Below are 72089 nucleotides of genomic sequence, written 5' to 3' on the forward strand. Positions count from 1 at the left end.
TGAACATGATATAGAGGGCGAATGGCAGGAGGGACTACAAGTAGTTCAGAGTGTCTGGAGCAGAATCCAACAGAAGTTGTGGCTGTAGGAAGACATAAGGTTGCTGAGAAGCACTCTGGTCAAATCATTTAGGGCCTTTTGAGCAATGCTGAAAAATGTGTCTTTTTCCTGAAGATCATGGGGTGCCGTCAAAGAGTTCATAAGGAGTAAATTGATGGTCAGAACTTGCTTAGAATTGTCACTGTGGTTGTAGTTTGGAGAATGGATTACATGAAGCAAAACTGGAAGTAGAGAGGCCATTTAGGAAACTAGATATCTAGGAGCAAGAGGATAGTGACTTTTCCCAAGAGAGTGAACGAAGGGATAGAAAACAGTGAAGGAATTCCGCAGAAATTAAAGTATAATTAAAATGAACATAACTTCTTTATATGGGGGGTGAGAGAGTGGGAGAAGTTAAAAATGATTCAAGGTTACTGAGTTGAGTGTCATTTTGTGGTTCAAGGTGCTTTTTCCATAAGCATCTTTGTTGTAGACATCTTTGCCACCAAGCATTTCTGCGCAAACATTTTTGCCACATAACTAATTGGTCATAAGGCAATTTTTCCCTAAAAGATAAAATAACAACAAACAAAAGAGGGGCATTAAAAAGGACATAATGAAACATGAAAAATGAATAACAAAATTAAAAATATTTAGTTACAAAATACAAAATATTTCACTATATTTAAAATGTGTAGATTCATGGCAATACTGGGCAAATAACTGATTTTATTTTGTGGGTTGTTTCTAAGCACTAATCTTTGAAGTCTCTCATTCATAGTATTATACATTTTTTTTTTTTTGGCTTGTTGATTTGTCTCCTCATTCAGCATCCATTGCGCTTTGTCTTTTTTGCTAAAATTTCTTCCATCATTAAGAGTGGTATCAGTTTCCAGGTTCTTGGATGCATATTTGTAACTGAGCTTTGTATTGTGTTGTGAAAAGCCTTCTACACTTTTGTTTGTTCTTGGAATATGGTCGAATGTCTGGTGATAGACATTCCAAAGGTCTACAGAAAATGGGGAGCTAAGATTTATATAATATAAAAATGGGAGTACTGCATCAATGGAGAAATGAACTCAAACTGTCAACCAGTTGAAACCAAACTGTCAACCAGTTGAAACCAAACTGTCAACCAGTTATTTTAATTTTTATGGCAAAATTGCCTTATTGCCAATTAGTTATGCAGCAAAAATCCTTGCAGCAAAGAAGCTTATGGTGAAGATACCAGACATGAATTTCTGTGACAGCCAATAAAATCTGTGGAAAGTGTTTTATGCATGCTTTCGCCTTAACCATGGGATTCTTATCTCTGAGAGGCTAGTGGCAGAAAAGGATGCACTTCTTTCATGGCAAGCTGAAATTAGAATTTCTTTTACTTTTCCTTAACATAACTAAGAAATATAGGAGTCAAGCAATTAATTATAATTTAACACACCACATAATTGAATGTAATGGGTCAGGGAGAAGGAAGGTCACCAAATGGTTAATGATGCTATAGGGAACTTGTCTTGCTGCTGCAGCGGTGTGGCTCCAGAGAGCTTGGCCATCAGCAAGGCTGGGCTTCCAATACAGGATGAACCATAGCATGACTGAGAGGCAGATGATGCCTGACAGGGCACTCAACAACTTTCTCGACAACGTCCAACTACCTTCTTGGCTGTGTCAGACATTTAGTGCCCTAAATCAGGTTATTTTGATTTTGCAGTTTGGATGTCCAGACAAATCATCATTTAATTTTGGGAAATCCAAGTGTCTAATCCTCTCTCTGGCTTATCACAAGAGCAGGCCGGTCACACAATAGTGAGACTGGGCAATCTAACTTTCCAGCATCGTGTCTTAGATGTGAGCTTAAATGTTAATGATCCCCAAGTAGACATAGGCAAACCCAATTATGTACAGATGAAGGGGATGTGGCAGCAAGTTCAAAAGAGCTTGCCAGAGGAAGACTGTTCAACCTGATTTCTTTTACACTGGTGACTACATGGAGAATGATAACACGAATTGACAGGGAGTACAGGAGCAAGAACAGGTTGGGAGAGTGGGAGTGAAGATATTAAAATTGGAATCCACTTTCAGTCTTGTTGATGATTAGTACCCGTTGGACAGCCAAGTAATAATCTTTTGCATATATATATATACACACACAGACAGGCATAACTTGTTTTGTTGTGCTTCACTTTATTTTGCTTTGCAGATATTGCATTTTATACAAGATTCCTTCACCAGCAAAAAGATTATGACTCCCTGAAGTCTCAGATAATGGTTAGCAATTTTTAGCAATGAAGTTCTTTTTTTTTTCTTTTTTTGGCAGGGAAAGATTCACCCTGAGCAAACATCTGTTGCCAGTCTTCCGGTTTTTGTTTGTTTTTTTTCTCCCCAAAGCCCCAGTGCATGGCTGTATATTCCAGTTGTAAGTCCTTCTAGTTCTTCTGTGTGAGCCACCACCACAACACGGCAACTGACATACTGGTGGTGTGCTTCCCCAACCAAGAAACAAACTCGGGCTGCTGAAGCAGTGAGAGTGCTGAATTTTAACAACTAGGCCATCAGGACTAGCTCTAAAGTATTTTTTAATTAAGGTATGTACATTGCTTTTTAGACATATGCTAATGCACACTTAATAAACTACAGTATAGTGTAAACAAACTTTCATATGCACTGGGAAGCCAAAAAGTTTGTGTGACTCGTTTATTGTGATATTCACCTTATGGCGGTGGTTTGGAACCAAACCTGCAATATCTCTGAGGTTTGCCCGTATAGCTATAGATGTGAGGGCCATCAGCATTTAGAAGGTAAGTGCAGTCGTGGGAGTAGCCCTATCCGCCACTGAGTGTAGCCGGTGTGGAATGAAAGTGGAGGCGACTGGGCGAGCTGGGTGAAGCAGTGGGGCGTGATCGCTTCTTACCTCTTCTGAGAGTCATTAAAATGTCTTGCAAATTTTAAACCAATTTTATATTGTGTAAAATCAAGCCAACTGTAAAAAATTATGAGATAATGTATTTTTAAATTATTAGGTTATCTAATTTTTAAAAACTTTCAAATTTAGACTAATTGCAGTCAACTTGGGGAAAGAAATTCATTTGTTGAATTTGTAGAATCTTTGTTCAAATGATTTTATTATATACTATCATATATTAAAACTAACTGGTAATAAATAGTGTGTAAAATAATAGAGCAAGCAAGAACCTTACTTGCAAAGGCCATATAGTTTAGGGCATTCATTTTCATCCTAATAATGTAACAATGTACATACAATAATTTATCCATTATTGGCATAAAATATTCTCCAAACCTGAATTTATTTAGGAAATTCTATTTTTTCTAATGAAAAATTTAACTCTTGTCAAATGATCTAAACATCTGAAGGAAAGAAATTTTAATTTATGCATTTTTAAGCTGTAGTTTAGCAAGAAACATTTACATAAAAATGTTGTTTTGAGAAGAATCCATTATTTAAGCTCATGAATTTCTATCTCATGGAGGATTAGATATAAAAAAAAAATTTCCGTGACAATACCTGCTTTAGAGAGAATGACATATTTGGATCTGGGAAGAAGCTTTCAAATGCAATACAAACGTCTATGAATTTTTTTAAATGTATTTAAAATATTCATCTTTTTTATAAAATAAACAAGATTTAAGAAAAATCAGAACTCTAAATGTCCAGAGAAAGTTGCAGTTGTACCTAGGAGAAGTTATTAATCATCATTAAGACACAGTTTTGGCAAACATGATAAGTGAAATTTTTAAACTTTCATTGGACTCTTGTGCATGTGATCAATTTATATTCAAAACATAATTCTTAAGCTATCCATGGAGTTGTCAGGATGTTATGAGAATATTTTGAAGTTATAAAATGTAGGTTATAAAATGAATATATACGCATGTCCCTTAGGATGTGATCAAAGGCCAATTTTCCTACATTTTTTTTGTGATTTTAGGAGGCACTGAGAATTTGATAGTTCAACACAATTGCTAGAGAGACACTGAAATAGATTGTTATAGCCAGAAGCAAGTTTGAAAGTGTTATTCTGACTTACAGACGATGGATGCAGAAAGCTTCTTAATGCTCCTGCAGTCTGTATATTTTTTGGTTTATATACCAGCTACTTTCACTGGTAAATCAGCTATGAAAGATGTTAAAAGATATGGTTCCTGATTCGAAAGAATTTCTCTGTTACTATATACGTCACTTCCAAAGTCCCTTGCCCATTATCGATCTGATTCCTCATCAGTAAACAGTAGCCAAACCGAAGAACTCTTGTGAAGATCAACTAAGAAATGTCTGTAAGACAAGTTTTACCTGCCAGTAAATGAGGCTGCTGTGATTTCCAGTGATTTCAGAAAGCAATAGAAATTAGTGTCAGCCAAATATTTAATTTCAAATTTTCTAATAGCTGCATTAAAAAGTAAAAAAGGCACTGGAGAAATTAATTTTAGCAATATATTTTATTTAATTCAATATATCCAAAGTACTATCATTTCAACTTATGCTCAACATACAAGCTAATTTGATATTTTACATTCTTTTTTTTTAACTTTTTATTGAGATTATGATAGTTTACAACCTTGTGAAATTTCAGTTGTACATTATTGCTTGTCATTCGTGTTGTAGGTGCACCACTTCACCCTTTGTGCCCACCTCCCACCCCCGCTTTCCCCTGGTAAGCACTAATCTGTTCTCTTTGTCTACATGTTTAACTTCCACATATGAATGGAGTAATGCAGAGATTGTCTTTCTCTATCTGGCTTACTTCACTTAACATAATTCCCTCAAGGTCCATCCATGTTGTTGTGAATGGGATGATTTTCTCCTTTTTTATGGCTGAGCAGTACTCCATTGTAAGTATATATATATATATATATATATATATATATATATATATATATACCATATCTTCTTTATCCAATCATTAGTTGATGGGCACTTAGGTTGCTTTCACATCTTGGCTATTGTAAATAATGCTGCAATGAACATAGGGGTGCATGGGACTTTGGAATTGCTGACTTCAAGTTCTTTGGATAGATACCCAGTAGTATGATGGCTGGGTCATATGGTATTTCTATTTTTAATTTTTTGAGAAATCTCCCTACTGTTTTCCATAGTGGCTGCATTTACATTCCTTTTTTAAACTAAGTTTTGGAAGCTAGTGTGTATTTTTATGCTTACTGAACATCTTAATTCACGCTAGCCACATTGCATGTTCTCAATAGCCATATGTGGTCGGTGCCTAATAATGGATAGTGCAGACTTAGACATTGAGAAACACTAGCATTACCTTGTCCTGTAGCAAGGGCAATGTATCAATATGGTCCTCAACATGTTCATTACTCTATCCTTCCTTGTGTCCCCATACTTCTTCTCTTTTCTTTCTCCAGTTCTGCCCATTGAGGTCATCAGTCATTCGACAATATTTATTGAGCATCTGCTATATGCCAGACAGTGTTCTAGTCAATAAAGAAACAATAAAAAAAATACAAATTCTCTGCCATCATTATGCTTATATTCTACTGGTTATGCCACTTTAGTTCTGTGTCAGTGTTGGTCTGAGAAGCAGAGTCACTATTAATGATACAGAAGAAGCCATTGCTTATAAAGAGCAGGCCTTACACAGTGGTGGGAACAAGCTAAGTGGCCTACATAAAGCAGTTGTTTCTGCATCTAGTGTTCACTCTGAAAGTTAGCAGAGCTGGAGTCAGGAAGGAAAGATGGATGTAACTGGGGTAACACAGGGAAAAAGTGGAACCCACAAAGAAAAACTGGAATCATGTCTATCTGGATCCCACATCTGTCTCTCACTGCTTTCAATCCTGACGCCAGGGCTGGCGGACAAACCAGCACCATTCACCACAAAGCTGCACATGCACCTGACCCAGGAGGCCCAGAATCTGAAAGAAGAAATCAGGCAGGAGCTGGAGGAGCTTCCGTCTGGCCGTTGCTCCAGACCCACAAGGTGAACCGGCACATGGGCAAGGACGTGAATGGACAGCAGCGGCACCTGCCCACACCAACTTTCGGAGTGTACAGATGAGTTGCCTTTTGCTCCTGCCTCTGAGTTATCTCACCAATGCCCCCTTGTGGCCAACCTTAACCCCAAATCATAAAAGAAAGGGAATACTATGAAAAAGAGTTTCAACTTAGCTAATTTGACACAGTACAAATCCACCATATCCCCCAAATCATGGGAATTCTCAGCATCTTCCTTACAAACACTTACATTTGATTTTCTTCTATTTTATCCTATCTGTTGTCAAGAAAACTTTCAAATTTTAAATGTCTGAAGAAATTGTCAGAAAAATAAGCACTTTGAGAAAACAAGGTTTATGTGTATAGTTTGCATATTTTCTATAATACTTTACATGCCCCAAGTACTGTAAATAGTAATGGGACTTCATTTAAACTGAGACACAGAAAAGGAGGTGTTCCATATAAGGAAACAATCCAGATATATCAAGGATATCCCATTAAACTCATAGAAATTAGTCCTTGTTTAATGAGGGTATCAATATTGTAATATTTCTGTGCTATAGTCATTGATGCCTCCAATTTTCCCTTACCAGTCAATAATGGCAAAGTCTTTCTGAAGTAAAGTCAAAGTGGGTGAAATTATTCAATTAAAAATTATTTCTACACAGCTGCTTAGAAACTCCTTGAGAAGAAGAACAGCAAATAAGTAGTACCTAATGACAAGGCAAAGGACTTTTTTTTTTTATGACGGACTTTGTCACATCTACCTGGATTGTTCAGACATATATTTTACTTAATTTTTTCTCTTTCTGTATTCTGAGAACTTTATCTTACCAGATAAGTTACCTCTGGATAAGTTTGGCATTAGTTTACTTATATATGTGGAATTTATGTATAATTACATAAAATGTCACGAGTAATTTTACTGTCTTGGTTTCTTTCATTAACTATAGCATTCCAAATCCTTTTATCACCAATCATTAAAAGAGAGGTATTTGAAACAAATTTCAATACTAGCATCAACAAAACTCTATGGGAAATAACTTCCAATTCAGCGTCTAATTTCGTACATCTTCTTATTTAACTCTTCCTGAAGTGAATAATATTTTTCTGCACCTACAATCTGATACATGACGCAATGTTAATAAGAATTATATCCTGGGACCCGCCCTGTGGCACAGTGGTTAAGTTCACACATTCCACTTTAGTGGCCTGGGGTTCTCCAGTTCGGATCCCAGGTGTGGACATGGCACCGCTTGGCAAGCCATGCTGTGGTAGGCGTCCCACATATAAAGTAGAGGAAGATGGGCATGGATGTTAGCTCAGGGCCAGGCTTCCTCAGCAAAAAAAGGAGGATTGGCAGCAGATGTTAGCTCAGGGCTAATCTTCCTTAAAAAAAAAGAAGAATTATATCCTAAGATTACAGGAAAAATTTTCACTTGTCATCTATTTGAAGCTGATACATCACTGACCTAAATATTGATATTTCTAACAACTGATGGTACTATTTTAGGGAATTAATTGTGCTGATAAATGTCTTCTGACTCCTGATAAAGTGGGCACTAATTTCACCTTCTCAATTTCATTTGTTTAATTATCTTCACTTTTTATCTACCTAAATTCATGTTTTTGTAATCCTAATGACAACCAAACATTGGATGCTTTAATTATAAAAGAACTATTTATTGAGCATTTATGTTATGCTGTCATTGCACATAAAATATCTTAAGTCCTCACAACAGTTGAGCAAAGTAAATGTTATCCTCTTTTTTATCTATAAAAAAACAGAGGTTCAATTAAGTAACTTGCTCTACATCATATAGCTATGTGAGTCAGAGTTAGAAATTGAATCGAGCTCAATCCAAATCTAGACCCTATGCTCTTTCTTCTACAATATTTTGCCTTTTTTTTTTTGGCAAAAAAAGAAAACTTTGTCTTTTTCTTTTTTGGAAGACATAATCCATATATTTTTCTTCAGATGTATACATGCATCCAAACACATGTAAGTGGAAATACCTGTTATGCAAAAAAAGCCATAATAATTGTTTGACCTACATCACAAGGGTTTTGTAAAGCTAGCATACGTAATCTGTTTTGTACTTTGTGAAAAAATAACATAAACGAGATTTAAAAGCAATCTAAATAACTTTAAATAAATGCAAATTTCAAAGTTATTTAGCAGTAAAAAGATAGAACAAACTGGTGGAAAAGAATACAGACTCTTGCTATATTTATGATTTGCTAATTAAAAGAAATAAAGGAAAAATCTGACACAGATCTTCATGACACATAGATCAATGGAATAAAATATATTTGTATGCAAAAGAAAGTTTACTAGATGCCAAGTGATTCCAAAATGTAAAAGTTGTATTTTAATCTATGGGATACGTTCATAAGATGAATTACATATATGTCATATCTTCTCATAGCACAGGTGTAGTATATAAATTTGGGTGCGTACATTTTCTTTTTCCAATTCTCCAATGTTTTACTATTTAATTGATGATACCATCTACAACTGAGAGTCTTATATTTTGGTGATCTTTCCAAATGGATAAATTTGCGACTAATCATTTTTTTATACTTTCTCACCTTCACTCCAAAGATATTCCATTTTTATTTTTATTAATTCTTTTAAGTATATCAGAATGATTTAAGTTCTTGCTAAATCTGCTCAAAGTACCAGGATAAAGACAAAAATATCATAGAAGTCCTTGGAATTTTCCAAATCCTTTTATTGCTTGTTAGGTAGAAATATATTGACTAATACATGCAATTGACACATACATAAAATAAATATTTATTACACATTCAGCAGTTGCTAGAAATAGGGGAGTTTATGTCCCATTTGATAATGCAGATATTTATACGATGAGTCAAGTTACAATGTGGCAGTATATTGTGGAGTTTGAGAGCGATGTACAACTTTGGACAGATTATTTAACCTTTTGGAATTGAGGGATAAAGGCTGCCTGGGGGAGAGATTTCTGAGAGGGAATAAAGCAGCTGAGGGGCTGGCAGTCCAGCAATGCTCAACGGCAGCTGAGCAGGATGGTGTCCACGAGGGGTCAGAGATTGGTTAAATACGAGCAATTGAGTAGATTAGTAAACACTGAGGATAATGAGAGCCAGGTTTTTTAAGCTGGAGAAGCAATAATACATTTTGATGTGTTGGATTTGAATTGGAAGAAGCTGTAACTGTAAACTAATAGTTACCGTTACGGCTAATAGTTACTTCCAACAATAGATATCTCTATCAATATGTATAGATATATATATAAATAAATATAAAGGTGAAATATATTTATGTGAGTTTGTGTGTGTGTGTGTGTACGTGTGCCTATGTATATACATGTGTACATGTGTATTTTTTCTTGGCTATGTTCATTGAGAGAGATTGAAAATAGCAACACCCCAGTAACAATGAGCAAACCTGGCACGAAGATCTCTGTTTCTAAATACTATTCTCCATGAAAAGGAAAGAAACCTCCTTAGAGAAATCACTGAGTCTGAGGGTAGGGTGGCAAAGTACAAGGTGAACCTTAAACATATTATTGTGGCAGAAAGTAGAGAAATGCTCAAAAGCTGATGGAAATCTGTTGAAGAGAACAGAATTCAGGTTGAATGGATCCACTCTTGCCAAAATGTGAGATAATTTGAGCATCAAAATACGTAATAATGGTGACGGATTTTATCATAAATATTTAGCAATCTATAAAATTATATTGATATAAATAAAGGAATGAGTGAGTAAGAAAAGCTCTTTTTTACAATAGAATACTAAATAATAAATGTAGAAAGAATGAGGTAATTATAAAAATCACCTTTTTTTTTTTTTGAGGAAGAATAGCCCTGAGCTAACATCAGCTGCCAATCCTCCTCTTTTTGCTGAGGAAGATTGGCCCTGAGCTAACATCTGTGCCCATCTTTCTCTATTTTATATGTGGGACGCTTTCCACAGCATGACTTGATAATCGATGTGTAAGTCCGCATCCAAGATCCAAACTAGTGAACCCTGGGCCACCAAAGTAGAGCATGTGAACTTAACTTCTACACCACCAGCCGGCCTCTAAAAATCACCATTTGATAGCCATCATAATAATAAAATTTTCAGGCAAGATTCTTTGATGAATTAGTAGGTAAAATTAGGATACAGCATGAGATATTTACATAGTACCAAAGTATCTCAACATACTTTCTAATTACATACGGTAAAAGAGAAATTTTACAGTGAAGAAACTGGCAGACACCACCTTATTTAACTGCTCAAAGTTAACATCAAGAATAATGGAACACAGGGGCTGGCCCGGGGGCGCAGTGGTTAAGTTGGCACGTTCTGCTTCAGCGGCCCGGGGTTCTCCAGTTCAGATCCCGGGTGCGGACATGGCACTGCTTGGCAAGCCATGCTGTGGTAGGCATCCCACATATCAATTAGAGAAAGATGGGCACAGATGTTAGCTCAGGGCCAGTCTTCCTCAGCAAAAAGAGGAGGATGGCAGCAGATGTTAGCTCAGGGCTAATCTTCCTCAAAAAAAAAATAATGGAACACAATGAAATCCTTCATCCCCAAAGGCTCATAAGAATAAGAAAACAGAATCACTCTGGAATATTCATGCCAAAAGTGCAAAGGCTGAATCTAATCATGAGGACACATCAGACAAACCCAAATTGAGGGTCATCTACAGAATAATTGATCTGTACCCTTCGAAACAGTAAGCTCCTAGAGGCCAAGAAAGGACTGAGGGACTGTTATAGAAATGAGCAAATAAGTAAATATATTGAAGGTGGTGAAAGTCAAGTTTCTCAAGTTGAGAAGGTCTTTATAAACATGAAAAAGGGAAAGCTAGAATACACCTTGAGTTTTTTATTGGAATTGGTAGTGTCAATGTAAAGTCATGGTTTTAAATAGAAGGATAGATGGATAGCTAGAAAAATAAATGATAAATTAATAGATACATACATACATGCATTGATAGATATTGAAGGAGTTGAAAGAGACATGACAACTAAGCGCAATGCATGATTCTGAATTGGATCATTTTGCAAACATAGACATAAGTGGACAATTGGCAAAACTTGGATGGGGTATCTGGATGAAGAAAATATGAATTTTCTGAAAAATTATGATTATTTCAAAATGAAAAGTTTAAAAAATTTTAAGGAAATTTTATACAGGACAAAACAATCTTAGTACTTTGAATATTATAATTTGGAATAGGCCAATATATCCAACTTAGTATGTTTTAAATTACAGTTTTCTATTTTACTATGCAATTATATGTTCTAATTATATAACGAATTCCTGTAAGCATACTTATATAACTAAATGATCTAATTACAGAGAGTAATTGCATAATTATTGTAATGACATAATCATAGTAACTACTCAATTGCAAAACATTCAATGCACAAGTAAAACAACCAAATTAATTGCTTTATTAAAATATCTCCAAAAAAGCCATTTTGAATTTTAAATAAAAATTTCACTTACACTTTAACTACAGCATATTTTTAAACTATAATCTATACATATAAATTTTAAATGTATTTAGTTTTTCATCTTTATTCACCATTTAAAAAATATAGACCTATTCAAGCAAAATGTTATACATTATTATTATTAAATGTTTAAAGTGAGTTGATTTCCTAAACTGTCTAATCCATTATTTTCTAACGTTTATTTCTAAGTATTAGAATGGAAGTATGGAAAATGTTGTTACTGAGAATAAATAATTTTTTTGATTTTTTTCTTGTTGGTTCTTAGCAAAGTATTTTCCATGTAATCAAAGATTGACAAATACTTTTTACTAATCTTAAGGAAAATAGGAAATCCATAATATGTTTGCAAAGGTAGATCTAAACTCTCACATGAGATAATTCATTATCTAAATCACCAAGATGAGTGTTCTCAGAAGACCACCCCGGGCCATGATATGCTGGTACTAATTTTTGATTTGAGTTAACACCTGAATGTATGTGTGAACATCCAATAATTTGGGTCTTATTTTACATACACTGGTACATCATCTTGATTGGTTTGGCAATGCCTTCCTTTGCATAACACTTCCTGAAAAGTGTTTTGCAGAGTTAGCGTTATGCCCGAAGTCTATCCGCAAGAATCCCAGCTTCCCTTTTTGATTATTTTGTTTTACAAGTTTCTGTCTTTCTCCCAACCTCGTTATAGACACTGTTTTTTCCTCTAGTAATTCTTTATTTTATTTTTAGGAAAATAATACTTCTGTTTGTCCTTTCACCTTGATGTGAAATTAGGGCATTTGGTCAGGGTTATTTACATTATAAATTCTTTTCTTTTCGAGTCCTAAAAGCCTTTGATTACTAGTAAGAACTAGGTGGAACAATCAGCAGTTTTTATCTGTGAGAGAAGTGATTTGATAGAAAAAAGAGAACAACTCTAGTATTCTTGATATCACAGCACAGAAGTAACTGCCCTCTCTCGATGTTTGCGTTTTGACGCTGAAAAAATCATGGCACCCACACTTGTCTCTATGATCTTGAGAGCCTTTTAGTTTCCATGAAATGAGAGAGTAGTGGCTCTAGTATCAGTTTCTGAAAGAATATTCTTTTCCACAGAAATCTGTGAAATTGTGGTTATTTTAATTTTCTCCTAAATGATGTCATAATTAAAATTATAATTCAAGTGAAATTATTCACCTGAGAAGTTGAATATTTTGAGGTGAAATTCATATAACAATATAAAGTTAACCATTTTAGAGTGAACAATTCAGTAACACCTCAATTTCCATAATATTTTCATCACACCAAAAGAAAACCCAGGACACATGATGGCTCCTGAGAAATAGTTCCCGCCCACGTGGTCTCTATTGTCCTACCAGCATTTATTCCTCAAGTTTACTGTTGGAATAATTTAGGAACAGTTTCCTTGGGACTCAGAAAGTGAGTCTTTGCCCTACCTTACTAAATTCCACAGGCTGTAGACCCATGAACTCTACCCTATCTTGACTATCTTGGACTTCCACCCTCAACCTCAGCCATGAGGCTCACATTTCCCTGCCCTTTGATAATCCTGCTGACTCTAAGTTCACTCTCCACACAGCTAAGGACCTCTACCGGGTTTTCCAGAATTATATACATATTACATGATCTTCAGCTCTTCCATTGGCTAGTATATGCAGAGGATGTTAAAAACAAACAAACAAACAACAGCGGTATTAGGGTGAGAATGAAGTCCTTGTCTTATTCCTGATTTCAGTGGGAATATATCTGGCCTTCTCATTAGGCATGACACTGGCTTTCAGTTTACATTGTTTGTCACGTTAAGAAACTACCCACTTATTTCTAACGTGCCTAAGAGAGTAAACAGCTAGGAAACAGAAGGGGTAGAAATGGGAGATGACCCAGACTTCATTAGAATATAATTTTCCTATATTGTGAGGTGGTGGTAAAACCTCATGTCCTTGTGAGAATAGGTCCTCTTTCTTCACTGTTTCTGTCTGATCCTGCTGCTCTATTTTAAGAGGTCAACATGCATGAATCCACTAAGAATCTCCCAATCCACCTTCATCTGTGCTGTAATCCATAGAAATTCCTCTAGGGTTCTAAAGAAACCATTGTATGATGTCGTTGGATCCTTGTTCTGTTGAGTTTTACATCATGTGTAACTCAGTTATCTAAAAATTCAAATTGATCTAAGAAGCTAGATAATTTTTCCTAAATTGCGACCTTTGGGTAACCTGTCTGAATTTCAAATGCAGATTCAGATTATTGATTTAAAATGAAGATCCTTGGCCTCACTTCAGACCCTACTAAATCACAACATCCACGTTCAACTAAAAGGAATCCTCCTTCACAAACAAAAATGGAAATACATAGCGTGTGTCTCTTATGTACAAGGCAGGTTGAAAGCATTTATTTACATGGGATGATCTGATAATATAAATGTTGCCTAATGAAGCCTATCTATGTGCATTTGCCAAAGTGACTCAGTAAAAGAAAGAAATGGTTTTGAAGATTTCAGAATCCTCTTTCCCTTACAAAGGCAATCACTTTCTGCATCATGATCTTCAGATCAAAAAAAAAAAAAAATTACCATACAAGGTGAAAAATGATACAATAGAGATATAAAGAGTGTGCTCTTAACCCTACCAAAAATACTAAAAAACTGTAGAGCTGGAATCAGGTAGCACTATTTGAGTTTCTGGTATGCCATATATATTGTTGAATGAATACATAGTCTATTGTATTAATACTATTGTACCAGTTTTCATAATATAAGCCCCAGAGAAAATATTCTAGTTGACATTTTTCTTCCATGCCACAGAATTATTTAGTATTTAGAAAAAGAATAGGTAAAACCTGCCAACTTGCATCTTGAGAATAAATTTTAAAACAAAATAAGCAATCATGTCAATGAGGCTTTTAATAACTGCTCATGATACAACGGAGCGTTTTAAATTATCATGAAGTAAGCACTTCATTTACATTTAACCAGGCATGGATTGTATACTAATTAAACCATCACAGTGAAGGATACATTATTGTGTGTGAAAAATACACAGACAGTACTTAATTGGAATTCTTATACAGGCTTTAAAAAGGGGAATAAAGATTGCATTTCAATTTTAAATTATTTTGTCAAGATGTGTGGTATAGTCGATTTAGGAGACAAGACTTTAGATCAGGGCTTGACAAACCACCACCAAATCCAGTCCACTACCTCTTCTTGTAAATAAAGTTTTATTGGAACACATCCACATCCACTCCTTTACTCATTGTCTGTGGCTGCTTTTACACTGTGAGAGCAGAGTTGAGTAGTTGCAACAGAAACTATAGGACCTGCAAAACCTAAAGTAATTACTATCTGGTCCTTTATAGAAGAAGTTGGCTGACTCCTGTTTCAGATGGATTCAGACCCCATTCTGTTATAGCTTGTGTGTTGTTGCATAGTTTATTAAGCTTCTGTTGGTCTCATTATTCTAGTGAACAAAATGGGAATTAAATGACCTAATGTTTATCAAGTTTCTGGTGCATAAAACTACTCTTAAGGTGGTATTTTGCTTAGACATTCTCCCTGGCTTTCTTCTTGTTTTTCTACTTTTTGGCGCTATTCAGATTTTGTCTATTAAATTACTAAATGTTATGTAGCTATGCCATTTATTCCATGAATACACATTGATTTTTTTAAAAAATTACTTATAACAAGTGCTTATTTAGAGCCTGAGCATATGCCTATGAACAAGAAAAATGTGGTCCCTGTGTTAATGGAACTTATAGCCTGATGGAAGACAAAGACAATTTAAATAACCAACTACGTCACAGCCTGTAATTGCAGTGACTGAGAACAGACAGATGCAAAGGAGCTCCTAACAGGTGTGGCACTGCATTAGTTTGCCAGGGCAGCCATAACAAAGTACTACAGGCTGGGTGGCTTGAGCAATAGAAATTTATTTTCTCTCAGTTCTGGAGGCTAGAAGGCTGAGATCTAGGTGTCAGCAGGGTTGGTTCCTTCTGAGGGCTGTGAGGGAAGGACCTGTTCCAGGCCTTTCTTCCTGGTTTACAGATGGCCGTCTTCTCTCTGTGTCTTCACATTGTCTCTCCTCTGTGTGTCTCTGTGTCCAAATTTTCTCTCCTTATAAGGGTACCAGTCATGTTGGATAAGGTCCCACCTTAATGACTTTATTTGAATGTAAGTAAAAAAGACCCTATATGCTGAGCTACAAAGACCCTCTCTTCAAATATGGTCATATTCGGAGGCACAAGGGGTTAGAACGCCCACATATGAATTTTTGACTGGTAGTCTTTCTAGGTTTCCTATATCCTTACTGATTTTATGGCTATTTGTTCTATCAATTTCTGAGAGGTGTGTATCGAAATATTCAGTTATTACTATGGATTAGTCTATTTCTCTTTTCAGTTCTATCATTTTTTGCCTCACAGTGTTTTGCAAATAGGACTCAAAGCCAAGTATTAATATCCCAGAGTTCTTTAATGAATGTGACCTACCTACACTTAGGAAGTGTTCTGAAATCGAATCTCAGTGAAAGCAACTACTCAGATATCACGCAATTCCATGAGAGGTACTGATATATTTCTAAGAGGCTTGGTGAAGCTCCAAATCCTGTTTTCCAGTTGGCATCCAGTTTAAGTCTAAAGAAAAATGAAGCTTCAGTTACTATGGACGTACATTTGGCAGTGAGTCTCATACGTGCAGTCTCTGTGTTGTCCTTTTCCTCCCTCTGAGTTTTGATCATTTCTACTCCTGATCTGCACATCAAGACAATGATATTTTAAAGCGAGCATTTTTCTGTTTCATTTCTTTTCTAGCTAACTCAGTTATACTACTTTTAATAACAAATAATTACATCATCTATCCCTTAAAGAAGCCAGCTAAGTTTAAAACCTTGTCATTTGACTCAGTGAAAGATACAAGTCCCAGTGTCACATGAATGAAAGTTTACCCTCTGTTATGCTTTGAAAGCTTCAGTCGTAACTTAATGGACTTTATAAAAATAGGACAAATGTTGTAAAATATCAAATTACCAAATTTCTTTGGATTATATTTACTTTCTGTTTCCTAAGACCATTTAGTACCTTAAATATTTATTGCAACTCCCTTTTATCCTAAGGTGAGCCTTTGTCAATTTTTTTAATATTAAAACAAATTAAGCATTGGGGAATTTTTTTTAAGTGCTATATAGTGAGGTACTCAATCAATCTATCTGTATCTTTGTTTAGGGACGTGACGATATAGTGTTATTCGTGTTCATTTAAACATTCCTACTCACATAAACATTAACGCCCATGACATAAAGTATTTTGGCTTTTATCACGTCACAGCTTGTTTTATGTAATCTCAAACCATAAAAATGTATGAAATTATAGCTTTCTACTTTCAATTTGATGCAAAAATGATTTTACAAATGTTTTGTGAATTTCCTTATTCCATTAAATACTTATAAGTATATAAGAGTATATTTTAATAGAATGCCAAATGGCTAAAAAAAATGTAGCTATCATGTTGTATGATTCTCTTGTATTTAAAGCCATTAAAACATAAGCCATTTTAACAGTAGCATCAGTACACTGAAATCTATACATCTACAGTATGCCATGTTTTTTAGAAAAAATCATATCATTTTTCAATGAGAATGTTAAAGATTGCAATCTATGAACGTAAACGATTTGCCCTACTCCACTCTGTTGCAAAGGCAGAAATATGACAAATGGAAATAGGTACCATAATCCACCGAAAAGACTGAGATTTCCATATTTTAATCCAGCGGAGCTAGTGATTAATAATGGTGAGTAGGGATGGAGAAAAATAGACATATGAGAAAATTTTCACGTGAAACTGGGAATTGCTTTTCTCATGGAGCCAAATGCCAAGGTGTTTGTGTTTTTAAACTTATCTGGCTTTTTAAACGATAGATCCTGTAATTATTTCTCTTAAAATGTCATATAATTTAGTCAATAATGAAAGAAACAAAACAAATTTAACAATAACTACAGCTTTTTACTTACTTTAAAATATTTGGATATACAGTATTTTGTTATGCCTTCTAGTGACATTTACTTAATATCTTTATGTCATATTTGAAAAAAATGCATAAATAGAAAAGGAGCTTAGTGAAATGGTAACCATATCTTTAACCTGATGGCCATGCCTATTGGCATATCTCCTTGTGACCAATCTTCATTAACATCAAGAAAATCTCAGAGCCAGACAGTGCGTTCTACACATGACTAACTTGTGCTTAGTTACCTTTTCTTTATAGCCAGCCAGCTATATGGTTGGTCATCAAATTTAACCTCACTTTAAGTAAAAATATCCAAGATTATTCTAGAAAATCATGTGTTTCCTTCCTCTTAGTATGCATGAAGAACAAAATAATCAATCCTGTCTTATTTAAAATTCTTAATGCCATTTGCCAGAAGCCAGAAAGTGGAACTCAAGAGGGCCTCTGGGCAGCGTATGAGAATAGCAGGAAAGGACTAATATTGAGCAGCTCTTGTGCTCAGAAGCATGTATTATTTACATGATATGACAACACCCTTGTGCAGCACTATCAGCCTTTTTTATTTCTAAATAGAGAAGGAAACCAAAGTTTGAAGAAGTGAAATAAATGATCTGGTATCAGACAGATAGAAACTTGCAAAACTGAGACTTGAGTACCACTCTAATCACAGCATTGTTTCATTGAAGTAAAGCAACAGTACTTTGTGAAGAAAATACCAAAGACCATCACTGATCATGAAGGCACAATTTAATGACGTCAGAGTTTGTTGAACATAGATTACTCTTCCCAAACACTCCATTTTCCATCCACTCCTAATACCAGCTAGAGATCATCGTCCCCCTCCCTTGAGCTTTCATTTGGAGCTGCTTATTGATTCATCTTTTGTGCTGTAGAGTTGAAATTCTTCCTGCCTAAGACCTAGTAGCATGCGTTAATGGTGAAAAAATGGAAATCAGTGAAAATATTTCATTAGAATCTATGTTTTTAGTTTTTCAATATTTAAATGCTTAATCTGTATTCTTGGATATCAATCTCTAGATTGTTTTGAGTTAAAATGTCCTTTTTAAAAATTGATCTACGTTTCAAATGGAAATCATCTACACATTAGAAATATATGTTTCAGATAAGAGAGATTAAGACATTTCATAATTATTAATTTAGCTTAATCTACTTATCTTTTAAAAATATAATGCCAGGGATATCACAGTGAAGTTGATACCCACTCACATAATGCTGGAGACAGGGCATATTGGAACAAGACTTTTGTGAACAATTTGGTAAAACCAAACAATAATTCAAGCGTACTTGTATCCAGTGGTACATAATCTGACATGTGAAAATAAATACAAAGCAAATAAGAATCTACACACATTGTGTTCGTGTCTGAGTCTGTTCAATCTGTTATAACAGAATACCAGACACTGAGTGACTTAAACACAGACATGTATTTCTCACAGTTCTGGAGGCTGGAAGTCCAAGATCAAGGTGCCAGTGGATTCAATGTCTAGTCAGAGCTCTCTTCCTGGTTTCAGATGTTCTTACTGTACCCTCACATGACAGAGAGCGAGCTCTGCTTTCTTACTCTTCTTAATCAGGGCACTAATTCTCTCATGGAGGTCCCATCCTCATGACTTCAACTAAATCTAATTACCTTCCAAATCACCCTGCCCTCAAGTCCTGTCATATTGAGGATTAGGGCTTTAACCTATGACTTTTGAGGAGGCACAAATATTCAGTCCATAACAGTTGGCTGTTGCCACACTACCGAAAATAATCAGTCTTCTACTACCAAAGATTTACGGCAAAGTACATCATACATACAAATTTGAGGAAATGCCATGCAGCCAATAAATGCAGTAATTAAAAAGATTTTGGAATATTATCAGTAAATAATAACGTGGAAAAATGAAATTTTATGAACTCTGACTAAGACTTTATATAAAGTATGTATGAATATGGACAGGAATTTAAAAAGTGGAAAAATAAACTTTAATCTCTTGAAGGAGATAAAATTGTGGGTAATATTTTTCTTCTCAAAAATTCATGTATTATTTTTAAACCATTACTTCGTAAGCTTTAATGTGCAGATGAATCAGCTGGGGATCTAGTTAAAATGTAAATTCCGACTCTGTAGGTGTGGGTAGGGGATGAAAGTCTGTGTCTTACAAGCTCCCAAGTGATGTCTGTGCTCCTGATCTGAGGGCACTTCCTGTAGCAAGGATTTCTATTAGTCAGTTAGGTAGAAATTGCGAGAAAAAAAGGGAAGCATTAATTTCTCACCCCACAAAGACTCCATCCAGTTTTCCACTGGCAGAAAAACTGCTCTTCTGCCCACAGTCTTGGGGGAAATAGTTGGGAAGTGATGACTCCCAACGATGACTAGAAGGTATGTTCTGTCAAGAACTTTGCCCATCTTGTTCTGTGCTGTATCCCCGAGGCCTAGAAAAGTTGTTAGCGGTGATAGGTGCTCAGCAGTCACTGTCCAAACATTGAACAAAGAAAAGATGTTTATTTTCTTTGAATCTTAAGCTTCTTTCTGGTACCACAATAACTCTTCTCATTCCTGTCTGTCACAATCTTTCCCCCATTTCTTTCGGCTGGGACCACTTAATGGACTCCATTTTTTTTTCTTTTTTAGTTAAAGACAATACTCATGCTAGTCTTAGTCCTTCTTTCCTGATTTTTGCTTTCAATGTAAACTTTGCAAATAGAACTAGCACTGAAACTGGCTTTTGCCTAATTGATACACAATGTTTTTGAAAGGGGAAGGGGGACCTCTCAGACCTTTGCGCTATAATATTAGCTGATGGCAGGGACCTCACCATTCTTGTTTGCTGCTGTACTCCCAGCACATAAAATATTTCTTTTCCCTAGTTAGCATTCAATAAATATTTTTGGAATGAATGAGTGAATGACTTAATAGCCATATTGATTTTATCTTTAATTTTTCAGTATTTTGTTCATGATGAGTTTTTGCATTAATTTTGCATTAACTTTCCAGGCTATTACACTAAATGTGATTTATCTTGGTTGCTGAGGGAGTTTTTGTTTGGTTGGTTGTTTCTTTTGGTGTTTCCTTAAATGCTGCCCCAGAGGCAAGGGCCTCGCTTGCCTGCCCCTAGTTCGGGGTCTGCATGTGCCAAAAGGCGGCATCTGCAATCAAAATGTTGAATTCTTTAAGAAGGTTTTTGCAGTGATAACACAAAATGAAAATATTTTACAGAATAAATATTTAGTTTCATAAGGTGTTTAATAAGAATAGAGATTTTGATTCGTCAGTTTGAACATGAGACATACCTTATTGTGATAGAAAGAATGAGAAAAAAATAGAGATGAGAACAAGAATTAAATAATGCTTTCTCGCTTGTGAAGGTCAAATGATGCCACCTCATTTGACTAGAAAAGCATGACGTGTTCAGAGGAACCTCTGCCCAGGCAGTCAGGGCCTCCTCCGCATGGAAAGGGGGTATATCGCTCAGTTCCTGCACTGTGCATGTGAGCTTTCCAGAGTTCATTAATAATCAGTTTGTGTGGTGGTAAAACAAAACAAAGAATGATTATTTCCATTATTGCTTCCGCGAAGAAATCTTGGGAGGGGTTGCTTAACTGCCCTTGATGAATCTGAAGGCGCAAACTAACACGCAGATCTGAGACTTTCTGCCTCCTTCCGGCTTCTTAGCCATCCTCGCTTTTTCTCCAGTTTTTCTCATTCTTCTTATGTTCTCTCTTATCCATGAAACGGTTGTCACAGGAACACACAAGATGAAAAATTAACAAGAATCTCAAACCATTCAGTAACACTAATAGCTCGTTTTATCCCAATAGCTACTTCCTATACTTTCTGGGCTGATTTTCTCCCTAAATATCCACTAAGGTAGACAGCTTATGTTATTTATAGGTTAGGGGATGAGCAGAAGGATGCCTGGATTACAAATCCCAAATCCTGATCCCAAACTCTGCTTTGGTTAGTAAAGCTTTGTGATATTTAGGACTCAAATAATAACTTTAGTAATTGCACAAATTTTCCTGACTCTACTAATCTTAGACAAAAACTCATTAGGCAATTAGATTCCATATTTAATCTCATAAACATACGTCAAAGGGGTAACCAGGTGTGCATGCTCTTCTAGAGCCGGCATGGAAGCTCTCATGGAACATATTTTCATAATGTAAAATCAAGAAAATCGTTCCTAGACTGTCAGCTATACATTATTCAGTATCAATTAACATATTCCACATTATGCTTTCTAATGCCTTTTAGCATACATTCATACTTTATAAAGAACATTACCTATGATTGCACAACAAGCCTTTAAAGTCGGCTTATATTACACAGTCCATATGCTGAAAGTAAATGATAATATTAATTCAAATCAGGCTGGGGGTAGATATAAAGTCATATTTGGATGTCATAACATAGGTCCCGTATGCAGCTTCCTTTATACACATTCATACTGGCTCAAACACCTGAAGAGAAGGTCTCAATAATTTAGAGGACTCCTTTAGAGAGACACACACACATATACACACACAGAAGTGCTTTGGTGCCTGTAATCCCCTCTATGTATATAATCGATTCTTGCTATCCATGGTAGTTATGTTTATAAAGTCACTGCAAAAAATGAATTAGTGAATACGGAACCTTTGCTCCTAGGGAGAACACCTGTGTGCCTCTGGTTCCAGTGTCTTCATCAAGCAATCAATACATAACCTTGTTTTATGTGGGTGCTGTTTAAAGATTCCTTATTTAATATGCATTGTTGACTCATTAGCATTAAACTCATGGCCAACAGCACTATAACTCACACCTGAATGAAGCTTATCTAACACAGGCAATTTTTTCACAACGCACATCATGGCCTTCTTGAGCTTAGGAAAACTAGATAGCACTTCAGCACTATGCTTGGGCGCCATTTTAAACAGCGAAATTGCCAACAAAAAGCACAAAAATGAGAAAAACTTAGCACTTAATAGATCATGAATAGGGCACTTGTTTACAGTATTGGAGATGAAACGTGAAAGCAGAAGCTGGGAGCACACAAGTGAGGAGACAAATTTTTTGCCACTTTCCACATGTTTATAAGTGACTGCAAAGCACCGTGAGTATTGATTTTGGTGTTACACATAACTTTCTGCAAGTAAGCACATTTGCAAATACAGAATCTACCAGTAGTGAGGATCAACTGCATACGTTTATAGACATGTCCTGTTTTTTATTGTCTGTTGATATTGATATATTCTACCTGGAGACCACCACTGATAGTCCTTAAAGGACAACTACTCCCATGAGGTCTAGCAGAAAGGTGATAAATCTTCAAAACTAGGGGAGGAAAATCATCCCAGCAAGAGAAACAGCCTTATTAGCTCATCCAATGCTGTTTGTAAAGATATAAGTTGTCTAAAACAAGCCAAAAGGAAGCTTAAAAGTGATCTAATTATTTTTTAAACATAGGAAAGGAGAAACCCAAGATCACATGGTCAGTTACCAGCAGAGTAAGGACTAGAATGCAGCACTGCCTTCTCCCAGGACATTGTTTTTCTTTTTATGAGGAAGATTAGCCCTGAGCTAACTGCTGCCAATCCTGCTCTTTTTGCTGAGGAAGACTGGCCCTGAGCTAACATCCGTGCCCATCTTCCTCTACTTTATATGTGGGACGCCTACCACAGCATGGTGTGCCAAGCTGTGCCATGTCTGCACCTGGGATCCGAATCGGCGAACCCCAGGCTGCTGAAGTGGAACGTGAGCATTTAACCACTGCGCCACTGGGCCGGCCCCTCCCAGGACATTTTTTTGCAAAACTACCTGAGCTTCCAAAACTATGTTCTTTGGAGCCACTGGAATTTTCATGCCAACAGCTGGTTATTCAGTGACATAGACACTTTCCTCCTCCCCACAGGGCTAGTCATGTTGTTCCTAACCATTTTGGAGCTAAATGTGATGTTTTTCTCGGTCCTAAAATCATGAATAGATATATGAGTCATTTAAAAATCTGTGCTAGTAATAACAGTGAGATCTAAATACTCTATTTATTTGGCTGGTTTAATTCTTTAGTAAATACCTACTTAGTAAATAATCTATTTAGTAAATAACTTACTAATAGAAGTGGTCAAGAGTGAGTTTCTTTTTGATTTTTTTAAGCTCTATAACTAGCGAACCATTTGCAAATGCAGAGATTATATTTTGTGTATTCACCATGTTGATGAATTAAATATGATTAACTTTTACACAGAGGAATAATGTGAGCATATCAGAGCAAACGAACACAAGCTTTCCTGCCTTTACCTTTCTTGGCACTCTGGAAGCCAAACTATTAGTGACTTGCATCAGAGCTACTTGGGGAAACATGATTTTTGGTAAGTCTGTAAATAACCAAGATTAGGTGACCACATGTAGCAGGAACAATAATAAATTATGAATCACATCAATTTGGACAAACAGCTCTCTTCAGGCTTTTCTTGGCCCTCATTTCAATAAAAAATTAAGCCATTTCTCTTTCCTACCTTCCTTCCTATAATGAAAATAATTCAATGCTTCATTAACTCTTACTAAAATTGGAGGCACAGATTTCACCAGTCCAAAAGAAGAGGGAAGATTGTGTCCCTCCGCAACTCATCACTTCTGCTCTCCAAGCTGCATCCTTCAGCGTTCAAAGGAAGCAACAGCAGGAAAGCTGACCTGCCCTGGAGATGTTCCCGCATCTCACAAGGTCCTGATGTCAGCAGCCCAGATGAAAACAATATGGAATCATTTCTTCTAACTTCCCTGCTTGCCTGAGGACAAAATATTTGTGTCTCTTAAAATAGTCCAAATTGGACACCAGTTGGAAACTTTGCATTTTCACATTCCCAGACTACTGTAAATCAACAATCCTTCAGCTCTGAAATTCAGAGCATCTGTATAGCATCACCTAAACGATCCAGCAATTATGCCTCTTCTCTTTAAAAGTTTCTCTAGTTCGTTTATGCACGTGGCTTCTTCCTGAACAGTGAAAGCCATGAGCACCCACGCAGGAAAAGGCGGCAGAAGGCTCTTCTGCTTTCCTCCTCCCCACAGGGCTAGTCATGTTGTTCCTAACCATTTTGGAGTTAAATGTGACTTTTTTCTCAGTCCTAAAATCAGCAAGTGCTTCCACTCCTCACAATACGTCCAAGACCTCTAGTCAGTCTCCGTGGCTCAGATTAAATTGTTAGCACTTGACACTTTAGCAGCACAGTCATGCAATGGCAGCGAATGTGAAGGAGAATTATCACATTGCTTCCATTTCCAATTTGTTGCTGCCTTTCCACAGTCAAAAAGTAACCTTGGGAATCACTGTTCTCTTTCTCCTGATTTGCTTTCATGTCGTTTTTTCTTTTCCTTATAACAAATAACTGTCCTTGGATTCATGAGGTGAAATTTAGCAATTATATCTTTAATCTGTACAATAGAGATGGTAAACTGAATTTGCATCCTAATGTAGAAGGAAAAAAAGCAGTTAGAGCAACTCATGTCAACTAGAACTGCTTACATTTTCACAAAAGTTTTGTGAAATCAGTATTCATATGGAAATTGACTTCTAAAACTCTTCATAATAATGATAAGTCCTTTTCTAAACATTTTTTAAAATTACTGAAATATCTCAAAATTCCCATTTAGATAATATTTCTAGAAAACGTTATGATATAAATGTAAGACATAATATATTTTAACATGAGCTCTTTTACTTTTTAAATAGTATGCAGAGACTGGAAGCATTCAATACTTCTGCATAGAAGCACTATAGTATGAATATATGAATATTTTATGCTTGTGTCTTATGCAAAGGCCTAAAGGAGAAGAAAATCAACAAACTAGATTAAGCAGTGATACCGTAGAGGTCTTTTATTGAGTGTCAGAGGAGTTCACGGTCTATTATTAGTTCTCTAGGTATGTTCTCTCAACCATCCACCATCAGGATATTTACAGGGTTGTAGGTCCAGGCGGAGAGATTTCAAGGTGGGTCTCCCCAGGCAGAGAACAGGTTGGACTCAGCAGAGTTTATGCCATAAGGGTTTTGCGTTTTAGGCGCAGAAGAGTAGGTATAGTGGAGTAAGCTGTTAGTCTCGAAAAGTAAGTTACTTTAGTTGGTTTACAGTCTTATCTTCCAAGGATATGTATTTCCAGGGCAAAGTATATGAGTTCTTTAGCCTCATTGCAGTTAGCAGGAAGTCAGAAAAGCAGGCACTGTCCCAGAATTGCTTAACCCAGGGGCAGGAAAGTCTATTCGTTCTCAGAATTTCTCATCACAGGACAAAAAAACCCCCACTTTCGTTCCAATTCTGAATACTGCCTCTAAAACTCCTATTCTTCGGTAAAATTTTCCCATTATAAAGATTAAAAAGCAGCAGAAACAACAACTTGATGTTCGGCTACCTAAGCTATTGGACCAATGTCATACAACACCAGAGTCAGTACTGAGCCATAATTCCTAATTCCCAGTGCAGTGCTCTTTCTTTTGAGACAGAATAAATTGTTTTGTTCTAATTTTAATTAAAAGTTTAATCTAACTGTAACTAAAATATGAGTGGCAATTATAACTTAAGCTAGAAAACAAGCATCCACTTGATCACCAGAGGCTGAGGCTGGAATTTCTCATCCTGGATATCTCCTAGGAGAACTTAAGCAATTATTGTAAAGGATTTCAGAAAATTCTGCAAAAATCTCAAAAACTCAAAGAAAAAGCTATAAAAGTGTGTAGGCTTATACACGCAAATGTACACATGGTCGAGGGCATACTGTAATAGTGCAGATGTAGATGTGTATTATAACCTAGCAAATGGAACTTTTCTAGGCTAGACCCTAAATCCAGAGTCATCATTAGCCTCTAATAGACCTCAGTGGGAATTAGAAATAGACCTTAGACCGCTCCTTCAGGTATTCACCCAGCAAGTCTCCCAATTTAGGGTATAAAACATGACTGGAACTTAGCAACATCTGACTCCTTGACTGGGCACTCTCGTATAGGACACAGCCTGCACAATATATGCCCTACCTAAATCAATAACTCCCAGCCCTCCTGAGCCCACTTGTTGCAAAGCATACTTACCAGAGGAAAACACACAGATGGAATTAAAACATACTGTTCAGAGTTCCCATGATATTTTTAGGATTTGAATACGTTTTTAATTTCTCTATTCATGTGCATGGTATAAAGCCTCTGTAAGAGGTTTGCATCAGCTCTCATTCCATGTATTTACACAGGCTTACTTGTATATCATAAGACACACTATCTTGAATTCTAGAGACTATAAACCACAAATGTTCTAATTTGCTTTCTAGCTCCTGGTCCAATGCAAATCTTATTATAAAGCCATGTGGGTTTATAATAAAAGTAAAAGTAAACATTCAGAAGCAAAACTATTGGAAGAAAACAAATTAATACACATCTGTTGAACTGTTGGAATCTGAAATTATAGTAAAATTCTGATACACCTGAAGTTAGTCATTTGCTTTTTATGAGGCAATAAAAATTCAAGTTTCTATATACACATAATTTGGATTTCTTTAATTTCTCTTTATTATGAATGGAAATGAATTATAAGAGAATTCGTCTTTAATGCCCCAGTATTGCTTATTATCATTTTATAGATAATTTCCCAAGATGTTAACATCATCTGTCCATTTGGTGTCAAAAATATTCAAATGACATTCAGTCCAGCAACTGCAATAAAACATCACACACTTAAAATTGAAATCTCCTGGAGAGCAAAGATTTGTATTTCTTGGCTTCCAGAAAAGTTCAACAGCAGCTTTATGTAGAATTGATTCTGTGGCTACAGAGAATGCAGGTACGATTTGAGGGAGAAATGTTCACTACTCTGTGACAAAATGTTCAGACATAAAATTTTTTCAGTTTCCTCTTTTATATACAACCATAAGGTTGTCCATCAACCAGTGACAAAATGTTATCATTACCTTTCAATTTACCTATAAAGTGAATCACAGCTCAGATTGTGAGTACAATCTAAATAAATTGAGACTTGGCTCTTTGAGGGTGAGGAATGGCATGCTAAATAATAATAGTTCAGCAGGCAGGCCTTTGCCACAAGTATGCACTTTGTCATTTCAATGGCTATTTGATTTGAGAGAATAGAATCAAGAAATCTCCGGATTCTAATTTGAGACATTTAACAGAGAAGTTCAGACTGATGATTAAAGCAACAGAGTTTCCCAAAGCTTTTTGATTTAAAACTGTTACCAACGCTTTCTATGAATTGGAAAACTGTCTTCTCTATAATTGGTTGAAAGAAATTGGGGAAGATTAATACAAAGATTCTAGGTAGAAAAAATGTACTTTCATTCCAGAGACAAGATAAATAAGTTCGTATGTTGAAATAGCAAATAAAAAGTAAATGATGAGTAAGACAAGAGGGAGGAAAGACATTTCAGTTTTATTTCTCCTGCTAATCACAACAAAAAGCCCTGGACAAAAATACATAAATGACCTACCAGAAGACTCTGATCGGTGGAGAAAATAAGGCAGATTGGCTAGTGAGCTCAGGACTTGAGTAACAATCCAGTGATGAGTTCCCCGAGATTTTCACTTGCCTCATATATCCCAGCCCAAGTGCTAGAGAGGCTCACTGCCTGGAAATGCCAACCAGCATAGACCTAAACATGTCAGGAGAAGCCCACTCTATCTAGCCAAGGACTGGGCAAAGGGTAGCCCATTAGGCTACTTCCTTCTGTTCCTTCAGTTCTTGAGACAAACACCATGAAAAAAGTAATGTTCACCTGTAACCCCAATGGGCACGAAATTAACAGAATTGTTACACCGTCACCAGAAGTGGAGTGTTAACACCTCCACTTCTCAGCCAGTGCTGAGGAGATTGTGGGATGGAGTCCTGTCTTCGGAGGGAGGCAGACTCAGGAAAGCACTGCAGAGACCTTATAAACTAATTTGACATTTGAACCACAGCCCACACAAACGAACCAGGACTTCTGATCCTACCACCTTGACTACCTGCTCAAATAGAAGACTTCAACAGAAACCAGAGTCTTATAGCACAGTAGTCAAAATGTCCACGGTTCAGTCCAAAACCACTTGTCACATGAAAAAACAGAAAACTCTGAAGTCATCCGAGCAACTACAATCAACAGATGCCAACAATGAGACCACGAGGATGTTGAAATTGTCAAACCAGTGTGTTAAAGCACTTATAAAAATGCTCCAAAGAGCAACTACGAACATCCTTAAAATACAGACGAAAAATTAGAAAATTACAACAAAGAAATAAGAGATGTAAAGGAGAACCAAATAGAAGTTTAGAACTGAAAATCCAATAACTAAGAACAAAGAAACTTAGTTGCAGAATGACTGTGACAGGAAAGAAGGAGTGAACTTGAAGATGGAAAAATAGGAATGATCCATTCTGGATGGCAGAGAGAAAATAGATTTGAAAAATTGTAACTGACAAAATGTAAAATAAACAACAATATCCTATCACACATGCATTAGATTGGCAAATATAAGAAGCTTAACTAAGTTAAAGGAATAGAGTAATAAGGTCTCTAATTTACTGCTGATGGAAGGTAAATAAGTACAACCAATTTGCAAAGCACTGTGGCAACGTCTCATGGTGCCAACATGGATGAGATCCCACCATCCAGTGTTTTTAAGATTCCATTCTACAGAAATTCTACCACATGTGCCCAGAGAAGTATATTAAGATGTTAATTGGAGATTGCTTGTAAGAGTGAAAAGTTTAAAGCATTTTTTATTAATTGAATAGATATATTTTAGAACATTCAACCATTACTAGAATACAGAGCAACTAAAATGAATTAGTTATATTTCCAAATACCAATATTTAAGGGTGAATGAAAAAATTCAAATTAAATAGCATGTCAGAGTATGGAATGTTTGTTGCTATTTACTAGTAACGTAAAAAATTTTTAAATGATACTACATGTTCATTACGAATATATAAAGATATAGTAAAGTATAAAATATATACTGATTAATGGTTATTTTCTTAATAGTGGTAACAGCTGTAATGAAGTTGAATATGTTTGAGAAGTGTTCTAAAATACACTTCAAGAACTATGACTTACTTTTTTTATTTTGGAAATATTTGAAGCCAATATGGTATAATATTAATATTTCATTAAATTTGCTAGTCCGTAAATGTTAGTCATATCACTCCCTTACTTTCTACACTTTTTATAACAGAGAGTTTTAATGCACAGTATTTAAAATAGTTTATTTTTCTAAAAAGTACAGCTGCTCCTGCCAACCTCCTGAGGAACCAAATCTAGGCCCTGCACTGTCAGATTTTCTGTGTTCCTCAGTCTCGCTCCAATCCCCTGAACGTGTACTTCTTACCCACTAACTATCAAGAGGCCCTGAGTCTCATGAGAAATAGCCATATTTCATTTAGCTCCTTCACTTCTAAGCAACAGCCGCCATATGCAATTTCCAGGAAGATGAAAACACCAGCTCATGAGAAACCTATGTCCAAGAAGAGAGTAGCTTCGCTTGCTTTCTCTTTCATTTACAATGTTCATATTTTGATTTGTAATGAAATATTTTAAGACACCATAATGTAGAAATGTAGATATTGTCAGGAGAAGCTAAAGGTCAGTTCAAATAAAAAGGATGACCTAATGGCAGAATAAATTTTAAGAAGTATTTTGGGATTATAATGATATGAATTATAATAAAAATAACAGGTATTATTTATTGATTTTACTATAGCGAGGTATAATGCAAAATAATTTCCAGGGTAAATCTCACATGTGAGATTGAATAGCAAACGAACAATGGCCAGACCACATAGAAAAACAGAACTCTAACCCTTTCTAACCCTCAGTCTGAAGCAATGAGTCCAGGAAGCCAAATCATAATCTATGTAGCAATCGTCTCCAAGGATCAGGACTTAATAACCGTCAGCTTCCATAATTTTTACCTCTGCTTCCAACTTAGGACCAAACACAGAAAGCTAACCCTGCTTCCCTCATCGCACAGGCTGCCCCACTACGCCTTAGCTTGCCTCCAGCTTTCCCAGCCAGCAACATCCAATCAGGGCGCACCAAAAAGCTTCCCTTTTTCTGCTATAAAGCTTTTACATTCTTCTGCCTGCCATCTAGTCTCTGCCAAATCCAAGTGATGGTGTCTGACGCCCTTGCTATAGCGCCCTCTGAATAAAGAGCCTGTGCTTGTTCTTATTTGGGTGGTCTTCATTTATTTCCACATGTGTATCATCAAGTTTACGCCTCTCAAGAACCTTATAAAGAAAGGCCTTATTACTCTTCTTTGAGGAAAAATGAGGCACAGGGAAATTTATGTAACTTGCCAAAGGTAACACACACAAAATTAATTATAGAACTGTGATTTGAACCTATGAAGTATGATTCCAGAGCCTGTACTCTTAATAGCATGAAGACTGTATTATCCTATCTTACATAAAATTAACCATATCAATCAGGAGGGAGAAAGCTGTGTTACAGTGCTGTACATCCTCTGAAGTCTCAATAGGTTAACATAACAAAGGGTTAGTCTTTGCTCATACTCCATGCACACTGCCTGTTGTTTGAGAGCTCTGCTCCACGTCTTTTCACCTGAATTCAAGCTGATCAGGCAGCCATCACTGATGGCAGAGGCAAAGAGAAAGCCAGGCCCATTGACCAGTGGCTCTTAGGGCTTTCACCTGTAAGTAACGCCCATCACTTCTGCTCAGGTGGTCATTGTCAAAGCATGCCACGCATTCACCTGATTTTAAGGTGTAGGAAGTACAACCTTTCCATGTCCATGGGAAGAGGAATGATTAATTCAGCTGCTGAGCAAAATAATATAAACAGTCTTCGTTGTTTAAATCCCTTAATCGTGTTATAAATGAAAAGTTCTCTGATCCTTCTTCAAAGTAAAGACCACTTTAATAGTAAAAATACAAATATTATCTCTTTCTTTAATTCTTGGTATACTTAAGCCTCAATCATATAAGGGGATTTTCAGTAAAGTGGATTTGAGTGGTTTAAAGAGACACTTTGACTCTTTGAAAGTGAATAGACCTATAAATATACAGCAACAACATAGAAATTCATGTGATGGTTATAAACCTCACAACGGGTTGTGTTTGTAAACATCCAGTCTTGGCTGGTTCCTGGCCTCGTGGTTTCTGATGTGTCAATATCATAACTAGTGATAAAAATGGAATTCCTTCTGGAGCTTCTTTTTATCTTGAATGATTTAGTTCAGAAAATTATTTTATTATTTTCTCAAATAAATAGTATAGTTTGCTGAAGAAAAAATATTGATAGGCAAAAAATTAAGTAAAGAAAAAAATGTTATGCATGATTATACTGTGCACAAGTAATAGTTATTAATATTATGTTTGCTGTGTAAACTTTAGACTTTTTCTTCCCCACATCAGCACAATGCTTGTCACATAGTAGGCCTTGAGTAGATTTTGAATGAATGAACAAATGAATATGCATATTAACCTATATGTATATATTAAATATTATATATATTTCAATGAAAATTGGAAGATATTCTTTTAAACATTATTCCTCTCCAATAGGATCTATAAATTTTAAAAAATGTTGTGAAAAATTTATAATGAATTGCTCTTAATAACCAAAGATAGATCTTTAGACAATTTAATTTGGGATATTACATCACCAATTTGAATATTTACAATGATTATTTATATAGCAAAGCTTCTAAGTAGTTCTATATTAAAGAAACGTGTAATCTTGGTAAACTCAGGATTTCCCAACCTTATTGAACAGATTTTTTTCTGCATGTCAGTTTATTCTAGAAATACAAATCATTTCCTCTCTTACATTCCCGTCATAAAAATTGTGTCCTATCCATGACCCTGAAATAGGCAACTTTATACCTTCTTTGACCTCTTGTACCCTGCGGCCACTGGTTATTGGATCAGCTATGAACTTCTGATCCAAGATGGGCAAATCAGAGACTCTATTCAAAATTAAGAGAATTTGGACATAGGCACTCATTTGGAAAACAAGTGGAAAAACTTGGGGGCTGAGATCAGTGTTTAAGGAAAACATGTAAGTAGATAAATGAACTGAAAACCTAGTTAGAGAGAGAGAATAGATAATAAAGCAGATAAACAATAAGAAGCAAAGGCAAAGAGACAATTAAGTATCAGACAGAGACAGAAAGCAGAAATGGAGAGTAGTTATCTGACAACAACCCAATTCCTCTGACTCTAATATTACAATCACAATTGAATTCCAAAAATTCCCATACATCTTTCTATTAAACATTATTTTTAATCAAGCTTATCTTTATCAGTAGTTAAACACAGCTACTGCCATCATTCTTAAGGAGTGCATAAGCTTACACTTGGAAGTACCATAGCTCGCTTAAGCCGTCTCATATTTGAACATTCAGGTGGTTTCCAACATACCTTCCCATTCTAGAATAGTTCAGTTAAAAACCTAAACCCTCAGACCTAAACCCTCAGGCCACTTGTCTCTACTACCTCTGTGCCTCTCCCTTTTTTTCTTTCTCTATTCCAGTCAAGATGAGGCAGGTTTGAATTTTGCTGCCTTTTGTCCCTCCTACCTTATGCAGCAAGCCTCAAGCACTAGTTGTCCCAGGGAAATACAGAGTCTTATGGATGTACCTGTGTTATCTGAGATTACCAGGCAGAGTTCTGAGATGCAAAAGAAAGTCCCCACGCTCTTGACAAGCCTGGTTTTCAAGGTTATTGTCCTGCTGCCAATTTAAACAAACAAACAATCTTATTTGACAGTCAAAGCTGTAAAATGACTTCTTTATTTTAGAGAGTATTTATTGAAGCCCAGAAAGTCATTTCTTCAAAGGGGATAGAGGGTGGGGAGAATGAAGCCTCCAGAGCAACAGTATTTACATGACATGGAAATATATATCTGATGATGTCTTTAAGTACTTTTCTTTATACATATTTTATTATCGGTTTGAAGCAATGTATTTAGATAAAAACACAAAACAAGTATGAAAAAAATGAAAAGAAAGAACAGGAAAATATAAACTATCAAGAAAAAGCAGTCAAACAGCCAGTGTAAGAGTATGTTTAAAATAGGAGAATAACCTGAAGTAAAAATAAAATAAAATAAAACTTTGTAGGAGCAATACTTTACAGAGGGATATCTTGTTAGCAAGGATCTGAATATTTAAGATACACTGACATACAGCTTTAGTGCTGATATTCAAGCATTTTCTAAATGCGGAAAGAATAACTTAACGGGACTTGATACTCCTTACAAGAAAATAGAGATATAAATCCTAATCCTTTGTCAACTTGAAAATCTTCACAGATAGAAGCCAAGAAAGGTTTTCAAAGCAAGGAACATAACCCCAGGTTACAGTTACATTGTCTTCCAGTAAGACGTATGTGCTTGCTTTTGGAAAGCAACATTTTATCTTCTACCATCATGAAAGTGACAAGAGACCTTTCCTAAAAAGATGCTGAACCTCTGGCAGGCATTAGAATGAGGTACTTAAAGGCCCATACTACTACCGTATTTTGCCTCTTTCAGTCTTTCATGTGCAGATCCCAGAGTGTATTTTTCAGTATTTTGTGACCTATTTTTGTATCAACGTGAACTAGTAACTCTTCTGGATAATGTTAGATTCAAAATAAATTTAACCTCATGCAGCCCATTGATGCTACAGTGCATTTAAAACTTGGCCAGCAGTCTTTTCTGCTGTTTAGCTCTTATAAACGCAGGGGCAGGTGAAAACCTAAAAAGGTGAGGGTGTGCAGGAATAGTAAATTATTGTATGTCGTGTTCACCTGATTCCATAGAAAGCATTGCACTGAAGTACACTGTGAGTTAAAGAAAAACCACTAGGCTGGTGCTTAAATTTATTTCTGATGTACTAGGTAGCTTTAGCCACTTCACTGCTTTAGCCAATTCATTCATTCATTCATTCACTCATTCATTTTCATTTGTTCATTTATCCATTCATTTACTTATTTATTTAACTTGATTTCCTGAGTTGGAAAATATCACGATATTCTTTCTCAGCCAAACATCCAAGAGGGATAAAGGGCTCCAAAATATAGATAATCAGAGATGGCAGCCTCCAGAATCTGAAATTTGGCATTGAAAATGTATTAAGTTCCTTACATAGTTACTGAATTGACCAAGTAATGGTCAATTACTGCACTTCCTCAAACCCTATAATGTCTTTACATCTGAAACATCCTTAACAATTTTGTGTAAGACTCTCTGACTCACATTAGTTTCAATGCCAGGATGACATTTTGTAGACTGTTATATAAATATTAGCTATTTATATTTAAAAATATATTTTTAAAAATATTATTATACATTAAAACATATATATTAAATATAAATAGTTAATATTTCTACTTAAATGTAACAATGTCTACCTCATACACTATGGTTAAGACTTGGAGAAAGAAAGGAAGCCCTTGCAGGATCAGAATTTAAATACAATTTAAAACCTGGGTCTAAAATTTCAAGGGATGTCCATGTTTTAAAGCATCTGAAATTAGAAATCCAAAACAATTCAACAATTCTCAGTTCAAATAATTAAATTGTCAAAGGACACATCTTGAGCATTATTCAATTTCTAAACTTCCTGATTTGGGTTCTAAAGAGGAAGTAGCTGGAGGACAGAAGGCTTCATGGCTTTTTGGTATCCATGACCTGGGGTATTTCTGCCAAACTCAAAATGCTGTAAGAATGATAGAATGGGTTTGGTAATTCTAATTCCAGTAGATCTGTGGCAGAGATTCAAGGTCAACACTAATCTGGGGGAGTATTTTAGAAGTTGTATGTAAAAGATTAGAAATATAGGCATGAAATTGGATTTATGGGCTTTTAAATTCCCTTATAATATCTAACATTGGAGTCAGTTTTATTGTTACGGTTTTTGATTCAGAGCATAAATTACATTAACTTAACCACTAACATTCATACTATAGGTGGGGCCTAAATGTGGGTATGAAATAATGCAAATGCTATATTAAAGTAAAATAAAACACAGCTCAGTCTTTCAAATGTGAGTTTAATTAAGAGAGTAAATCACACATGGATTAGATTTTACCTCTATAGGTAACTTTCAATAAGACTTTATTTTCTAGCCTGGTTGAAGAATTAGATGCCAAAAATATCAACAGACTGCTGACTTACTTCTCAAGGAGAATTTAACTTTCCTTATTTAAAAAAATAAAGTAAAATATATTCAGGGTTCAGAACCATTTGTTTAGGACGCCTGGTTACACTTTAAATTACTCCTTCCACACAGTTTGATACATGTTGAGACATCATTTAATTGGTATAAATTATTGTCCTTATTTATTTTGTCTTTTTAATTTTTTGTTAGCTCACAATTAGACTCAGTTTTGTACAACAATAAAATGTCAAGGAAAATGATTTTAACTTAGTTTTGAGCCTGCATATTCAGAAGTATATTTAACTCAACTGACGTGAGGGGTCTTCTAAAAGTCATCAGCATACCCAAGGTCTTCCGGGTTTTCTCCTATGTTAACTCCTAGGAGTTTTACAGTTTTGCATTTTACATTAGGTCTGTGATTGAGTTAACTTTGGTGAAGGGTGTAAGGTCTGTGTTTACCTTGACTTTGTTGCATGTGGTTGTTCAGTTGTTCCAGCATCTTTTGTTGAAGAGACTATATTTGCTCTATTGTATTGCCTTTGTACCTTTGTCAAAAATCAGTTAACTATATTTACGTGTGGGTCTAGTTCTGGGCCCTGTGTGCCGTTCCATTGGTCATTACCTATATTTTTCTGCCAATACCTTGCTGCCTTGACTACTGCAACTTTTGGGTAAGTCTTACATTTGAGTAGGGCAAAACTTTTGCAAATAACATATTGCTCCAATTAAAGAACACTTATGTGCCGCCTTTATTACTTGGAAAAATCAATATTATAAAGTTGCCTATTTTAATCAAATTAAACTATAGAGTCATTGCCATCTCGATTACACTCTCAACAGCTTTTTATTGAAATTGCCAATTTGAATAGAAATGTATATGGAAATGAAAATTCATGAATATGGACCAAGAATATCTTAACAAACTATAAGAAGAGGGACAAGATGGTGGAATTCAATGTACCGTGTATAATATTGACATTATAAAGCTATAGTGATTAAGATAGTGTGATATTGGCAAAATTACTTCAAGCAGATCTTTGCATGTATGTGTACTTCTTTTACGGAAAACGTGACTGTTAAATAGTTAAGAAAATTTATTTTTCCACTAAATGGGGCTGAGTAAATTAGATAAAACAGATGGGAACAAAATTGATCTTGATCCCTACACCACACTCAAAATCCAGCTCAGGGTGGTTTATTGATCTTCATATGAAGGCCACAACAATAAACCTTTTGTCTTTTTTTAAAAAAGGAGACTATCTTCATAGTTTTGGAGTAAGGAACAAGTTCATAAACAATTACAATTGACAAATTAGACTACATAAGTGACAAAAGACATATTCAGAAGAGATTTTAAGAAAATCTCCTCCAAACAAAAAAAATACAGAAAACAACTTTTTCATAACCTAAAATAGGCATTAGACTAGGGGAGACAGTTCGAAACAGGATATATATAATAATTGAGTGAGAACTGCTCAATAAATGATTTTTGTATATAGACTTTGAATATAGCATATTAGCTAAATACACAAATTCTAAAAATTTTCTATAGTTTTTTTCTTTTCTCCTATTTTCTTTATATACAACCATGAGGGTTTATGGTCGTTTTCTTTCTTTCTTTTTAATTTATATACATTTATTCCTTTCTTTTTTAAACTGCTGTATTGGACTGGCTAGGAGCTTTAGTATAATGTTAAATAGAAGTCATAAGAGCTGGCCTTCTTGTCTCACTTCCAGCCTCAAGGGTAAAGGTTTTCCATGTGTCACCACTAAGTATGCTTATTGTTGTGGCTTTTCCTTATAAAATTAAGGAAGTTCCCTTTCATTCCTGGTTTGCTAGTGGATATTTCTAAATCACAGGTTAGTGTTGAGTATTGTCCAGTGCACTTTTTGCTCCTACAGAATTGATTGTAAGGTGTTTTTACACTTTAAGTTAATGTGATGAATTATATCAATTGATTTTTTAATGATAAACTACATTTTCTTTTCTAGAATAAACTCCACTTGTTTGTGATATATTATGCTTTTTTATATAATGGATTTGATTTATTAATGCTGTTTTTAGAATTTTTGTATCTACATGCATATTTTAGTAGACAAACATCCTAGATAACAAAATAGGGAGAGAAGAATGTGTAAGCTCAACAGCACCGATAAAAATGAATTATGAGTGAGTGCATGTCTTACTAATTTGACTCTAACAGTTTCATCTCTAAATGAAAGAGACATCATCATTATATAAATATACATAAATAGAAAAAATTCTTTGATGTAACTCCATCTAACCGACTCTTCTTGCATTATAAGTGATTTGTCCATGGAGTCAAACAGACTATTATTAGTTTTGGGATTCTCATTTCCCCCCTCTTTTGTGAAATCAGAATGTTTTCCTATGGTATTTGACCATAAGATCCTGGGTCTTTGTACCAATGGTTTGCAGAGAGGAGGGAAAAAAAAAATCAGTTCTTACAGTTTCACTTTGATTTTAAGAAGCATAACAAACTTTATAACATTAACCGAAACATAGTGCAGGGGAGGAAGAAATATTGCTCTACCCTCTAGGTTCTTCTGGATGGTCTAAGAATTAAATTGACATGACACTGAATAACAGGAGAAAATGAAACAATTTAATAACAAGTATACATGGGAGAAATCCAGGAAAACGGAGTAACTTGCCAAAATGGCTGAAGCCACCACCTTATACAATCTTCAGACAAAGGCAAAGGAAGATGTTGGGGGTAGTGGTTTGGGACTTCAAAGAAGAGGAAGGAAATTCCTGTGGAGATGGAAAAACAAATGTTTGGTAAACAGATGTTTGCCGTGCTTTGCAAAGGCAGTGAGACAAGGAGAGGACTTTGATCAAATGGGCCTTCCTAGGTGCCTCTCTGTCCACCACACCTATTTCATATTATACTATAGTTACTTATGGTGCAGCTCCTTCCTGAAATAGGCCTTCTATCTTAAATTCTTTGAGGCGGTTAAGAGGAAGTTCAAAGTTTCTTGTTGAGTCTTTTATTCTTAAACATACTTCCTCTGCTCTGAAATGTCTCCTCCATTCACTGCATGTCTATATTTTGTCCATTAGCTAAGGTCCAGCTCTGCCAGGAGGGCTCCTCTAGCTTGGAGTTTATATGCCTTTGAATACCCGTAACAAGTAATTATTCATGTGCCTGGCACATTGCTAGATCCTGGCCTTAATCTCTGAACAACACGGCGATTTCTCCAGCTTCCAGAGAGTTTGTCATAAAGCAAATATTAAACAAATTATTGTATTAATAATTACTTAAACTAGAAATAAATATCTGTGATATTTACTTTGATTGCTATCTCAACCTGTGGAGATTTTGGTTGTTTTCATTTTGTGATCATCCTAAAGGCTTAACTTCTACTAAAAATGTGGTTCTTTTTTGGTGAATCTTTTGGTTTTGTTTATATGTTTTATCATTTCATTAAAAAAAAATCCATGTGCCTTTTGTACCTCTACTGCTATTTTCCTTCTTTATTTTCCTCTAAGCTATACTTTTCATATCTGTGTGTATGTTATTGAGGATGGCATTCTTCAAAAATGATTCCTCTGTAATTACATCATTGTATTGCCCTAAATTATTCATGCAGTTCTTTTGAAGTTTTTTTCCCCATGAGAGCTTTGTATATCTCACCAAGCCTAGGTTTCAAGTGATCTTCAAATTATAGAGTTATTTTCATTTAAAATCTGGTGTTTATATATTTACCTTCTAGTTCTAAGAGGATTTCAAAAATAAATACAATGCTATACTATCATCTAAGGTTATAGAATATTATTTCCATTTTTTGTGGGTTGAGAAATTTTATCTGCTTCAAATCCAAGTTTTGTATTATTTCTATTACAAATGTCTTTTCTCAGAATCAACTTATTATCCTGTTAAATTGATTCTTTCTATAGCTAAGATAACCTTTATTTGTCCATATGCTTTCTTTTCAAGTCAAAATTTCATGTTGCAGATGGACTTTTGAACAATACAAACAACACTTTTTTGCCTTAGTTACTCAACTTTTCTCACATTGTTAATATGAATTAGAGAATGGATTTCTGTGGAAAGGTAAGTATTAGGAGCAATGAAGAAAAGCAAGGTTGGCCATTGAAGCAGCTAGAGCCTCACAAAGGCTTGTGGATGGGAATTTAATGGTATGAGGAAAAAATTTTAAACCAATCCAGTAATATAGAGCCTTGCCCCCTTTCAGCAGAGAAAGAAACTCTATGAGAAAACAATGATGGGGGAAGGCTAAATAGCTCAGTCACTTACTTGGAAATGTATTTATTCATGTGGATAAAGGTAATTTTTAAGTGAGAATGTGTATCAGAGAGCACCTCCCTTTAGATGAGTCTCCAAAGTGGTTAATATTTACTCCTATTAATAAATAAAGTTGCTTGAAAAGAAAAGTAGCTGCAATCATTCAGCTGCTATGGTTATACTGGGTAAAGAGAAGAGGGGACATTATTTAACTAGAACGAATACAATAACCATAAAATAGTCAGAAAATTAGGATTAAAAATGCCCATGCACAATGTATTCATGCAAACAAGATGCTAGAGAAAATGCAAAGTTAATCTAAAAAAGTCATTGGAAAAGGTGATTTTTGAAGTATTCTTTCTGAACTCAAGAAATAAGTATGGATAAGAGGATGATCCCTTTAATGCAGGGTTTCTCAACACAGCATTGTTGACCTTTTGGACCGGTTAGTTCTTTGTTGTGGGGACTGCCCTGTGCACTGTAGGATGTTTAGCAGCATCCCTGGTCTTTACCCATAAAATGCTAGTAGCATCACCAGCCCCCAAGTTGTGATAACCAAATGTCTCCAGAAGTCGCCAAATGTTCCCTTGGATGGGGTTAGGCGGAGATAAATTGCTCACTGTTGAGAACTATTGCTTTAATGCAATATTCAAATTTTAAAAAATCAAAACAAACCAGCTTCCTGTTCACGGTATTGATTTTACTTAAAACAAACAAACAAAAGCTCAGACATTGTCTATGGTTTTAAAGTCTGCCAGGGAGATACTATCCTTCATCTGTGGTGCAGCGATTGAAGCTGGAGTCCAAGTGTTAGGCATTCAACGCATATTTTACAAATGAAAGAGTTGATAGCTGTGGGAAGGAGTCCTATGCTGTTTGTCTTTATCAGCTGCAGCAAAGATAAATGTCTCAGCAATCCAGTTTTAAGGAAATCTGTCTACTTGAAATTATCCCTATTATCTTCCTTAAAAAGTTCCTATTGAAAACAACAGCTAAAAAAACAAAAATGAAAGGTACAACACAACCAAAAAATACTGCTGAAGCTTCCTGGAGCTTCTCAGCCCTGGTGAGGACAGCTTTTGTTGTTCTGGTCTTGGCTGTCAGCTTTCTCTCAGCCCCCTGTTCTTCTGTGGGGTGGGATATTCCAGTTATTCTGGCTTCGATCTTGTCCCAGAACTGCTGCTCCATAGACCTGTTAAACGTCAAGCCAGATGTTGCCATAAAACAGGTTATCTGTTCTGTCTAGCCGCTCTCCTCAGTGGCCTGAACTGAATGTGTAGGGCAATTGTTTCTCTAGACTTTTTTGATCAATCATGTATGATTATAAATTTGTAAGAGTTTTTTATTCACTCTAGTATATAAACAGTTATTTAGAAATTATATACCGTTGACACAAATAATCCATAATCAAGATAGAAATCAAAATTTGGGGTGAGTATATTATGAGCCAGATCTGAGGAGTATAGCCTCTGGGTTGAGGGGGGGCTTCCTCTCCAAGGACGGAGGCATACCCCCAAAGAAGCGGAGTGTACAGGATGGTTATATACCATCTCGGAACAAAGATTATACATCATATATGACAGGAATGTCCCTTTTACTACTGTCACGAGATGCTTAGCTGGCACAGCAGGTCAGTGGTCACAAGGTGAGCACAGCAGGTCAGTATTAATCCTTAGTTTCTAGGAAGAGATGCTTATCCTTAAGGAAAGGCTGATATGGGGATAAGTTACATCCCTATCTTTAATGGCATCATTCTTCTCTTTGGGTCATTGTAAATGTTTAAAGCTGATGTACAATGCGTACTTAACAGGCCCTGATGGAAAAACAAGTTCAGGCTGAATTAGTTTTAAACCAAGTAGTTTCCTCATATACTCCAATATATCCTGTTGTTTTTCATTTATTCACCAATACCAATATTGTTTTACTAATATAATATGCATATCATAAAGCATACAGAAATAGGTATTAATACAGAATAGAATGAATATAATATTGTATAAGATATATTTTAATTTTTAATGGTACAAAATTTTTTGATCTCACTAAAAATATTATTCATCCTATTTTAGTGAGAGCAATGTGACTCAATATTTATCTTTGGAAAATCTTGTTTAAATCTTTTGAGATAAAACAATTCAAAAATCTAGCTGAAGTTCAGTTTATTTGATATATGATTCATAATGACCATCATTGAAAAACATATATCACAATGACACAATGTATAAAATAGAAAATATATACTTGGGACAAATTTGCCATTATTGATAGTCAATATAAATCTATATAGGAAATAATATTTTTAATATTTTAAATTTTTGGTTAATTTTGTCAAATCTAATTAGTTTGCCATTATTGTTACCGACTATTGTGGCTGAGAAAGAGCTTATACCAAAAGTAAAAATTATCAGTATTATTTTAAATTCTTGTTTTCTTTTCAAGAATTTATTTAAGCCATATCTTCATTTTCTGAGAATTAGTTTTAGTTAAAACTAGATAATATAATCCATAAATACACTTAACTGGCAACAAGTACATTTTAATGCTTTGCAAAAGATGGAAAACAGGTGAGGACACTGGCTTATATCTCTGTATTGTGGAACTTGTAATTTTTCTTGAAGATACCGTACGTACTCTAGCTGATGCTGGAGGGCATGAAAATCAATCTACATATTAAATATTAGTAAAACCCAATTGTCGTGTATTAGGTTAAAAAGAATGGAAGTGGAAGTGAACCATGATTTTCCTGCACATCTGTTGGTAGTTTTGCCTTTTCCTTAGAGTTGTGTATCTTCCTTAAGCCTACGGATTTATGGATTGTTCCTCTTCCTAAGCCTTCTGGTTGTAACTTTACTCCTTTAATGAAATACAAATATTTTCCAGATCCTGTAAGCAGTTAAATTGTTCTTTTATTGTGACTTAACAAAGTTTTCTGTGCCTCAGGTTCCAAACATAAAATATACAAAGGCGGAACAAGACTCCACAAGGACATAACATTTTGGCTATTAATTAGACACTGAGAAGACAAGAGTGGAAAACGTTCTCTTGCTGTGAATGAATTCAGCAGTTTGTTTGTCAAGATTCTTATGGCCTGGAATTATAAAATTATTTTATTGATAAACCATGTAAGAATTTTAAATGCTCAATTAGCAGCAATTACATACCAGAGCAATTCAGAAGAATGGGCTATAAATTACACTGTTTTATGTCCTCAAGAAAATTGCAAAATCAATATGTCCTGCTATATCTTTCTGTTTTCCAACATCATTGCCAACGGCCATCAGGTCACATCAGTCTGAAGGCAATTGATTATACAAGTCCCAAAATTGCCAAAGTATTTAACCCCAGACCCAGTTAAACTCAACCCATCTAAGTTTGTACACTTACAGAGATACAGAAGCCAGAAGATTTGGGTATGTTGGAGCAGAGGGGTTACAAATGGAGGAAAACACAGTTAGCCAAATTAAAAAGGGACAAACATATATGGAAGCAAGTCACACAGAAAATAAAATTCATAAAATTCTCACAGAACTATGTTGTTGAGGCCATCTGGTTACTTCATTGTAAAGAAATAACAATATGTTCAGATTTATATTCTTCTAATTAACGTGAGCTTGGATTGCAGAGCCAGAAGTTCTAGATGACAATTCATAAGTACTTTTGGGAATGAATTAATATTTTTACATTTTTGTGTAGTCATCTTTGCTGAGAAGGCTTACGGATATGTTATAGAACTTGTCTAATTTTTGTTTTCTATTTAAAGAATTTCTTTCTTGAGAAACAATCTTAAAAACAAAACTAACTGTGTTTCCACAGACATCTATATTGAATGCTTCTCTACTGTATAATGTCTGCCCACTTCCCATCTTTATCAAGCAAATTTGTGCTCGTCATTAAGATGGGTCTCATATTTCTCTAGGAATACTTTCAAGGATCTTACTTTGCTCCCTCTACTGACAGTTTTAAGTGTTCCTTCTTTAGAACCTCTTCGGCCCTGTGCCTATCCCAACATGCACCTCTGACCATTGTCATGTTGAGCTTCAGCTATATTGGAGCTTGAGGCAGAAGGAAAAATCAGTAATAGTGACTTTACTTTATTTAAAATTTTGATGTGTTGTTCATCATGGGGTTTTCGCATCAGTTTTGGTTTTTAAAATATGATTCACTTTTATTACTAACATTTTTTTGGCATCCTCTTCAATTTTATGACTGAAGCAAGTGTTTCACCAGCCTCTCTGGTCCCGCCATGCTTTGTGTAATGATTCGCTCTTATCTTTCTCTATGCCTGTCTCCCTTGTATAGACTGTGGACCTTCTGAGAGCAATGGCCAAGTGTTTCCATCTTTGAACGACCAGCACCTGGCACAGCATTAGTGTTCTGTAAGTGTGCAGTAACACTTATTGAATATAGATTAGATAAACATGCATGTCTTTAAACCCTATGTGTGCTTTTAAAACATCATTCTTCATGAGTCCATTTGGTTTCAAATCTAATTTTTAAAACCAAGAAAGATAGTCATCATATACCCATGACTTGTAAGGATAGTGTTAATTCTAATATTTTTTTTTAAAATTCCATGTGCTATGACATCACACTCAATCCATGTTGACTTCCTTTGTTAGGGAAAATTGTAAACTTTCCCCTAATTGCTCTCCCATAACTTGTATTTTTTTCAATATTTGCTAGCTTTTTGTCTGATTTAACTGAGTTTTACTCTAAATGAGCTGCTTCCAGGTGTCATTAGCACTTGCTCTAAATCCCAATAAGGTGTGTACTAGGGCATAGAGTTGGGCCACAGGCGGGATGGGGGAATGGTGGCCTTATAAAGAGGCAGCAGAGGTGACAGATAATGGCAGGCTTGTGTCTAGAGATAGAAAAGAAATGGATTAAATTGGCTTCTGAAAATGAAGGGCTCAGGAGCATAAAATGAAATAAAATAGGTGTACTTGTAATTGGAATTTTTTATTTTATTATTCTAGGTACTCAAAATAAGAAGGTTTAATACTTAATTTGGAAGAACTCTGTTTTAGCATACAGCTTACAGTATAAGTTCTATACTCATTAACAAAAGTGGTGAGTATAATTTCAAAAATCAAACATTTGGTAAAAAATTGGTTAAATAGGTTTATACTAATACATTCATTTCCTGGGATAGTTTAATAGACGATGACATTCATGCTTCCAGCTGCCCTTCCTTTGAGCTTAACTCAAGGAGAGAGACTTCACTGGCATAATGCTGTCTAAAGTTTTGCACATGAAATGAAACTAAGGAAGAGTAAATGCTGTTGTAGGCCAAATCTTATCTTTTTTGAGATAAATGAACACAATAATTCTGAGTCTCCTCCTAATTCTCGATTTGTTATTTCTGTCTTATAATTTTTGCTTCAACACAGCAGTGAAAATCTGTATCACAATATCATTATCATTAATATGTATATGTTAAAATATAAAATATATGCTATAATATATAATATCATTGTCATCATCATCATAACTATTTCCTATGTGGTAGGTGCTGGTCTAACATATATTGTACATATAGGGATACGTAGTGAAGGGCAAAGCTAGGATTTAGATCCAAGGCAACATAGTGATTAAGAATACGGGATATTCCCTTAGAATTGCCTCATCTTTTTGAGAATTTATTTCGCTTTGCAGTCTGATGAGTGTGACGAAATGTGAACCTATCATTACAACACTCCTGGCCAATAGTCATCTTTCTTTCCTCTGAGGAATCCATTTATTGATAAGAAATCAATTATCTTCTGAAGAAGAAAATTCCGTCTTTAATATTTTTAATCATATGAAAGTTCTTCCTTATAGAGACCTGCATCTGTTTTCTTCTAACCTATTCTTGTTGACCTAAGACTTTCCCTTTTCAGATCAAAGAAAACACTCTAAAATCTTGTTTGTATCTCAGAGCTTCAATTATGAGAATTTAGCTATTATTGACCGTTCCTTTCCATCTTCCATTCTTTGTTAAACATTTCTAGATCTTTTATCTCTTCTTCAAATGACACAATGTCACATTGCTTTCCATTTTTAGTCTTTTCTTGATATTATCTTATTTTGCAATATTCTTAATCTTTTGGTCAAGATGAACACTACACTATATTTGCAATCTGACCACAGGAAGCCATGCATTTGGAAACGCAGTAGTCTAGATACCGAAAGTCTGGGTTATCCCAAACTGGTTTGCCTTCCTCTTACCACATTTCAGTTTCATTTTAGTTGAGTCCTGCATTATTTTCATAGTTTATAACTGCACTTAACAGGGAGAAATAAGTCCACATGATTTTGTCCAGTCTAGACGTCCCAATAGACTTTTAACTTTCCCTACTTTAAGCCATATAAAGATTAAAATTAAAAATTTTAATTAAAATCCAGGCTGTACCTCTCCTGATTTAACATTCCTAATTCATCCCCATTGCCTATAGGATAAGCTACAAACTCCTTAGAAGGACCTACAAAGTTTTGTTTGGATCTGATCTCTGCCAACCTCAGAAGCCTGATCACTCCCATAAGCATCTTGCGCTTGAGCTTTGCATAGTATTTGCAGTACCCTGAAATGACATGGTCATTCTTTACTCTACATTTGTATATGCTAGATTCTTCCTCTTAAATACTCCTCCCTTCTATATCAAGGGCAGGCTCCATTTAGGAAAACACGCTTGTAATTTAAAGTAGAGAAATTTTAACAAAGGGAACCACACACAAATATTCGAGAAGCTGAAAGAGTAGAAATGAAAGGTGAACTGATTAAGAAATTAGTAACGATAGGAAACACCACTTGGGGAACCAAAGGAGGAGTGTTTCGAGGAAAAGCAGGCCATTTCACTTAGTAACAAAGTCACCTAAATAAAATTTAATAACTGGTCGTGTTACTGAGTGAAAGTCTTTTTAAATTTACTTGTTTCTTATAATATTTAGTTTAACTTGACCAGTTTCACATTTTTTAATGGCTGCGTTTCACAGAATATTTTTATTTTTCTTAGTTCTAGGTCTTTCTTATTGTGGCTAAAGATTGAGAAGTGGAGAGGGAAGGAGACTGTGTGCCTTAAAAATATATTCATAGAATATATGATCTTGAATATTAATTGTTCTTGTTAATATAATCACCATTAATATGTGATTTATCATAAAATAAAGGATAATTAAAAATTATTTATATCTGTTTATATATCTTAAATAATTATTTATATATTATTTACATATATATGATATTTATATATATCCAATAAGATACTGCCACATGTTTCATGAATACATTTTTGAACCATAGTCTACTTGAATCTATTTAGCAAATATATTTTTCTTAGAAGTATATTCTTCTTATAAAATTCCTCAAGAATAATATATTTATGAAAAATACATCAAAGAATTGCCACCAAGAGTTAATTCTGGTGATGTTTGATGAGGGATCACATTGATGAATATTGAATAGTGACAATATTGGAATAGAATTCCAAGTTATTCATAATTTATGGAGATCACTGAGTCTTTATGGGGCCAGATGGTGCTTTTTGACTGCTGGTATTAACGTATTTGTAAAGAACTTTTGATTTGACTTGGATAGGCACTTCATTACACCCGATCGTTCCTACATCAGTAGGGCAGCTTTGAAGCACATGTTTATGATAATCTTCTCATGGGTGTTATGCAACCAGAAACTTGGCACAAGCCTCACAGATAGGATGGAGGTAGACAGGGTCTATCACCAAGAGACATAGGCGGATATGCTAGCAGAAATATCTATAACTAGATCAAGAATCATAGAACAGCTATGATGGTGGCAGGGACTCACGTTCAGCATCATCGAGTCATTCCTACGATGAGGACAGCAGATCATGGTCATCCAATAGCTGAAACCGCAGAATAGTACTACTCAACAGGTCACAAACCCCAGCCAGGCTCAGACGCCGCGGTGATCCTGGCAATCATCTAATTTAGAAAGGACAGTAAAATTTCAATGTCACTGAAGGATTTTCTAAGAGTTTCAGCCACAGCAGAGTTGGTGAAAACATATTTAAAAAAAAACCCACTCTAATCATAGTAACTTAAATTATGGCTACATCATCTTCCTTTAGAGGCCAAGGGTATGTCCCAGGGAGCAGAGGTGGGGCAAGAACCTGGGTCTGGTAAGCAACTACTGCATAGTCCATGACAACTGAGGGATATTGCAACACAAAGAAGGAGAGGGTGTTGTACAAAGCTTTAGGTGTTTTCTTGTTTTCTGGACAATAATGATTGCAGCTCAACGACAGCATGAGCAGCTTGCCACTCTGCTTAGCTGGGTTGGGAGACAGGCACCAGGCAGAGCAGGAATCCTCCTCAAATATGAAGCCACAGAACACAACTTTCCAACTTCCTCTTCAAAACAATAAGAAAGGTCTGGTGCTTAATGTTGGGTTTTCTGGGAAATCTGAGGTTTAGAACAGAAAGATACTAAGTCCTGAATGTGAATGGACTATATCACTCCTTAAAAATAGAGAATGAGCAAAGAAATACATACATACATACAGTAAGTCGTGGGTCAATCCCAAGGGATTGTAGAAATCAACTAATTCAATTCCTCTATTCATCAGTAAGAGGTTTATTTTATCTACTAAAATCATACTATTTATGTAATCTGCTCTATTAGATATTATTTCAGTAGTATTAGTGATGTTTTGAACATAACTTGCACATTGTGGTGTTTCATAAAATGACTGAATGAATGGATGAAAAACTGGGCCTTAGAGGTTGTACCATCTCACAGATCACATGATCTCCTTTCAGGTCTGCAGCTTTCTTAATCTTCTATCTTGGATTGAACCACAATAACATATTTCAAACACTAAAGTTAGATGGCTTATAATTGATCCCTGACAGATTCAGAAGATTCTAAAGAATATCTCAGTACTTCAAGACTCTATTAGAATCTTTAGCTGTCACAATTTAAAACTAAATAAAATAAAAAATAATAGATAAACCTGTGGTTAACTAAATATAATACATTTGGAGCATATTGTTTAGCCCACTTATTTTTAGATCCTCACTATTACCTAGGGAAGAAAAGAGACCTAGAGAACAGGTGGAATGAGCCAAAGAATCTTTCTAAACTCTATACCTCAACAGCTCTTTTTTTTTTTGGATCAGGAAGATTGACCCTGAGCTAATATCTGTGCCAGTCCTCCCTATTTTGTTTGTGGAATGCCGCCACAGCATGGTGTGATAAGCAGTGTGTAGTTCTGCCCCCAGGATCCGAACCAGCAAGCCCTGGGCTGCCTAAGCAGAGCACGTGAACTTAACCACTGTGCCACCAGACCAGCCCCATTTCAACAATTCTCTGAATCTCACCTTAAAGTAATGCAGGCCAGAATGTTTCTGAAAGTTCAGAATCCTTTCCCCTGTGCTTTGAGTTCCTGTTATCAAGGCTGCTAGTTACCAATTACAAAGAAAATAAATCACACTTAGTTATTTAAACATAAAAAAGATCTTTGCAGCCTAGCGGCTTAGAGCTAAATAACACTACTATGCTAAATAACTAAGATGTTAAAAAAAAAAAGCCAAAGATCATTTATCTCCACTGCTGCCACTAAGGTGTCATTAATATTGAAAGGCCTAATATCAATAATAGAAATGTCTGCAGCACCAAGACCCAGGCCGCGTGGGAGAATTGGATTTTTGCAATTAAAATATCATGTGAGAGAAAAACTGAAGTGGGACTCTCCAGTGTCACTGGAAGAGCACACATGATAAATGTGAAGAAACAGAAGATCCTAAGCATAAGATTATGTGATTTACAATCCTGATGATATGACAAGCATACTTCTGACCTCAGTCTGTCGCTATGATTTTCAATCTTGGCAAATCCATTCATTTCATCAGTTGAGTGAGCGCAAAAAGAAACTTCTTCCTTCTTATCTTCATGTACAGTTTACATTCAACGTCATTTTACTGAGCTCCCAGGGTGCATAGAAGAGATTTACATTGATTCTAGATTGAATGGACTCTCAAGTCACTCAGACAATGATAGCCATCATCGTGTGGCTGCTAAATCATGGTGCCCAGGGATGGCGTTGTGATATACTGACCGGCCTGTGGGTTTTGCGTCTTCAGGAGCAGCGATGGTACTCTGGAAAATTAATACTAGCCACTTTACAGTTAATTCTCATTTGGTCCATATTTCTATGTACAGCACATTTGGATCTTTCTAAAGCTACTTTAAATAAAGTTCCTCCTATTTTAACAAGACAGAGCAAAAGCATCCTTGAATACATATTTTGTAAGAGTTGACAATTTATTAAGTGATCTGTTTTCCAAAATGCTTGAAAGGTATGACTAAGGTCTAATATAGGATATGCTTTTCTACTTATATGGAGAAGAAACCAGTGAATTTATAATCAAAGAAATAAAGATGACAGAAAAACTTTAAAATGGTTGGTTCTACGTTAATTCTTCTTTTTCATCAGAGCTATTATTTCTTATATTAGTTTCTAAATTCTATTCTGGTTGGCTTTCAAACTTACCTATTGACTGCAGTAACACTTTTTTCTTTGAGGAAGACTGGCCCTGAGCTAACATCTGTACCCATCTTCTTCTATCTTATACGTGGGACACCTGCCACAGCACGGCTTGATGAGTGGTGTGTAGGTCTGCACCTGAGATCCTAACCAGTGAATCCCGGGCTGCTGAACTGGAGCATGTGAACCTAACTGCTACGCTACCAGGCCTGCCCCTGCAGTAGCTCTTTTAACACTGTGGTTATAAGGTCAAACCGCTACTAAAATATTAACAGATGGCATAGTCACATTGCACCCAAGTACATAGTTAAGTATATAATTAAGATCTCCTCATCAGAAATGAGCATATATCATTTCCTGTAGTTGATCAGGTGAAGATTGTCCACCAAATTCAGTTGCACGGGGACCAAAATTGAGGAATTGTGTAGAGAACTCAAGCATATCTCCTCCCACCTTGGCCATATATGATTCTTCCAGTTACATATCGTGTGTAACAAATCACCCCAGACCTAGTGGCTTAAAAAAATTTTATTATTCCCAGAAATCTGCTACCTCTACTCAATTTTGCATCAGCAGGGATGACTCAAAGTCTAGAGTCTTCTTTTGTAAGCTTGCTCACTGACTTCTAACACATAGGTTAGAAAGACTCAAACAGCTGGGTGATGGAACAACAGAGGCTGTAAGATTTTAAAAGTTTTATTGTGAATGATGTCAACCATTTTCTTGAACAAAGGGAGAGCATAAAACTGAGAGTAGGCGGGGCTGGCCCCGTGGCCGAGTGGTTAAGTTCGCGGGCTCCGCTGCAGGCGGCCCAGTGTTTCGTCGGTTTGAATCCTGGGCGCGGACATGGCACTGCTCGTCAGACCACGCTGAGGCAGCATCCCACATGCCACAACTAGAGGAACCCACAACGAAGACTACACAACTATGTACCGGGGGGCTTTGGGGAGAAAAAGGAAAAAATAAAATCTTTAAAAAAAAAAAAAAAAAAACTGAGAGTGGGTACACCCGTGGGGCAGGGGCATCGCATTTGGAGTCTGAGGAAGAAAGCCCTAATTGAAGGCACTAACTACTTGGTGTTCTCTCTCCCCAGCTTTTCCAGTATTTGATTCAGAAAAATCTATTTCAAATAGAAATGTTCCACCAAAAAAACTAATAATGACTAGAAAAGAAATAACATAGAATGGAAAAACAAACATAATTCAAAAAATAGGATAAAAGACATAATAAACAAAATGAAAATAAACATATATCTGAAAAATTGCTTCATGGTTTAGAAGAAAATAAGATATTTCCATAATTCATACATTTCTTAGAGAAAATAAAACTGAATTAGCTCAAAAAACAGATATCATGTCATCATAATCATTCATTCGTTTCTTCAATAGATATTTGAGAATCTGCTATATGTTGTTAGACACGAGGTTGGAGAAGTGAACAAAATAGAGAAATCCTTTGCCTTCAAAGTGTTTATATAGGGGAGACAGAAATAACCAAATAAACTTATAATGCCCAATAGAGGAAAAAAAAATTAAGGGACTGTAAGAGTTTAAAAAGATAGGGAGAGTAAATTTAGATAGGCTAATCAGGAAGGCCTCATTGAGGGATGACTTTGAAGCTAAGATCCAAAATAAGCCAGAGAAAAAGTGTGGCAATTATCTGGGGAAAACTCACTCCTGATAGAGAGAGAAGAAAATGAAAGGTAAACAATGGGAAGTATAATGTTTATTTCTGCATGTCCTATGACTGACACCTCCTCTGTGCACATTGTAGCTACTAAATACATGCATGTTGGTGTATTTTGAGTAACGTTGTCGTAGCCTGCCTCGCATTACAGTCCTTCCCTAACCTGTAAACTGGGAAGAACCATGTTTTATTCATATTGAACCTTCAATGCTTGACACTAAATGTCAGTTCAATTAAAGTCCAACTAACACCAGCACTGGTATATTAAAATACACCATTTTCTAAATCGGAAGAAAGAAAGAGAAAAGCAGTTTCAGCCTTGAGATTGAAAAAAAGTCTTTCTACTTAGCTCCTCTCTGAGTAAATCAATAATTAGTTGCTTCTCCTGGGAGCACCATGTATTTCCTCTGTCCAGCCCACTTTAAAACTGGCTCTGGGTCCCTAAGAACCTCTCCCATTACTGCAGAAATACAGCTTAGCTGGCCCAGAAGGTCTGATATGTCCATGTAACAAGTTTAATCTTGGCACAATTTCCAAAGCAAGAACTGGAAGTTAGAGTGAGACTAAAACTGATTCTGTTCTTGAAGAATTTCTGAATTTTTGGTTTAGAAGGCACCGTGATTTTCTGGTATGGGTCTACATTTCAGCAAATTACAAAAGATTAGGGTTCCACTGTTAGACTTCTCCTAAACCAATGACAATCTCTCCTTTAATTCCCACTGCTCAGAGGTGAACAGTTGAGTAAATAATCTAGTGTTTTAGGCAGTCAGTATAGGAGAAGGAGACAACCAGGATTTTCCCTTATCATTAATCAATCTCCTCATCTTCTGGTGGAGGGATTTCTACCAGGTTAAACCTAGTTCTTTATCATTTCAGCCTTCTACCATCCACAGGACTCTGATTAATAATCAGACTCTGACAAACATATCTTTAATCCAAAATACAGCAGATTCTGTGAATTTCTTTTTCTCTCTTAAAGCAGGAATTCATATTTCTTACTAAAAAGAGAAAAGAAGGTATCAGAGAGAAAAAAATAATTGTACAATTTCATATATTCGTCTGATACTTTACAGAATCAGAATTCTAAATGAATATTACAAAGGGAGGTCAGATAGTTTAGCTTTGATACAAGAAACCATTTTAAAGTTCTAATTAGATGAAAAAGGAATATGGTTTTTTAAATTAAATTCTGCAATCACTTCAGTTTAAAATTTCCCTTCTGTTAAATAATAAAAAAACCTTATGCAGTGTGCTAATACTGACACTTTTTTATCTACTAGGTTCCAAACAACCACTGATTAAAATAATGAAATTTCATCATAAGAGGGAAATTTAATGAGTTCTCATGAACAATTAAACAGATTATTTGCATATTTTTAGCCTATTGGAGGAAGAAATACCAAGCAGGAAAGGCTTAGCAATAACTGCATGCTGAGAAGGAGGGGAAAGGGAAACGTTAATAACTTTGCTTTTCTCCAGAAGCCACGGACTACGTTTCAGGAGGCTTAGTGACACGCACACTGAGGGAAACTGCTCTGCCAGTCTTCTGTACGTAGGCAGGTGTTTATTGCAGGTGCTCCATCTTTGATATTTTTATCCCTCTAAGAAAAATTAGGCATACAGAGAAGACCCATGTCTGATTATGTTCACCGTAGTGTACATTACAGCAGTGAGAAGAGGGAAATCACACCCAAAGCAAAGCGTGAGAAACATTTGACCAGCTGTCTTTGGAGAGCCTATTTTATGACATTCACTCTCTGCCACCCAGTCTCTGGGACACAGAGCCATCACAAACATCTGTCCCTGAAGTCAAGGTGACAAAGGGAAGGAGCTGGAAAGAAGAGCTTTAGATGCAGAAATGATCAGCTGCTTACTGCCAAGTGACCTCGAATGAGCAATGTTTTCTCTGTATGTCTGTAGATTACACAAGCTCAAACTTTGTAATAACACCTACCTTTTAGGGCTGTGATGATGAGGGAAAATGTGTTTTTTAAGTACAGTTTCCTGTATGTAGAAGGCACTCCCTGCTTGGCAGCAAGGGCGCAAAACATTTAAACTAAACAAGCAGCACGTCATCAATGGGGAGGATACTCAGGTTAGTATCTAAAACGTGCGAAACAATATAATCAAGAGACATCTTTGATTCTGAAGACCAGCGATGATTTCTGTTACAAGTACACCTTCCATCTGCACCTTTAATTAACCCTGACACTGTATTCATATACTTCTTTCAACATGGAACAGACAAACTGAAAACACTGACACAAGCCCTGTCGCAGCTGCTTTCGCTGCCTCACGTTTCATTCCCTCAGCTCATTTTTTCATTCAGCCACAGCTCTGGTGGGCTGTGCTGACTCAGGTTGACATTGTCCCACCCAAAGCAATGTGCACAGCTCCCTGGTTTTTTGTGTCAGAGCTTTCTCAGGAGCCAGCGCAGACCTCTCGGACTACCCGAGCAAGGCCTGTAAATGCAAGACGAGAGGGGTAGGAGGGTGTAGTCAGTGTCTCAGGCAACCTTCAAGCAATGGGAATAGGAGCTCATAGATAAATTCCCCAGCCTCTTGTCCTTTGGAAGGAAAATTCTGGAAGGCATTCTTCATGCTTTGCAGAGGTCCCATCTGAACTGAGGCCCTGTTGCCTGCAGCAGGGACCACTGTAATGCGTAAGTGGCTTTTCATTCTTTTACTCTCTCTACTCCTTCCCCTTTTGGGCTCCCTGGCATCATCTGCTAGAGAAACTTCCCGTTTTAAGCGCTATTTTCAGGAGTGTCCACACTAAGAGCCTGTACAAAAACGGGATGAATGTCAGTGTAATTTAGACCTGGACACACTCAAAAGACACACACCTCCTAACTTTGATATATTATAATTTGAATAAAAAAGCAGGTATCAGGTGACCGCCCGGTGGCGCAGCCGTTAAGTTCGCACGTTCTGCTTCAGCGGCCTGGGGTTTATCAGTTCAGATTCCGGGTGTGGACATGGCACGGCTTGTCAAGCCATGCTGTGGTAGGCATCCCACATATAAAGTAGAGGAAGATGGGCACGGATGTTAGCTCAGGGCCAGTCTTCCTCAGCAAAAAGAGGAGGATGGCAGCAGATGTTAGCTCAGGGCTAATCTTCTTAACAAAAAAAAAAGCAGGTATCATTTTTCACAAGGTCTTTCATACAGTTGGAAAATAGATATGTGGTTGAAGGGGTGACAGACAGATTGTTAGGAGGAAAACACTTTGGAAGTAACGACATATAATGCAATTATGCAGTACCTCATATGCATTTTACTTGGTCTTATGTATACAGAGGTAGTGAACTCTTAAAAAGCATAAGAGATTAAAATGCAGAAGAGAATCTTAGTTGAAGATGCTTTTTCTGTTTTTTTTCCGATAATGCACTCAAAGATGAATTTTATATTTCAAGATGGAAAAAATGTAATTTCCTGGTATCTACACCATTAATACTAGACTTTTTAACCTTTCATTATCAAAAATTTCCCAGATCCATAGAAATACAGAGTAATATAATGAATCCCCACATAGCTATAACCCAGCTTCAACAACTGCCAGCGTTTTACTATGCTTATTTTATCCATTCCTTCACTTTTTTCTTGAGTATTTTAAAGCACCTCTAAGACATCATACCATTTCAACCAGAAATAGTTCAATATGCATCTCTGTCAAAAAAGGGCATTATTTTACATATGATGCCATTATCATGCCTAACAAAATTAACATTAATATCTTCATATAATTTAATATTCAGTCCTTAATAAATTCTTCACTTGTCTCAAAAATGTTATTTTATAGTTAGCTCATTTGAGTCAAGATCTAAAAATGTTTCTACATTATATTTGGTTGTTAAACTTCTTAAATATCTTATGATTTATTATAGTTCTTCTTCCACATTAAAAAAATAACTTTATTGAGGTATAATTAAGGTACAATAAAAGGCACAGATACTAAGTGTATTGTACCATGAGTTTTGATGAATTGTGTATGTTAATATAACCACCTCAATCAATATGTGGACTATTTTCATCACCCCAGAATGTTCTCTACTGCTCCATTGCCAATCACCACTCCACCTACCATGAAAACTGAGATAATCATTAATAAGATTTCTAACATCATAGCTTAGTTTGACTGTTCCAGAACTACGTATAAATAGAATCCTAAGATGTGTACTCTTTGATAACTGGTTTTTTTCTCTTAACATAACATTATTGAAATTTATCCGTGTTGTGGCTTGTATCAATATTCCTATTGGGGAATAGTATTCCATTAACTAAATATACCACCATTTGTTTATCCATTCATTCACATGTTGAATGGTTTCCATGTTTGACTATGATGAATAAAGCTTCTCTGAACGTTTTTGTACAGATTTTTTTGGACTAATGATAATATTTTTAAATTTCTCTTAGGTAATATCTGAAGAGGAATTCCTGGGTCTTACGGTACGTGTATGTTTTAACTGTATAAAAACATCACAGAACTGTTTTACGAAGTGCATGTAATCTTTTAAACTTCCACTAGCAATATATGAGAGTTCTTGCTGCTCAATATCATCAAATTCGATGTCTGAGTCTTCTCAAAGTTCAGAGCATTCTAATGGGGGTCTCATGATATCACATTCTATTTTAAATTTTTATTTCTACAGTGACAAATGATATTGACTTTTTTTTATGTGGTTATTGGTCATTCTTGTTTTCTTTTTTCTAAATTGTTGAATTCTTTTGTCTATTTTTATTATTTTTGAATTCTGATTAATATATTGTAGAAGTTGTTTATATATTCTTGATATAAGTCCTTTGCAAGATATCTGTTTTGCAAAAATTGTCACCCACTCTGTGCCTTGCCTGTTCATTTTCTTAATTTTTTTGAAGAGTAAATGTGTTAGACTTTGATGAAGTCCAATTTATCGTTTTTCTTTTTTAATTATAGTGCTTTTATTTACTGTCTTTAAAAAGTATTGCCTCCTGTCTGTTACAAACATATTCTCTTATAGTTTTATAGTGTCAGCTTTTATATTTAGATCTGTAATCTATCTCAAATTTTGAGTGCATCTGGTGTGAGATAGGAGTCATTGTTCTTTTTCTTTTTCAAATAGATATCCAGTTTCTCCAGAATCATTGGTTGAAAAGATGAACTTTTCTCCTACTGAATTAATTTATTGTCATTGTGAAAATCAATTGACTGTATATATCTGGATCTATTTCTGAATTTTCATTTCTCTTGCATTATCTATTTGTCTCCACATACCCCAACATTTAAACTGTCTTGGTTACTGCTACTTTATATTGATCATTGAAATCAGGTTGATTAATTTCTCAAGTTTTATCTTTTTCCTCTTTATCATTTACCTTCACATCTTTACAGCTCAATTTGGTCAGAATTGATGTCTGAATAACAATATTGAATTTTTCAATCCATGAACATGGAATATCAACTTATTTAGGTCTTCTTTTATTCATTTCACAATGTTCTGTAGTTTTTAGTGTTTGGGTCTCACATGTATTTCATTAACTTTATTCTTAAATGGTTAATGGTTTTTGCTACTATTGACAAATTATATATTTATAGTATTTTCTAATTAATTTTTGCTTATGTATAGAATTATAATTGAATTTTGTATATTGGGCTAGCGTACTGCAGTCTTGCTAAGTTCACTTATTAGTTCTAGTGGAGTTTTGTTTTGTTTTTGTACATTGCTTAGGATTTTCCAACATAAACAATCATGCCATTTGTATTTTTCATTGTTCTCTGATGTTATTAATATAAATGAGCAAAGAACAAAAACATCACATCATTGGTTAATCATTGTGAAGTAACTAAAGAATGTGGAGCATACACTTTTCTAAAGGTGTTTCTCATTCACAGCACTACACAGATATTGTCAGATTCTAAGTATAGAATAAAATGAGATTTTCATTGTCTTGGTGCTATTTGACACCAGGTAAATTCTCACCCCAAGTTTAGTTGTTTTGGATGGTATTTTAATCTTTCATATTTTCTATCTTATACCCAAAGAAATGCACAAAAATATTATTTTATTACCAACCAAGAAAAATGCGATAAGAACTGGCCAAGCACTTGTGTAAGGAGCAAAAGAACTTCCCAGCAATGCCATACTTGGACATGTTCACAGGATGTTGTAGCATACACTATGCATGATTGTTTGGTTGTCAGTAATTTCAACAGAGCTTTTTGCAGTGACAGAAGCAGAGTATCTCATTTGAAATTGTCAACAGCTACTAGAGAGACTTTCTTATTAGTTGTCAATTCAGATAAATATTGGGAAATAGAAAATTGGTCCTGCAGAAACTACAAAATTTCCCCCCTGCAAGCCATTGGATGATGTTGATAGGAATTGCTTTAAGTTGTAACAAATCCCAGCTATCAAACCCTTAAGTCAAAGAAATGCACACGCCCTGTGATCACTCAGATCAAGCTGTTCCTCTTATGAAGCATATATCCAGATGAATCTTGCTGCTGTGGAGTTCTGTCTTGATTACAAAATAAACCTCATTACAGTGTGTCCTCTATGCCCAATGGCCTAGCAAAAAGTATATGTAATATTCACTATTAACCTTCCTGTCATTTGAAAAGATGACATTGATGTGGCATTGAAGAATTTTAGGATCCAGAAAGGAAAACAAAGACAACATTTCAAACATTTCAAACTGCTCTGGAGTTTTTTGTTCCTTCGTGATATTATTTCTGACTATTCTCAACTTTCAGGTATGTGCAAGGGAGACATACATCCAAAGATGCAAATTTTACTATGTCACATTGTGAGTAACAGTAAATTATGAGTAATATCTGCTGCCCACCTGATGTGGAGAGATATGTAAGCAGTTAGCATCTAGAAATGAAAAAGGAAAAATATCCTTTTATTCCAGTTCTGGAGGAAGTAAAATAAGACAGGAATTGTGTGAATTATCTTTTGAAGCCGTATTATAGTTATCATTATTGATAATGGTAAAGCAAACAAAGAGTTACTAAATCATTTCTTTTCTCTCAGGAGGAACACTTTTTGTAGTGCTTGTTATATGATAAAACAGCAGATGTATGATGAATGGAAAAATGATTAATAACTGGGCTAATATGCAAGATACGTGGAGTCTGCCCCTAACATTTTTTTCATATGTATGAGAGATGAGGTTTATCTAAGTTATAAAGACTGAATAAATAGAATGAACACTCGTCTACACACTGCCCAGCTTAATAAACAGAACATTAGTAATAATTTATGAGCTTCCTGTGAGCTCTTTGTGATTCCATTACCTTGCCTCTCCTCCTGCATTGTAGGTTTATCCTTCTCTTGCTATAGACTAATAATCTATTTCTAAAACTGCATTACTCAATTTTTAAGTGCTTTTGAACTTTATAAAAGTATTAGTCTTGCTGTGAACGGTTCTTCTGCACAATTTGTCAAAGGATTTTGTGAGATTTATTTTTATACATGTAGCTGTATTTAACTCGTTACTGTTGCATTGTATTCCATCACATGAACATACGACAATTCATTTATCCCCCTTCTTCAGGGGACATTTGAGTTGTTTCCAGTTTCTTACTACTACGAAAGATGCTATTAATATTCTGATATATTTCTCCTGTAGAGCAAGTGCAAGAGTTTCACTAGGCGATGTATTTAGGAGTAGAATTTTTTCATCATTTTTAACTTTACTGGAACATCCCAAAAGTGTCAGAAATTGTTGCTCCAGTTTACATTCCAACCAGAAGCATACAATGACCTCTTGGCTCCACATACTTCGGTATTGTCACTCTTTTAAAATCTTGCCTACCTAAAGATAAGAAATAGTGCATTGTTTTTCAATTTGCATTTTGCTGATTGCCTTTTGACTATTGGAAGTAAAGCTGCTATGTACATTGGTGCACCTTTGCTTGATATTTGAATGTAAACTACCTGGAATAAATTCTATTTGGTCATAATGTAATACTTTTAAAATATATTAGATATAGTACACTAGTGTTGTGTTAAGGAATTTTGGATCTGTATTTATGAAGATATTGGTTGGTGATTTTCTCTTTTGTCATGTAATTTTCATCAGCTTTTGGTTTTAGAGATTTGTTGGCCTCATAAAACAAATTAGTCTGGGGCTGGCTCAGTGGCTGAGTGGTTAAGTTCGTGTGCTCTGCTGCGGCGCCCAGGTTCAGATCCTGGGTGCGGACATGGCACTGCTCGTCAGGCCATGTTGAGGTGGCGTCCCACATCCCACAACTAGAAGGACCTGCAACTAAGATATACAACTGTGTACGGGGGGGTTTGGGGAGATAAAGCAGAAAAAAAAAAAAAAGATTGGTAACAGTTGTTAGCCCAGGTGCCAATCTTTTAAAAAAAAAAACAAATTAGTCTTAGCCAATGATCCCTATTCTTCTACTGTCTGAAAACTTTGTTATTTCTTCCTTGAATGCTTGATGGATTTTACCATATGGATCTTGAGTTTTCTTACTGGAAAGATTTTTGATAAGCAATTTAATTTTTAAATATGTACTATGCTTGAGGATTCTTTATTTCTTCTTGTGGCAATTTTGAAAAGTTGGATTTTTCAAGAAAATTTGTCCATTTCCTATCAATTTTAAAATTTGTTGCCATGAAGTTTTTCAAGGTATTCTTTCGTTATCCTTTTTTTTTTTTTTTTTAAGATTTTCCTTTTTTCCCCCCAAAGCCCCCTGGTACATAGTTGTATATTCTTCGTCATGGGTCCATCTAGTTGTTGCATGTGGGACGCTGCCTCAGCGTGGTCTGATGAGCAGTGCCAAGTCCGCGCCCAGGATTCGAACCAACAAAACACTGGGCCGCCTGCAGCAGAGCGCGCGAACTTAACCACTCGGCCACGGGGCCAGCCCCTCTTTCGTTATCCTTTTAATGTCTGTATGGTCTATGGTGATAACTCCTTTTTTATTGCTGATTTGGTCATTTATACCCTTTTTTTCCTTGATCAGGATAGCTACAGGGTTTGTTTATTTTATTTTTATTTTCAAAGAACTACTTTTTGGCTCAATTGATATTTTCTATTGTCTCCCCTTTTTTATTTAATTAATTTCTTCTCTTTATTATTTTCTTATTTCTATATACTTTCAAGACTTTGCTTCTCTCTTAAACTTTCCCAAAGCAGAACCTGAGGGGATTGGTGTTAAATCTTTTTTCTTTTCTAATATAAGAAATTTCTAAATTAAGTTTCCCTTTAACCAATGCTTTAGCTGTATCTCACCAATTTTGATATGTTATAATTTTTTTGTTACTTACTTCAAAATACCTCTTAATTTCCCTTAAGATTTTATCTTTTTCTCTTGCATAATTTTAAAATATGCTGTTTAATTTCCCAGTCCTGTGGGTTTCCCTGGATATTTTACTATTATTAAAACTAAAATTTGCATGATTTTAACTATTTTAAATTTATTGAGACATTTTATTACCTGGTATATATTTCTTTTTAAGAATATACGTATTAAGAATATATTCTTTTTAAGAATGTGTGAGAATTTCTTTTTAAAGAATGCACCATGTGCACTTGAAAAGTGTTTATTCTGAGGTTGTTGGATGTAATATTCTATAAATTCCTATTAGATCAATGTGTTTAGAGCTATTTTTTTTTTTGCTGATTTTCTTCTATTATCAATTGCTGAGAGAATAGTGATAAAATCAACAATAAGTGTGGGATTTTCTATTTCACCTTTTAGTTCTATCCATTTCTGTTTCACGTATTTTGACTCTTTGTTATTATGATCATATGTTTATAATTGTTACATTTTCTTGATGAATGATCCCTTTTATTATTATAAAAGATTCCTCTTTACATTCCAGTCATATGTCTTACCTTTAAGTCTTTTTCATCAGATATTAAAATAGCTACCCAGTCTTCTTATGCTATTTTTGTGGCATATCTCTTTACGTACACTTGCTTTCAAACTCTCTATATCTTTATTTAGAGTGTGTCTTTTGTGGAAGGCATATCGTAAGGCTTGTTTTTTATCCACTCAACCAATCTTCGTCTTTTAACTGGAATGTTTAGACTATTATTATTTCATGAGTTTATTGATATGGGTGGATTTAGGTCCACCATTTTGTTATTTATTTTCTGTTTGTCTCCTCTGTGTTTTTGTTTCTCCAATTCTTATTTCCTAGCTTCTTTGAGACTCCTTGAATTCATTTTTGCTTGTTTTTTTCTCTTTTAATTTATCTATTTACTTTTGGACTGTATCAATTTGTATTATTTTTTGGTAGCTGCTCTAGGGATTAAGATGTACAAACCAACGTTCCACATCCACTTAAAGTTAGTATTGTTTTACTTTATATAAAACATAAAAACCTTGGAACGGTACAGATCACTTTTGACACCCTCTAGTGAACTTTATGTCATAGCTGCCATATGTATTAAGTCTGCGCCCACTGGAAACCCCATACGTTGTTATCCCATCATACATACATTGAAAGCAGTCATAGATATTTTAAGAACTTACACAGATAACATTACCAACATATTTGCCATTTCTATTTGCTCCTCCATCATTCCTGTTCATGCACACTTCTCTCTGGTGTTATTTCCCCTCAACCTAAAGAACTTTCTGTTTCATTTCTTGTAGGTCAGATTTGTGGGCAAAAATTCCTTTTGTTTTCCTTCATCTGAAAATGTCTATATTTTTGTCTTATTGCTGAAGAATGTTTTTACTGGAGTAGGATTGTATGTTGAAAATCTCATCTTTCAGCACTTTAAGAATATCATTTAATTTCTGGCTTCTATGGTTTCTGAGGAAAATTCCAACGATTCAAATCATTTTCTCCTGTGTCTAAGGTGTTATGTTTATTCTCTACCTAACTCAATTTTTTATTATTTGTTTGTTTTAAAGTTTTATTGAGATGGATCTCAGCATGATTTTCTTTGAGTTTATTCTATTTAGTTTTTGTTGAGCTTCTTGATCCTGTAACTATAGGTCTTTCACAATATGTGGTAAGATAATATTTTTTTGCTCAAAATTCTTTTTCCTTTCTTTTGGGGGGCTCCAAGTACACATCTATTAAACCTTTGATATTATCCCACAATTCTTGAGCTCTATGTCTTTTCCCATGAATCTCTGATTATTTTTTAATATTTTTCTCTCTTTGGCAGGGATAAATTTTTAAACCTATCATCAAATTCACTCATTCTTTCCTCTGTCATGTCCATTCTGCTAATGAGCCCATGTAGTGAACATTTTAACTCAGATATTGTACATTTATGGTTAATTTCCACTTAGCTATTGTATATAGTTTTTCTTTCTCTTTTATTTCTGTGTTTTCCTTTATCTCATGGAAGATTGTTATAATTGCTGCTTTAAAGCCTTTTCTGATAATCAAAACATATCAGTCATTTCAATGTAAGCATTTCTTCATCGATTGTCTTTTACTGTGAGAATTAGCAATACATTTTCCTGATCCTTTGTATGTCTATTATGTCAACTATATTGTATAGATTCTGGCTCTTGTTATAGTCTTCTGGAGAATGTTGAGGTTTCTATTTTACCAAGTAATCAACGCAGTTAGGTTCAGACCACAAATTTGTTTGCTTGTTTTTGTCCTTTTGTGCAGTGCTTTAAAGCTCAGTTCATTTCACCAAGCCTTTGTTCTACTAGTTTGGAGCTTCCCCATTCATGTGTAGATCTGCTGTGGATCTGAGCCCTTGGTAGACTCACATACAAAATTACAAGATCCCTTTCTCTGCCTCCTTCTGTGCTGGCATTGCCCCACACACTGTCTGGTCCCAAAGGGCTTCTTTTCCTCCTTCCTGTGTCCAGAATGATCCTTTGTTTTTCTCAGGTTTTTAGCCACATGCTTCATCACCACTGCCAACCTTCTCTATTACTGGAGCTCAACTCACACTAGAGCAAATTGATGTGACAATTATAACCTCACCCACATACAATTGATTCTACTAGTTTTGACACCCCTCTAAATTATGTCTATTTTTGTTTAATTTTCAGAGTCCTCAAATAGTTATTTTTCATATTTTGCTTAGAATTTTTAGTTATAATCAGCTGGAAGGGTGGATTGCGGTAGGTGTAAGCCTCCTTAGTGGAACTGGAGCTCTTGATCTCTGCTTCGTATGCAATGTTATTACCAGTACCCTACTTTCCCTCTCTTTAAAAAAAAGTCTTTAGAAAAACAGCCTCAGTAACAAAGAGGAGTTATCATTACAATCCTTCAGTCATGAAAGGAATAATAACAGAATATTTAGAACAATTTTATGTCAAAAGAATTGAGAACTTAGTTGAAATGAAAAAGCTTCCTTGAAAAACACAACCTGCTAAAATTGATACAAGATTAAAGAAAATCTAAACAGCTCTATATTTACTAAATAAAATTAGGGTTATGTTTAAAACTTTGCCATAAAAAAACGCCAGACCCATTTAGTTTCATTGGTAAATTCAATCAAACTTCAAAGGCGTAATGACAGCAGCATTACACAAACTCTTTCAATAAATAGAGACGGGGGAAACCAGTATAATCCTAACATACAACTCTATCAAAGACAATAAAAAGACAGAGAAAAAGTTACAAATATCCCTTCACAAACATAGATGTAAAATTAACTTAATGAAATATTAGCAATACATAAAAAATTATATAAAGTTTATCACAAAAGTATGTGGTATTTGAAAATCAATTCATACAATTTACCATATCAACAAATTAAAAAATGAAAACCATGTGATCGTCTCAAACTACACAGAAAATGCATTTGACAAAATTCAACATACATTTGGGGTAAAAACCCCAAAATATTACTAACAGAAGAGAATATTCTCAAATAGGTAAAGTTTATCTACAAAAAGTCCTACAGTGAAAATCATACTTAAAAGGGAGGTACAGGATGGCTTTCCCCAAGTTCAAGACCAACAACAACAACAAAAAGATGCCATTGCTCACCATTTTTATTGATTATTTTACTGGAAGTTCTAGCCATTGTATCAAGGATAGAAAAGGAATGAATTGCATAAAGACCTGAAAACAAGACGTGAAACCTCTGTATTTTAAGATGGCAAGACACAGAAAATCCTAAGGAATTCATAAAATAAATCAGAGCTAATAAATAAATTTGGCAAGGTAAATATACAAAATTAACTTAATTTTGTATGAGGAGGAATTAATTAGAAAGGAAAATTTTAAAATTACGTTTGTAATAGCACCAAAATCATCAAATCCTTGTCAATATCTTTTTAAATGTATAAAACCTCTAGAATACTGGTGGATTTCCTTGGTTGTCTGCCTCCATGATGGACGGTGGATTCTGGCACCAGGAAGAGGAGGATTTGGGATCTGGGAAGCTTCCAGTTCTTGAGATTCTCTGGACATCAGTTTCCCTGTAATAAACTTCAAGGACCCAAAATTAGCCAAAACTTTAGTTTTGTGAGCCCAGCATGAGGCCACAGGGGCTTTTAACAGTTTGTAACTTCTATTTGCCTTGTGAAGCTCAGGGATACAAAGATTAAAAAAAGAGGAAGGGAAAGGGGATGGGTGCTTTGGGTTTAACCCCATATGTGCTGGGTTTTACATAAGGGAACTGATATCAGGGCCGGTCTCATTATCATATGCCATTCTCCAATTCGCTATGCAGAATGAAAGAAGCCAGACACATAAAAAAGTACATACTTTACAATTCTGTTTATACAAAATTCTAGAAAATAAAAGTGAATCTATAATGAAAAAATGTAGATCATTTGTTGTGTGGAACGAAGAGCAAAGGGTGGGCTCTACTTCTGAGAATGATGGATCTATTCACTATCTTGATTGGGGCACTGGTTTCACAGATGTATGCATCTATCAGAGCTCACACGTTGTATGTTTTTAATGGATGTGGTTTATTGTACATAAATTATCCCTCAATAAATTTAATGAAGGTAAAGTATATATGTAAACCCAAAATAACTTCATATGTCAATGAGTAAAACTACAAATCTCACATTTCAGTAACTTTTGGTAAAGTTAATTCTTAAAAAATAGAGTAATTAGGCAGCATTTGCCCTTATCTACTTTGCCAGATTCTGTCTTAATTTGTTTACAGCTCCACAGAACATGACATAAGCAGGCATGCTTCTTTAACCTTTTGTCATGCTGTTGCCTTCATCTGGAATCTTCTTCCTTTCTCTGTATGCCCTTAGAGTTCCCACTCATCCTTTGAGACCTGGCTCTCAAGCATCATCTTTTAAATTTTTTTCCTTTGTATTTCTTGGATATTAACAGGTCCTGCCTATAAATCTCTTTGACTTTTGGCAAGTCTCTTTCTCACAGAATCACACTTTTTCTTCGCATTATTCCAGTGGTAGTTGTGTGAATGTCAACTTTCTTTTTAAGCTCATCAACTTCTGACTATGTCTCTGGGCTCTGAAATAGGCCTAGGACCTAAGGGACAAATATCAAATGTATGTTAAGGGGCTGGCCCTGTGGCTGAGTGGTTAAGTTTCCACGCTCCGCTTCGGCAGCCTGGGGTTTCTCGGTTTCAGATCCCGGGCACCGACGAGGCACTGCTCATCATGGCCATGCTGAGGCGACATCCCACATAGCACAACCAGAAGGACTTGCAACTAGAATGTACAACTATGTATTGGAGGGCTTTGGGGAGAAGAAGAAGGAAAATAAATATATGTTAAGGTGAAGTTAAATTTAATTAGATTCGAATTTAACTAGATTTAATTAAGAAATAGATCATGTTTTCCTATTATAAGCCTCATAAGGGAAAGATGAGCTGTTAAGGTTGAAGAAAAACCTACATAAAGAAGGAGACTTCAGAGAGAAACCTCAAGTTCAAGTTACCTGTGGAAAAACTTGACATTTTTTCTTCCCTCAATTAAGTGGGTAGTTTCTTAGCTTTGGCCTCACAACTTAAATCATTTCTGAATTAATGGGGCTTTCCAAAAGATGAACTATTTGCTTTTAAGTACCTCACAGAGACATTCAGGTCTCTTAGAATTTCTGTGAAGAATTTGTGAAATTTCAGAAGCACTTTTCAAAAATCTCAACTTTTGCTGTGTGGATGCCGCTTTCAAAACCAAGTCGCACAAGACAGAGTGAAACCTGGGAGGAAGACTTTATTCCAGGCTATTGCAATAGGGGACAGACATCAGAACTCACTCTGAGCTTTTAATACTTGGACTAGGAGGCTCACAGCCCGTCTCTGTTTACTAATTGGCCTTACTCAAGGGAAAAGTAAATTTCCTGTGTCTTCACGGTGGGAGGAAGCTTTACAGTTGGAGCAAGGTGCCCAGGAAGGGAAATTCAGTTCCTATCCTCCCACAGAGACTGGAGATAGGGACACTATCTTCCTCAATGAGGACATTTCATAGGGATGGCACAAGGTCCTTGAGAAAGATAGTCCTGGGTTGTAAAACTGGCAAGAGGCTTTTAAAAGGACTTGCCTCTCAAAGGGACAAAGAAAGATTTTACAATTACGAATTTTCTAAAGTAAATGCTCTAAGAAAAGGGAGGAGTGGGACCTCTGTGAGCAGGCCGTCTGAATTCTGTAAGGGCCTGGGTGAAAAGGACACCAGGGTCCTGGAGGCAGGAAGAAGGCTTTCTGAAGTGCAGTCAAGCTGAGGGAAACGTTGAGGCCATCTGGATCACCTCCTTCTTTAGCTCATGATTTCATGTTTCTGACACTCAGCGTTAGAATGCCACCACACTGTGGAAATTGTCCTTAAGCAAAGAACTAGTCCCTTGATCCAGGAAACTGAGGCTCCAAGGGTATGTCATTTTGCTCTCTGCCAAGCTGAATGTGGAGGATAATATAGTTTTCTTCCAATACTTCAAGGCCAGAGCAAGGACGAGATAGCTTGAGTGGCCTGCTATAGTTGTACACATAGTACTTTAAGAGGGATAATTTTTCCTAATTGATCAAGAAAATGCATCTCTCCTCCAATAGTAATGAAACTCGAGTTGATAATGCTTGCTGTGCTCTAACTTAGGTCTTTACCATACTGTTTGTCGAAAATGATGCAGCATACATATTATTTTGGGAGCAGAGAGGTTGAATTTAATCAGCGCCTTTTGTTTTCTTGCTATTTGCTTTGATTGCTACAGCTTTGCTGTTTGGCTCTCTTGAGTCATTATCTGTTCCTCCCCCTCCTTCCTTACTTCTCTTTGTTTCATTAGCATCTTTATTTTATAATTTCTTTATTGTTTGAGCTGTGGGGCTCAGTGTTTAAATGATTGTTTTGTTTCTAAATTCCTTTTTTATCAGAAAATTTTATTTCAAACTAAAGTAGTTTGAACAAATCTGATGTCTACTCTGGGATTATATTTCTTCATATATTTGTGAGAGTAACATACTGTTGAATGATGTGGATAATTATGTGAATTAGCATAGTGCTCCGTAGGTAGGATATGCCAAAATTATTGCATTGATAACCCCAGCTAATGGCCTCATGATAGCCGTGCTCTTTGTAGTGTGATCATTTTGCTCCTCTCATCAAGAGGTAAAGTATTTCTCCTCTCCCTGAATCTGTGCTGGTCTTGTGACTTGCTTGGGCCAGCAGAATGAAGCAGAAGAGGCTTTTGCCAGTTCCAAGCCTAGTAACTCTAATGAGTACCTGCGTCTTCCAGGAGAGTAAGCTTGGAGTAGCCAATGGAAGGTTTAGAGACTACATTGAGGAGAGATGAGTATTCTCATTCGAGGCTATCCGAGACCAGCCAGACCCCAGCCAACCCAGAAACTGCCTGTAAGTCCTGAGCAAGTCTAGTCAAGATCAACCACACCTGTCCATAGCAGCAGGTCAGCCACACCATCCATATCAGCAGAATCATTGATCCATGGACTCAGAGCAAAAATAAATGTATGTTTCCTACCACTTGGATATTGTGGTTGTTTGTTACACAGTACTGTTAGAGTATTAAGTAACTGGTACATCAATTTTCTTTTTCCCATTGTACCACACACTTTCTCCCACCTAATTATTTTCAATATCTGTTGAGTACCTTCCTATACACCAAGGTACAGTGGTAAGCACTAGAGACATAGAAATGAATATCAACAGCCCTCCGCTTAGTTAATATGCTCATGTGAGAGACAGAGGGAAAACCCAGCCAACACTTTATAGTAGAGGATGATAAATTATATCAGATGAGCACAGAGTACATGGAGCTCCCATAGGGGTATTCACTCAAACAGGCATCAGGTGGTCTGCCTGACAGTCACTGACATGTGGAATCTTGAATTAGGGTAAGTAGGTGCTAGGGTGGTTAAAAAAAGTGACAGAAAAACATTCTAGGAAGCAGTAGATTATTTTTTAAATCATGAGAGAGCAAAGGGTACTGCAATGATGGCAAGCACTTAAAAATAATGACGTGGATTTTTGCAGAGATGATTTGGGGAATTTAAGCAAAAAACAGATTAGAGCATAAATATCCATGTTTTCCAAAAGTTTTATCTCTATCCTAAAAATTATAGGAATAAATGAAGATTATCAACAGTTACAGTTGATGTGATTATTCCAAACATTTCAGGAGCTCTTTATGGCAGACATGGTGACAAATAATGGAGGGTCAAAGACAGGAGCTATGTAGTAGGAAGCTACTGCAGTAATTCCATCAACAAGTGAGGAGAATGTGGTGTACCTAAAGCCATGGAGACAATGCAAAGAAAGAAAAGAGTAACAAGGGTAGAGACCTTGGTTGTGCTAATATTCAAGGAATGGGTTTAGGGACAATGAGAAATGAAAGAAAAAAAGAAGAACCACCACATATGTAGAAGGAAAACCAGAAATTAAGCTAGCATCAATGGCATCAATCACATTGCTTGGCATCCCGTGGGAACTTCCAAGTTTCTGAGAGAATGACTGAGTGACTGAGTGACCAGTGAAAGATGGAAAGAGTAGCATGGAAGAAACTTTGAACTCAGAAATGTTTGGGGACTAAATTTGTGCCATAAATCATGAATAAATTTTAATCTCATGATTTTATCTTTATTATTGAGTTTCTCAAAAAGAGGTCGAGTAGATGGCAAAAATGGCCACATAGCCTTTCCTTCCTTCAAGAGATAGAATCTTTTTCTATACCCCTTCAATCTAGGCAGCCCATGTAACTTGATTTGACTAAAACAAGCGATGGAAGGGAAAGTACAAATTCTGAGCCTGACCTCAAGAGGATTTTGTATCCTTCTCACTCTTGGGACCCTGAAGCCACCATGTATGTAATCCTGGGTTAGCCTTCTGGGGGGTAGGAGACCACATGGAATAAACACAAGCCATTCTAATTAACATCCCCTTTGACTAACTAGCTCAGTCAACTTCAGACCTGGCCATAAACTCCTGAGTGAGCCCCGCTGAGATCAGTTGAAGGACCTTCTAGCTGTCCCAGGCCAAAGTGCAGATCCAATGCCAAGTATATGGCTACTGTTTTAAGTCACAATGTTTATGATGATTTTTTTAAGCTATAAAAGCCAACTGATAAAGAAGTTTTCCTAGAAAGACGGCCCCAGAATATCATGGCTTCCTCTTGGAACCAAAATATTGCTATTGTTCTCATTCTGCATTCTCCAATAGTATCTGCATATTGAGTTTGTGACATATGAATATAAAAGTAAAGAAAATGAAACAGGTTGTAAAGAAAATGATGACTCTCTACTTAACTAAACTACATACGGATAAAATTGATAACCTTTATAGTTTGAATTCATAAGCCTATTTTACCCTCAATTTAGTTTTACATCTTCAAAAGCTTCTCTCCAATTTTACAGATTTCATAAAAGAAATAATTTTCCTTTGAAATTTCAGAATTGCTTTTTGGTTCAATTAAACCTTGATGCCAGGGCGACTGAAGCTGTTACCAGTTGACTGTCCTGCATATCTTGGCCAAGTGAATACATTCTGCATTTTTCCTGTATCTGCCTTGGATGAATTATTCATTGATTGAACTCACATTTCCAGGAACACAGATGGAAAATGGTTTAAAAAGTGTGTCCTTTAATAAAATGTTCTGATTTTTTTTGCCTCATTAAATGTCTTTGTACAATCAACTGTTGCTTCTAATCAACTACAGCTGTGCCCTGGTGGCTCATTGTCACCTTAGGTTTGTTCACTCTCCCATCAGATTCTTTTTTCTCTACCTGAGTTTGCTACTCCAGAAATACCTGTGCAATCCTCATATTTGCAATTGTATTTTTATTCTGTTTCTCCTGACAAATGAAAAGTATAGCATGCAATACCTGGGACTGAGTGAAATGCTCAGGTTCTTTTCTTCCCTTTTCCCCCATTACATCTCCTCTTTTCCTCTACTTTTCCCCTCTTCTTTCATTTTTCAGAATACTCAATTACTATTTGAATTGTTTATCATTATGGCATTGTACCAAATTTATTCTTGAACTCACAGATCCTTTAAGTGTTTCATTTCGAGTCCATAAAAATATCGTTTCTTCTTAAATGTTGTAAAGTAGAAAGGGAAGCAATTTTGAAGTCATGCATTTTGTATTTAATTCAGATTGCACTGTATTCTTGCAAAGAAATGAGTCAATGAGTCAAATAACCTAAATGATTCGTACTATCTTATCTATAAAATAAGGTAAGTAACCTTATTTTAGAAGAGTGATGTGAGAATAACATTAATTGAGAATATTAAACAAAAATTGTGACATAGGTGGTACTTTAAAACACAGTAGAAGTGTGTGAAATTGTCAAAGGAGTGAAATGAATAGTAAGTTCCTGAAATGGACTGAAATAGACAAAGACTTTCCTTGGACTTAAAATGTTAAATGACCCTTGAAGAGTTATAAAAATTGATATTTTTAAGAAAGGAGAGCTCTTTTAGGAAAAAATCCTTCCAAATATCTGAGTTCCTAATGGCTACTTCTGTAGTCTTCTGAATACTTAAAATGGAAACTTTTGCATTTTTATGATGACTCTATATCTCATATTCCAAGACTGGAATCATATGTATATACACTCATAAGTAGGTAGCAGAAAAGGCTATTCTCTTTCATTATGGTATTTTTAACTTTCATGAAGAAGAGTTGCCCTTATA

The sequence above is a fragment of the Equus caballus genome, chromosome 8 (genome assembly GCF_041296265.1).
Source record: "Equus caballus isolate H_3958 breed thoroughbred chromosome 8, TB-T2T, whole genome shotgun sequence".
NCBI classification, from domain to species: domain Eukaryota; kingdom Metazoa; phylum Chordata; class Mammalia; order Perissodactyla; family Equidae; genus Equus; species Equus caballus.